This window comes from Lethenteron reissneri, chromosome 24 (assembly GCF_015708825.2).
Source record: "Lethenteron reissneri isolate LAM-NWPU_2019-01 chromosome 24, ASM1570882v1, whole genome shotgun sequence".
Lineage (NCBI taxonomy): Eukaryota > Metazoa > Chordata > Hyperoartia > Petromyzontiformes > Petromyzontidae > Lethenteron > Lethenteron reissneri.
Window position 1 is genome coordinate 309313 of NC_083802.1, and position 70288 is coordinate 379600.

Genomic DNA, 70288 nt, shown 5'->3' on the forward strand with positions numbered 1-70288 from the left:
TCCACACACACACACGCACACAGAATCCACACACACACGCACACAGAATCCACACACACACACAGAATCCACACACACACAGAATCCACACACACGCACAGAATCCACACACACACAGAATCCACACACACACACAGAATCCACACACACACATAATCCACACACACACATGGGTCTCTGTGCGAGTCTTTGGGTCTCTGTGTGAGTCTTTGGGTCTCTGTGCGAGTCTTTGGGTCTCTGTGTGAGTCTTTGGGTCTCTGTGCGAGTCTATGGGTCTCTGTGTGAGTCTATGGGTCTCTGTGCGAGTCTATGGGTCTCTGTGCGAGTCTATGGGTATCTGTGTGAGTATGGTCTCTGTGTGAGTCTATGGGTCTCTGTGTGAGTCTATGGGTCTCTGTGCGAGTCTATGGGTCTCTGTGCGAGTCTATGGGTCTCTGTGCGAGTCTATGGGTCTCCGTGTGAGTCTATGGATCTCTGTGTGAATCTATGGGTCTCTGCATGAATCTATGGGTCTCTGTGTGAGTCTGTGGGTCTCTATGCGAGTCTATGGGTCTCTGTGCGAGTCTATGGGTCTCTGTGTGAGTATATGGGTCTCTGTGTGAGTCTATGGGTCTCTGTGTGAGTCTATGGGTCTCTGTGTGTCTACGGGTCTCTGTGTGAGTCTATGTGTCTCTGTGTGAGTCTATGGGTCTCTGTGTGAGTCTATGGGTCTCCGTGTGAGTCTATGGATCTCTGTGTGAATCTATGGGTCTCTGGGTGAATCTATGGGTCTCTGTGTGAGTCTGTGGGTCTCTATGCGAGTCTATGGGTCTCTGTGCGAGTCTATGGGTCTCTGTGTGAGTCTATGGGTCTCTGTGTGAGTCTATGGATCTATGTGTGAGTCTATGGGTCTCTGTGTGAGTCTATGGATCTCTGTTTGAGTCTATGGGTCTCTGTGTGAGTCTATGGGTCTCTGTGTGTCTACGGGTCTCTGTGTGAGTCTATGGGTCTCTGTGTGAGTCTATGGGTCTCTGTGTGAGTCTATGGGTCTCTGTGCGAGTCTATGGGTCTCTGTGTATGTCTGGATGTTGAACTTTTTTCGCACCGTACGTAGCCAACCGTGCTAATCAGAGGTGCGGCGGGGGGGGGACAATAAACCTGTGTAACGATGAGTCGACCTGGACACAGAAGCGTCACCTTGCATCATCAATACCAACACACTCGACATTCGCTACCAAGTGCCGGTGAGGTCACCACGGCGCCTGTGCCAGGCCAGGTGCACTTTGAGGCCATCACGTGAAGTGTCAAAGGCTCGCCGCTGACAGGTCTCGGGACAGACTCGGCAGGTGCCATGGGTTGGCTGACTGAGATGACCGGTAGATGCACCACCAGCTGTACCCTCCTACTGTGCCAGGCTAGGTGCAGGAGGTCACGGGACAGACCCTGCAGGTGCCATGGGTTGGCTGACTGAGATGACCAGTAGATGCACCACCAGCTGTACCCTCCTACTGTGCCAGGCTAGGTGCAGGTCACAGGACAGACCCGGCAGGTGCCATGGGTTGGCTGACTGAGATAACCGGTAGATGCACCACCAGCTGTACCCTCCTACTGTGCCAGGCTAGGTGCAGGTCACAGGACGGACCCGGCAGGTGCCATGGGTTGGCTGACTGAGATGACCGGTAGATGCACCACCAGCTGTACCCTCCTACTTTGCCAGGCTAGGTGCAGGAGGTCACGGGACAGACCCTGCAGGTGCCATGGATTGGCTGACTGAGATGACCGGTAGATGCACCACCAGCTGTACCCTACTGTGCCAGGCTAGGTGCAGGAGGTCACGGGACAGACCCGCCAGGTGCCATGGGTTGGCTGACCGAGATGACCGGTAGATGAACCACCAGCTGTACCCTCCTACTGTGCCAGGCTAGGTGCAGGAGGTCACAGGACAGACCCGGCAGGTGCCATGGGTTGGCTGACCGAGATGACCGGTAGATGCACCACCAGCTGTACCCTCCTACTGTGCCAGGCTAGGTGTAGGAGGTCACGGGACAGACCCGGCAGGTGCCATGGGTTGGCTGACTGAGATGACCGGTAGATGCACCACCAGCTGTACCCCCTTGCACACACACAATCACATTCATGTGTTTTGCTCTGTCTTCCACGTTCAACGAAAAAAATATTCCCTGCGCGCCAAGTCAATTCTCACATTCACCGCCTACCCAGCCCCTCTTAAGGGGGGAGCGCCGTGGTGGCTAGGAGATGTTAACTACCTCGCCTGGCATGCAGGAGGTCGAGAGTTCGATCGCGGACGGATGGGGTGGTCGGTGGGTGGTCGGTGGGTGGGCGGATGGCACAGCATTCAGCACTACGAACCCGGCGTAGACCAGAGTTCGAATCCCGCTCACGGCCAAAACCGGTGGCGATAATCCGAACAGGTCTTGGGCCTCCTGCCCTAGGTCAACTCGGCCTCAAATGAGTACCTGGTGCGGTGCGTAGTAAACATCACCACTGGGGAGACAAAGGTGGCCGGGCGTGCGTGGTGCTGGCCACCCACCCCCCATGTGCCCTGCCGGCCTTCATAGGCGCTGCTACTCGCTAACAGCACTTGCCCCAACAGTCTGTTAGAGGCTACACGGGGGAACTTTGTCTCCTTCATAGTTGCTGCTGCTACTCGCTAACAGCACTTGCCCCAACAGTCTGTTAGAGGCTACACGGGGGACCTTTGTCTGTCTCCTTCATAGGCGCTGCTGCTGCTACTCGCTAACAGCACTTGCCCCGACAGTCTGTTAGAGGCTACACGGGGGACCTTTGTCTTTGTCTCCTTCATAGGCGCTGCTGCTGCTACTCGCTAACAGCACTTGCCCCGACAGTCGGTTAGAGGCTACACGGGGGATCTTTGTCTCCTTCATAGGCGCTGCTGCTGCTACTCGCTAACAGCACTTGCCCCAACAGTCTGTTAGAGGCTACACGGGGGATCTTTGTCTCCTTCATAGGCGCTGCTGCTGCTACTCGCTAACAGCACTTGCCCCGACAGTCTGTTAGAGGCTACACGGGGGATCTTTGTCTCCTTCATAGGTGCTGCTACTCGCTAACAGCACTTGCCCCGACAGTCTGTTAGAGGCTACACGGGGGATCTTTGTCTCCTTCATAGGTGCTGCTACTCGCTAACAGCACTTGCCCCGACAGTCTGTTAGAGGCTACACGGGGGATCTTTGTCTCCTTCATAGGCGCTGCTGCTGCTACTCGCTAACAGCACTTGCCCCGACAGTCTGTTAGAGGCTACACGGGGGATCTTTGTCTCCTTCATAGGCGCTGCTGCTGCTACTTGCCCCGACAGTCCGGGACCTACCAGACACCTGTGAACAAGAGTTTCATAGGTCATCAAATTCTCCACCCTCCGCCCCCCCCAACCCCACAACTCCTCAAGTCCAAACAAAGAATAAGCCACCAACATGCAGGGCCCAGATAACACTGCAAAATAAACGAAAGTCAAAACAAACAAAATCGAAAAAAAAAATGTAAGCAACAAAAAAATATTTGAGATGGTTTTTTTTTTTATTTCTTTACACGCGATTTCTTTTTTTTTTTTCAAGTTTTATTTTAAACACGGGGAGGAAATGCGATTATAATTTATACGTTCACTTTCTCTCTGTGCCGAATCGAGCTTCCGATCGCGTTCCGCGAACGGACGGGCTCCCTTCCTGAGCCTCGCGCACGAGCACAACCTACCCACGACGGAGGGGGGGGGGACAAAAAATAACGCGAAACACATTTGAAGCCGCAAGACGTTCCTGGAGACCAACACGAACGAGAGAGAACGGCACCCACGACGTCACGCGGCCTCGCCGGTGGTGCCGCTCCGTGCGACGATCGCACTGCACGCAACCACCACCACCACCACCCCGGGGTTCACGCAGCCCGCACACAAAGACAAAAGTTCCCCCCCACCCCCGTAGAGGCTTTAACAGACTGTCGGGGCAAGTGCTGCAGTACCTACTGAAGGCCGTCGGCACGGAAGGGGGTGGGTGGCCAGCAACCACGCACCACGCCCGACCGCCTTTGTCTCCCCAGTGGCGATGTTTTTTACACACCGCACCCAGGTACTCATTCGAGGGCTGAGTCGACCTAGGGGAGGCCCAGGACCGGTTCGGATAATCGTCACCGTTGTTGGTGGGTGGCCGTGAGCGGGAATCGAGAAATCGGGTCGACGCCGGGTTCGTAGAGCAGCGCGCTAACCGCTGCACCACCGCTCCCCACACATGCACCATCCCCCTCCACGCGCCACCCACAAACCAAGCGACCACCAGGTCTGCCTGTGCTCACGCGCACACCCACTTACACGCACGGCACGGCCTGCCAAACACATGTGCAACTTCGCTCTGGAATTGTCCCCGCAGAAGAAAGTGTAAACCTTAGCGGGGGGCGGGCAGCCGGGCGGGCACGTGCACGCACACGCACGCACGCGCACACACGCACGCGCACACACACGCACACACGCACGCTCGCTCTCGATGTGCGGCGACAACGTCAAAGAGAAATATTAAAAAACGACCTGGAAAAAAAACGCAGGTTCTGGGAAGTCATTCCACTGGGACTGGGCCACGTTTTTTTTTGTTTTTTCGCCGTCGACCGAAGGGGGTTAATCGGCCGGCATCGGCCCCTTCTCTTGGAGGCCACCGCCATCATCATCACCGCCACCGACGCCGCCATCACCGTCACACGTTCCGTCACGGTGGGATTTGCGAGCGGACGCGACGGCAAGAGCGTGGCTGCGGGGAAAAAAACTAAACGACGCGTCTCTGAGCCGGTCATTTGTCACGTCGCGCGAAAAGGCTGAGCTGCTGCTGCTGCCGCTGCTGCCGTATCCCCGTGGTGGTGGTGGTCGTGGTGGTGGTGGTGGTCGTGATGGTGGTGGTGGTGGTATCGGAGCCACGGTAGGAACCCCAATGGCCAGTCAGAGGTAGCGGGTCCACGCGCGCGCAGACTGTAGTAACATCTCCTGGTTTTTGCGATCTGCTAGGAGGACTGGCATATTTTTTGCCTTGTTATTTATTCATGTTGTTATGTCGTTTAATTACCACGGAAAGCCTCACTGTGAGATTCAAGACAGTGTTGTTGTTGTTGTTGTTTTTATTATCATTACTTACACAGGGGAGGGCTCTGGCCTACATCGGGACGTCTTGGCCAATTCCTCGAGTCGACACGAGAGATTTTTGTTGTCGCCGTTGTAAATCCGCGCGAGACCAAAACAAACCAGGACTATGAACACGCACCACACATACCGGGAGGGGGGGGCGAGGCGGGGGGGGGAGATGGGACAACAACAACAACAACACTCGAAACTCCACACGGGTGGATCCGACGATCCGATAACAATCCGTTGCACGAAAATGGCAGCTTCAGCGTGCGCGCGGATGACGGAGGTCGGGCGCTGGAATCTTTCCCCGAAAACTTTGCCGACCCCGGTTGACCTCCACCCCCCCTCCTCCTCCCACGCCAACCCCCCACCGTCCATTGGTCAAAGAGCGTCCGGCGCGCCAGCCGTCACACGGAGCTGTCTTGCAGCAGCGGCTCCTCGCCCTCCGTCGCGAGGGGGGAGTGCGTGTCCTCCTCCGAGTGGCCCAGCGCCATCTCCCCCACGTGCTGGTGGTGCTGCTGCTGCTGGTGCTGATGCTGCTGCTGCTGCTGGTGCTGCTGCTGGTGGTGGTGGAGGAGCCCGTGGTGTTGTTGGTGGTGGTGGTGGTGGCGCCGGTGGTGGCCGACGGCGCCTCCGGCCTGCGCCCCGGATCCCGCCGGCCTCTCCGGGATGAAGAGCGCCACCAGCAGCGCCAGCAGCACGGAGCAGGCGCCGAACAGGAACGGGGGGCCTGGGATGATGGTCTGGGGGGGCGAGCGGGCGAGGGGGATGTGAGCTCGCGACGATCCGATCGCAAGCCGCTCGCTCGCCTCTCCGCTGAGCCGCCCGAAGGGAACGCAACGAAGCAGGCAATGACGGTGACACTGACAACACTGCACACAGCGTCGTCATCGTCGTCGCCACCAACCGCCGCGACCGTCACCACCACCACAATCACCATCACCACCACCGTCACCACCACCAACCACCGTCACCGTCACCAACCACCAGTGCCATCAACACCACCACCATCACCGTCACCACCACCACCACCAACCACCGTCACCACTACCAACCACCACCCTCACCACCACCAACCACCATCACCCACCACCACCAACACCAACCACCATCACCACCACCACCACCGTCACCATCACCAACCACCATCACCGTCACCACCACCACCAACCACCGTCACCAACCATCATCATCACCATCATCATCAACCACCACCCTCACCACCCCCAACACCACCAACCACCCTCACCACCACCCATCACCACCACCCACCCACCCACCTTGTCGCTGGCGGCGGGCACGTCCGCCCTGCTGGGGTCGGCGCTGTCCCCGGCCGGCACCTCGTCGAGCTCCACGTGGAAGAGGTAGAAGATGAAGCCGTAGAGGGCTGGGCCCAGCCCGTTGCACAGCCCCCGAATCCCCGTCACCATGCCCTGCACCACGCCTGTGGCAACGCGGCGGGAGAAGGGCGGGGGGCAGTTGTTATATTCTTAGGTTTTTTTTTTTCTAGAATGAAAGGGGCAGTTGTTGTTTAACCACCACCTGGTAAGGCCCTTACCGAGCTGCTGTGTTAGCTGTTTTGTCAGAATCAAGTGGTTCTAGATTTGAAGCTTTCGTGACTGCAAGGATTCATACTCTTAGTTATTTCGGTAAAGTCACCACGTAGGTAAAAAATGAAATTAAAATTAATAAAAAATAAAACAATAAAATCACGACGTTTCGGAGGCAACACAAGTCTCCGTCATCAGGTGGGACCGTCACAGCCACATTTGCTGCATCAAGTGATGCAGCAAATGTGGCTGTGAAGTGATGCAGCAAATCTGGCTGTGACGGTCCCACCTGATGACGAAGACTTGTGTTGCCTCCGAAACGTCGTGATTTTATTATTTTATTTTTTATGAATTTTAATTTCATTTTTTACCTACGTGACTTTACCGAAAGAACTAAGAGTAAGAATCAAGTGGCTTGTCATCATCATCACCGCGTGGGAAATTCATAGCTGCAGCCGAATACGTGCAACGTCGATTCTAAATGTGGAGGGAGAAAAACCGGAGGACCCCGGAGAAAAATCCACGTAACCACGGGGAGACAGCGAGAGAAACACGCAGACTCCAGCAGGTATTGTCAGGGTCGGGATGGAACCCACGACCTCCTGTATACCAGGCGAGGTAGTCAACATCTCGCCACATGCGGCTCTCTAAGGGACTGCTTTGCGACGTTGTTTATTGAGGACCCATCACCATCTCCTACTCACGTTGCATTGTGCACCTCTTGATATACTGAGGTTTGTTTTTTTTACAGAATTCGAAACAAATTAAATCGCTCTTCTTGTTATTTTGGTTTTTTTTTCCCGATGCCTGCTCTAAGAATTTGTTAGGTTCTGCTACTCGCTAACGGCACTTGCCCCAACAGTCTGTTAGAGGCTACACGGGGGATCTTTGTCTGTCTCCTTCACAGGCGCTGCTGCTACTCGCTAACAGCACTTGCCCCAACAGTCTGTTAGAGGCTACACGGGGGATCTTTGTCTGTCTCCTTCACAGGCGCTGCTGCTACACGCTAACAGCACTTGCCCCAACAGTCTGTTAGAGGCTACACGGGGGATCTTTGTCTGTCTCCTTCACAGGCGCTGCTGCTACACGCTAACAGCACTTGCCCCAACAGTCTGCTAGAGGCTACACGGGGGATCTTTGTCCGTCTCCTTCACAGGCGCTGCTGCTACACGCTAACAGCACTTGCCCCAACAGTCTGTTAGAGGCTACACGGGGGATCTTTGTCTGTCTCCTTCACAGGCGCTGCTGCTACACGCTAACAGCACTTGCCCCAACAGTCTGCTAGAGGCTACACGGGGGATCTTTGTCCGTCTCCTTCACAGGCGCTGCTGCTACACGCTAACAGCACTTGCCCCAACAGTCTGTTAGAGGCTACACGGGGGATCTTTGTCTGTCTCCTTCACAGGCGCTGCTGCTACACGCTAACAGCACTTGCCCCAACAGTCTGTTAGAGGCTACACGGGGGATCTTTGTCCGTCTCCTGCACAGGTGCTGCTGCTACACGCTAACAGCACTTGCCCCAACAGTCTGTTAGAGGCTACACGGGGGATCTTTGTCTGTCTCCTTCACAGGCGCTGCTGCTACACGCTAACAGCACTTGCCCCAACAGTCTGCTAGAGGCTACATGGGGGATTTTTGTCCGTCTCCTTCACAGGTGCTGCTACTCGCTAACAGCACTTTCCCCAAGAGGCTATTAAGGCTTTACGGTGGGGGGGGGGGATCGATAATGGAGGTTTTTGTTGGGTTAGATCGCGTCAATATAAATGTGTGTCGGGGAACCCGGCACCAACACCCGACAACAGCCAATCAAGTAAGGTGGGGTGTATCACGTGGCCAATTCGTTACTAGTTCAGCTCCCACCGGTTGTGTGCTGGAGAGTAAACCCACCACGACATTTACAACTCGAGGGCCGTGACGTTTCGCCGGCGATGACATTTACACGCTCCAACCCGTAAAAAAAACTTGACTCTGGATATTATCGGTCGCAAAAGCCGCCTGCTACGTGTTCATCTATACGGGGGATCTTTGTCCCGTGCGCTTTGTGGCACAGACCTCCTGCACCTAGCCTGGCACAGCGGGGAGCGCAGCTGGCGCATCCGCCGGTCATCTCAGTCGGTCAACCCCACAAGGCATTTGCTGGCTCTCTCCCGTGACCTGCACCTAGCCTGGCACAGCGGGGAGCACAGCTGGTGCATCCGCCGGTCATCTCAGTCGGTCAACCCCACAAGGCATTTGCTGGTTCTCTCCCATGACCTCCTGCACCTAGCCTGGCACAGCGGGAAGCACAGCTGGTGAATCAACCGGTCATCTCAGTCGGTCAACCCCACAAGGCATTTGCTGGTTCTCTCCCGTGACCTGCACCTAGCCTGGCACAGCGGGAAGCACAGCTGGTGCAACCGCCGGTCATCTCAGTCGGTCAACCCCACAAGGCATTTGCTGGTTCTCTCCCGAGGCCTCCTGCCAGCCAGCAAGCGAGAGCCTTCGACGCTTCACAGAAACGCCATCGAAGTGCGCCTGGGCCTGGCACAGGTGCTGTGGTCGTGACGTCGGTGGCGAACCGCTGTTGTTGTCGTTATGCTTGCATACGTGCGTGAGTGCGTACGTGAGTGCGTACGTGAGTGCGTACGTGAGTGCGTACGTGAGTGCGTACGTGAGTGCGTGCGTGAGTGCGTGCGTGAGTGAATGGGTGAGTGTACATGTGCGAGTGAGTGCGTGCGAGTGCATGAGCGAGTGAGTGCTTGCGTGAGCGCGTGCATGAGCGAGTGAGCGAGTGCGTGCATGTGTGTGCGTGAGTGCGCGTGCGTGAGTGCGCGCGTGCGTGCGTTCCTCACCTTGTTGGTCGGCGTCGGCGTTTCGCGACACCAGCGCCGACACGGCCGGGAAGGTGATGCTGGACATGGCGGCCACAGCGCCGGACGCCCACATCATCCTGGCAACACAAAGACAAAGGGGCACCCACGCCCCAGTGTAGCCTTTAACAGACCGTTTAGTGGTGTTAAAACTCAACGAGGCGGCCTGGCTACAAATGATAGCTCAACAAAGGCCTTCAAGAGTGTCCTCCCGCAGAGGCCTTCTCCACACAAACACGCAAAACAAAGACAAAGGTCCCCCCGTGTGGCCTCAACAGACTGACAGGGGCAAGTGCTGTTAGCGAGTAGCAGTGCCTACGAAGGCCGGCACGGCGGCACGCGAGGGGGCTGGGTGACCAGCACCGCGCCTGGCCGGCTTTGTCTCCCCCAGGTGGCGATATTTACGCATCGCACCAGGTACTCATTTGAGGCCAAGTTGACCTAGGAGATGACCCTGGACCGCTTCAGACAATCGGCGCCGGTGTTGGCCCGTTGAGCGTGAATCGAACGTGGGTCACCGGGTTTGTAGTGCAACGCGTACCGCTCCCAAAACGCACACCAAGAGCCGCCATTCGCCACGAAGTCACAGGGACATCAACACGGCACCTGTGCCAGGCCAGGTGCACTTTGAGGCCATGTGAAGTGTCAAAGGCTCGCTGCTGGCAGGAGGTCACGGGACAGATCCAGCAGGTACCATGGGGGTGGCTGACTGTGATGACTGGTAGACGCACCGCTAGCTGTACCCCCTACTGTGCCAACTTGCTGCATTTTATCCGCCCGGCGCTCTCCGCACGTTGTTGTGAGCAACGTCGCTCCTCTGCCCTCCCGTTGTTGTTGTAAAAAGTGACCGTCTCCAACTGCCCAGTCGTGGCATCCTTTACGAGCCTCCTCCGCACACACACACGCACGCACGCACGCACACACACACACACACGCACGCACGCACACACGCACGCACGCACGCACGCACACACACACACACACGCACGCATGCACACACACACACACGCACGCACGCATGCACACACACACACACGCACGCACGCATGCACACACACACACACGCACGCACGCATGCACACACACACGCACGCACACACACGCACGCACACACGCACGCACACACGCACGCACACACACACACACGCACACACACACACACGCACCAGGGCTGGGAGCCGAAGCCGTAGCACGTGAGTTGCACCATCTGGAAGACCAGGCCAAGCAGAATGGTGTTCTTGTTCCCGATGGAGCGCATGAGGGCGCTGAGCACCAGCGTCTAGACGCGCAGGGATGCACGGGGGGACACGCGGAGACACGCGCGGGAAAACGGGGGTATCGGCAATCAGCACAGAGGCACGGGGAACACGCGGCGAACACGCGGGGGACACAAAGGGAAACCGGGAGACACGGGAGAATACAGGGAGACGTGCGGAGACACAGGGAGATCAGCACAGACGCACGGGGACACACGGGGACACACGGGGACACACGGGGACACACGGGGACACACGGGGACACACGGGGACACAAACAGAGATGCAGGCGGGACGCACGGGAACACACGGGGTCACACGGGGACACACGGGGACACACGGGGTCACACGGGGAGACACGGGGAGACACGGGGACACACGGGGTCACACGGGGAGACACGGGGAGACACGGGGACACACGGGGTCACACGGGGAGACACGGGGAGACACGGGGACACAAACAGAGATGCAGGCGGGACGCACGGGAACACACGGGGTCACACGGGGACACACGGGGACACACGGGGTCACACGGGGAGACACGGGGAGACACGGGGACAAAAAGGGGGCACACGGGGAGACACGGGGAGACACGGGGACACACGGGGTCACACGGGGAGACACGGGGAGACACGGGGACACAAACAGAGATGCAGGCGGGACGCACGGGAACTCGTAGAGGGCACACGGGTACACGGGGACACACTGCGACAGTGGGACACGGAGACACACGGAGACACACGGGGGACGCGCAGGCTTCTGTCCCACCTGAGCGATGATGGACAGGATGCCCAGCACGGCAATGAACGCGGCGACGCTTTCGGAGGAGAACTTCATCACCTGCACACGCACACACGTACACACACACACACGTATACACGTGTATACACACACGTACACACACACACAAACGTGTCATGGAACCCACCACCACCACCCGACACAGCCAACCGGTAAGGGGGTTTGTCACGTAAACAATATCGTGCCAGGTCGTTCCAAGTTCAGCACTAACCGGTTGTGCGTTGGGAGAGTAAAACCCACCACAACATTTGCAATTGGACCACAAGCACTGCTCTCTCCCATAACGCGGCGGAAGTAGTTGCGTCGCTGAAGAACGCCGCGGCGTCATGGACAAATCGCGTTGTAATAATTGGTCTATAACGTAGGGGGGTAAAGTGCGGTACGCGATAATGCGTGAAGTGCGCAACGCAGGGGACGAACAGAGACCGAGGCGCGCGTGCGGTAGCGTCTAGAAGGACCATCCCGATGCCATGCAGACAACGGCCGTCACGGACCCATAATTCCTAACTCGCACGACGCAGTGCTTCCGTTCGCTCGATCGCGGTTACTATATCCAATTCGCATCCGCGTTTTTTCAACAAACGCGTCATTAAAACCGCACGCGGCGTCACAGGAGAACAGAACGCACGACGTTCGCCCGGCGATATGCCGGAGTTGTGAGCGCACACACCCCGAGCGAGCGAGTGAGCGTGCGCGCCTCACCTGGCGCAGGTAGAGGAAGAAGCTGGAGTACTGGCCGGCCTCGGGCAGGTAGGAGAGCAGCACCGTGATGCAGATGAGCAGCACCGTCGAGTCCTGGCCGACCTTGCGCAGGGACTAGAGACGGCACGCGGGCACACACACACACACAGAGGTCGCTCGCTCACTCACCCAGCATCTCGCTTACTCACCGAACAGCTCGCCAAGCAGCTCGCTCACTCACTCACCGAACAGCTCGCTCACTCATCGAACAGCTCACTCGCTCGCTCACTCACCCGCTCATTCACATGCCCCCCCCCACCACCCCCCTCACCACCACCACCCCCCCCACCACGCCCACCTCCCCCCCACCACCTCCAAACCACCATCCTTCCCAACCGTGACCCAACGCGCCGGAGCACTGTTATTTCGCTAGTGGAGCTCGCTCGCGTAACAACAATAAGTAAAAAATCGCGTTGCGAGAAAACGGACGTTTAAACAAAAAACAAATGGGACGTTAATAACTTTTTCACGGCCTTGGAAGGGCCGCGGTGGCCTGGGCCCACTCGTGCCGGGCCCAGCTGGAGCCCGGGGGGGGGGGGGGGGCCTCACCGCGAAGGGGTCGGCCTGCTCCCACGAGATGGGGGCCCCCCACGAGGCGGGCCGCATCTTCTCGGGCAGCGACTCTGGCACGGCGGCGAGCACGAAGGCGATGTCCAGCAGCGCCACGGCGGTGGCCAGCGCCACCACCAGCCCGTCGCCGTACGCCTCGCTCAGGTACGCGCCGATCGCCGGGCTCGTCACCAGGCTCGCCGCAAACGTCGCCGACACCTGGGTTTGGGGGTGTGTGGATGTGGGTTTGGGTGGATTTGGGTGGGTGGGTGTGGGTGGGTGTGTAGGTTTGGGTGGGTGTGTAGGTTTGGGTGGGTGTGGGTGGGTGTGTAGGTTTGGGTGGGTGTGGGTGGGTGGGTTTGGGTGGTTGTGGGCGAGTAGGTGGGTTTGGGTGGGTGTGTAGGTTTGGGTGGGTGGTGTGGGTGGGTTTGGGTGGGTGTGGGTGGGTGTGGGTGGGTTTGGGTGGGTTTGGGTGGATTTGGGTGGGTGGGTGTGTAGGTTTGGGTGGGTGTGTAGGTTTGGGTGGGTGTGGGTGGGTTTGGGTGGATTTGGGTGGGTGTGTAGGTTTGGGTGTGTAGGTTTGGGTGGGTGGTGTGGGTGGGTGTGTAGGTTTGAGTGGTATGGGTGGGTGTGGGTAGGTTTGGGTGGGTGGGGATGGGTGGGTTTATGTGGATGTGCGAGAGTAGGTGGGTTTGGGTGGTTTTCAATGCGTAGGTGGGTGGGTCAGTGGGTGGTTGGGTGAGTGAGTGGGGGGTGGGGGTAGAGGGGTGGGTGGGTTTGAGTCGGAAGGTGGATTTGGTTGGGTTTGGGTGAGTGGGTGGTTGGGTCAGTGGTGGTTGGGTCAGTGGGTGGGGAGGTGGGTGGAGATGTGGGTGGAGGGATGGGTGGGGAGGGGGTGTACGTTAGCGTGTGCACATCACAGCTGTCCATCTTAATACATGTGTGTGCGCGTGTGTCTGTCCCGTGACCTCCTGCCAGCAGCGAGCCTCCGATACTTCACGTGACAGCCTCAAAGTGCACCTGGCCTGGCACAGTGGTGATGTCCCTGTCACTTCGTGGCGAATGGCGGCTCTTGGTATTGGTGTGCGTGTTGGGAGCGGTAGTGTCGCGCGGTTTAGGGAACTGCGCTACGAACCCGGCGACCAGAGTTCAATTCCCACTCACGGCCCACAGTGACGATTATCTGACCCGGTCCTGGGCCTCCCCTAGGTCGACTCAACCTCAAATGAGTACCCCGGTGCCTCGCGTAAGAACATCGCCACTCGGGGCGTGGTGCTGGCCACCCACCCCCCTCATGTTGCCGTTCCGGCCTTCGTAGGTGCTGCTCGCTCACCGAACTTGCCCCAGCAGCCTGCTAGGGCTACACGGGGGACCTCCGTCTGCGTAACGCGGGCAGGCGAGCGGGCGCGTCTCACCAGGCCGTACGCCGTGCTGCTCGCCCACAGAACTTGCCCCAGCAGCCTGCTAGGGCTACACGGGGGATCTGTGTCTGCGTAACGCGGGCAGGCGAGCAAGCGAGCGAGCGGGCGGGCGAGCGTGCGGGCGGGCGAGCGGGCGGGCGAGCGGGCGGGCAAGCGTGCGCGAGTCTCACCAGGCCGTACGCCGTGCTGCGCTCGTGCTCGGCCGTGACGTCCGCCACGTAGGCGAACACCACGGAGAAGGTGACCGAGAAGATCCCGGAGATGGAGATCACGGCAAAGTACCACCTGTGCAACCGGGCACCACGGGCACCGCCGCACACACACGTGTCTCTCTATGCCGTGCGTATAGAGTGTGTGTGTGCTGTGTGTATAGTGTGTGTATGCTGTGCGTATAGTGTGTGTATGCCGTGTGTATAGTGTGTGTGCTGTGTGTATAGTGTGTGTGTGCTGTGTGTATAGTGTGTGTGTGTGCTGTGCGTATAGTGTGTGTATGCCGTGTGTATAGTGTGTGTGCTGTGTGTATAGTGTGTGTGTGCCGTGTGTATAGTGTGTGTGTGCTGTGTGTATAGTGTGTGTGTATGCCATGTGTATAGTGTGTGTGTATGCCGTGTGTATAGAGTGTGTGTGTGCCGTGTGTATAGTGTGTGTGTGTGCTGTGTGTATAGTGTGTGTGCTGTGTGTATAGTGTGTGTATGCTGTGTGTATAGTGTGTGTGTGCTGTGTGTATAGTGTGTGTATGCTGTGTATATAGTGTGTGTGTGTGCCGTGTGTATAGTGTGTGTGTGTGCTGTGCGTATAGTGTGTGTATGCTGTGCGTATAGTGTGTGTGTGTGCTGTGTGTATAGTGTGTGTATGCCGTGTGTATAGTGTGTGTGTATGCTGTGCGTATAGTGTGTGTATGCCGTGTGTATAGTGTGTGTGCTGTGCGTATAGTGTGTGTATGCTGTGTGTATAGTGTGTGTGTGTGCTGTGTGTATAGTGTGTGTATGCCGTGTGTATAGTGTGTGTGTATGCCGTGTGTATAGTGTGTGTGTGTGCTGTGCGTATAGTGTGTGTATGCTGTGCGTATAGTGTGTGTGTGTGCTGTGCGTATAGTGTGTGTATGCTGTGTGCATAGTGTGTGTGTGTGTGTGCTGTGTGTATAGTGTGTGTATGCCGTGTGTATAGAGTGTGTGTATGCTGTGCGTATAGAGTGTGTGTATGCTGTGCGTATAGTGTGTGTATGCTGTGTGTATAGTGTGTGTGTGTGCTGTGTGTATAGTGTGTGTATGCCGTGTGTATAGTGTGTGTGTATGCCGTGTGTATAGTGTGTGTGTGCCGTGCGTATAGAGTGTGTGTGTGCTGTGTGTATAGTGTGTGTGTGTGCCGTGTGTATAGTGTGTGTGTGCTGTGCGTATAGAGTGTGTGTGTGCTCTGCGTATAGTGTGTGTGTGCTGTGTGTGTGCTGTGCGTATAGAGTGTGTGTGTGCCGTGTGTATAGTGTGTGTGTGTGCCGTGTGTATAGAGTGTGTGTGTGCTGTGCGTATAGAGTGTGTGTGTGCTGTGCGTATAGTGTGTGTGTGTGCTGTGCATATAGAGTGTGTATGCCGTGCGTATAGAGTGTGTGTGTGCCGTGCGTATAGTGTGTGTGTATGCTGTGCGTATAGAGTGTGTGTGTGCCGTGTGTATAGTGTGTGTGTATGCCGTGCGTATAGAGTGTGTGTGTGCCGTGCGTATAGAGTGTGTGTGTGCCGTGCGTATAGTGTGTGTGTGCTGTGCGTATAGTGTGTGTGTGCCGTGCGTATAGAGTGTGTGTGTGCCGTGTGTATAGTGTGTGTGTATGCCGTGCGTATAGAGTGTGTGTATGCTGTGTGTATAGTGTCTGTGTGCCGTGCGTATAGTGTGTGTGTGCTGTGCGTATAGTGTGTGTGTGTGCTGTGTGTATAGAGTGTGTATGCCATGCGTATAGAGTGTGTATGCCGTGTGTATAGTGTGTGTGTACTGTGCATATGCTGTGCGTATAGAGTCTGTATGCTGTGCGTATAGTGTGTGTGTGTATACTGTGCATATGATGGGGGTATGCCGTGCGTATGCCGTGCGTATGCCGTGCGTAAGCTGTGTGTATGCCGTGTGTAAGCTGTGTGTATAGGGTGTGTGTGTGTATAGGGTGCATGTATGCCATGTGTATAGAGTGTGTGTGTATATAGGGTGTGCGCGTGTGTGTATAGGGTGTGCGTGTGTGTATAGGGTGCATGTATGCCATGTGTATAGAGTGTGTGTGTGTATAGGGTTTGTGTGTGTATAGGGTGTGCGCGTGTGTGTGTATAGGGTCCATGTATGCCATGTGTATAGAGTGTGTGTATAGGGTGTGTGTGTGTATAGGGTGTGTGTGTGTATAGGGTGCATGTATGCCATGTGTATAGAGTGTGTGTATAGGGGGGTGTGTGTATAGGGTGTGTGTGTGTATAGGGTGCATGTATGCCATGTGTATAGAGTGTGTGTGTATATAGGGTGTGCGCGTGTGCGTATAGGGTGTGCGTGTGTGTATAGGGTGCATGTATGCCATGTGTATAGAGTGTGTGTGTGTATAGGGTTTGTGTGTGTATAGGGTGTGCGCGTGTGTGTGTATAGGGTCCATGTATGCCATGTGTATAGAGTGTGTGTATAGGGGGGTGTGTGTATAGGGTGTGTGTGTGTATAGGGTGCATGTATGCCATGTGTATAGAGTGTGTGTGTATATAGGGTGTGCGCGTGTGCGTATAGGGTGTGCGTGTGTGTATAGGGTGCATGTATGCCATGTGTATAGAGTGTGTGTGTGTATAGGGTTTGTGTGTGTATAGGGTGTGCGCGTGTGTGTGTATAGGGTCCATGTATGCCATGTGTATAGAGTGTGTGTATAGGGGGGTGTGTGTATAGGGTGTGTGTGTGTATACGGTGTGTGTATGCCATGTGTATAGAGTGTGTGTGTATATAGGGTGTGCGCGTGTGTTTATAGGGTGTGCGTGTGTGTATAGGGTGCATGTATGCCATGTGTATAGAGTGTGTGTGTGTATAGGGTTTGTGTGTGTATAGGGTGTGCGCGTGTGTGTGTATAGGGTCCATGTATGCCATGTGTATAGAGTGTGTGTATAGGGTGTGTGTGTGTATAGGGTGTGTGTGTGTATAGGGTGCATGTATGCCATGTGTATAGAGTGTGTGTGTGTATAGGGTGTGCGCGTGTGTGTATAGGGTGTGCGTGTGTGTATAGGGTGCATGTATGCCATGTGTATAGAGTGTGTGTGTGTGTATAGGGTGTGCGCGTGTGTGTGTGTATAGGGTGTGTGTGTGTATAGGGTGTGTGTGTATAGGGTGTGTGTGTGTGTATAGGGTGTGCGCGTGTTTGTGTATAGGGTGTGTGTGTATAGGGTGTGCGCGCGTGTGTGTATAGGGTGCGTGTATGCCGTGCGTAATGCCGTACGTATAGGGCGTGCGTGCGCGTGCGTGCGCGTGCGTGTGTGCGTGCGTGCGTGCGTGCGTGTGCGTGCGTGTGCGTGCACCGTACCAGGGGCTAATCTTCATGAGCGGGATCGGGGCGCAGGTGAAGAAGACGGTGAGCAGCAGGAAGGACTTGCGGCCCCACACGTCCGACAGGGCCCCGATCAGCGGGGCGCTCAGGAACGACAGCAGCCCCTACCGTGGGTGGGGGGGGGGGGGGGTCATGAGGGGAGGGAGAGGTGAGGGGAGGCACGCGGGAGGGAGAGGGGGGGGGGCCATGGGGGAGGGAGAGGGGGGGGGGTTATGGGAGAGGGAGAGAGGTGAGGGGAGGCACGCGGGAGGGAGAGAGGGGGGGGAGTCATGGTGGAGGGAGAGAGGGGAGGGGGGGCCATGGGGGAGGGAGAGAGGGGAGGGGGGGCCATGGGGGAGGGAGAGGGGGGGGTCATGGGAGAGGGAGAGAGGGGAGGGGAGGCACGCGGGAGGGAGATAGGGGGGGGTCACGGGAGAGAGAGAGGGGAGGGGGGGCCATGGGGGAGAGAGAGTTGAGGGGAGGCACGCGGGAGGGAGAGGTGAGGGGGGGTCACGGGGGAGAGGAGGGAGGGGGGGTCACGGTGGAGGGAGAGAGGGGAGGGGAGGCACGTGGGAGGGAGAGAGGGGGGGGGGTCACGGTGATGCACACGGAGTTGCAGGGACGTGTCTTGTCCAGATAAAATAAAGTAAAACGACAAGGATATACGAGTCAAGTGGGCAATGTTAGTCTATGGGCAATGTTAGTCTATGGGTAATGTTAGTCTATGGGCAATGTTAGTCTATGAGCAATGTTAGTCTATGGGCAATGTTACTCTATGGCCAGGCAATGTAAGTCTAGATGCCACTGGTTCTTCACGTTCTGCAGATGTAGATGCCACTGGTTCTTCACGTTCTGCAGATGTAGATGCCACTGGTTCTTCACGTTCTGTAGATGGAGATGCCACTGGTTCTTCACGTTCTGCAGATGTAGATGCCACTGGTTCTTCACGTTCTGTAGATGTAGATGCCACTGGTTCTTCACGTTCTGCAGATGTAGATGCCACTGGTTCTTCACGTTCTGCAGATGTAGATGCCACTGGTGCTTCACGTTCTGTAGATGTAGATGCCACTGGTTCTTCACGTTCTGCAGATGTAGATGCCACTGGTTCTTCACGTTCTGTAGATGGAGATGCCACTGGTTCTTCACGTTCTGCAGATGTAGATGCCACTGGTTCTTCACGTTCTGCAGATGTAGATGCCACTGGTTCTTCACGTTCTGCAGATGTAGATGCCACTGGTGCTTCACGTTCTGTAGATGTAGATGCCACTGGTTCTTCACGTTCTGTAGATGGAGATGCCACTGGTTCTTCACATTGTGCAGATGTAGATGCCACTGGTTCTTCACGTTCTGCAGATGTAGATGCCACTGGTTCTTCACGTTCTGCAGATGTAGATGCCACCACCGCCGTCTATTGCCCGACGGTTGAACTTACGACTCTCGGTTCGGCGACTGGACATTACGGACCAGATTTGTTCGTATCTCTGAAAGTTCGTAAGTCGAATGTTCGCGAGTAGCAGAGTCCCTGTACTATGTAAACAGACGAGGATATATACGATGTCGAACGCAAGTGCAAAGTAACGTTCTTATGAATCGCTACGATTACGTTTTTGTTTGTTTAAATCCGCAGAGGCGGAATGCTCTACGGGTTTTTTGTTTCTCCTCCCCCTCAATGGGAAATGAACCTCGCGATTTGCAAAAGGATCAAAAGCTCGAGGTCACACGGGAGGCTAACCGACGCTCGTGCCACGCATGGTCAGCTGCCATCGGTGGCGGGGGAGGTGGGGGGGGGCGGGCGGTGGGGATCGCCCTAGGCCTAAACAATAACACAAACCACAACCGGCCATTGGGACGGTTGAGATGAAGTGAGGTGAGACGTGGTGCAAAGTGCGCTGTGGTGACGAGCCCGGGGACGCTGAAGCAACGCCACCGCCCCCTCCCGCCCGCCCCGTAAGCGCGCAAAATCCTTTGTAACCTCGCGTCAACAGCCGTGGCACGCACACACGCACTCACGAGCGGTCAGGTGTGCGTTTTCAGGCTGGCGTGTTCATGCATGCGTGTTCAAGCGTGCGTGTTTGTGCATGTTCAAACGTGCATGCGTGTTCGTGCATGTTCAAACGTGCGTGCGTGTTCAAGCGTGAGTGTTCGTGTATGTTCAAACGTGCGTGCGTGTTCATGCGTGCCTGTTTCTAATTTTCTTTGCATGTTCAAGCGTGCGCGTTCAAGCCTTCTTGCGTGTTCAAGCATGACCGCCTGTTCAAGCGTGCCTGTTCAAGCATGTGTGTTCAAGCATGCCTGCCTGTTCATACATGCCTGCCTGTTCAAGCATGCCTGCCTGTTCAAGCGTACGTGTTCCATCGTGAGTGTTCAAGCGTTCATGCACATTCACGCATGCCTGCCTGTTCAAGCGTGCCTGTTCAAGCATGTGTGTTCAAGCGTGCGTGCGTGTTCAAGCGTGCGTGTTCCATCGTGCATGTTCAAGCGTGCGTGTTCAAGCGTGCGCGTTCAAGCGTGCGCGTGCGTACCTTCACGCCCTGTATGAGCCCGTTCATGAGGAATGTGTGCTGCGGGAATGTCTCGTGAAGAACCTTTAGAAAGACACACGACCCAACAAGGCGGCCCAAGCCACGACCAAACTGCGGTGAGGAATGGGTTTCGACGATTTGACAACCGCGCTGTGGAATCCCACTTATGCGACAGTGACAGAGGCGGTGGTGGCTGCGACAGCGTTGTTGATTATACGGATGGTGGTGGTAGTTAGGGTGGTGGCGTTGATGTCGGTGGTCGTGACGGTGGCAGTGTCGGCGATGAATGCGGATGGCGGCCGGGGTATTTGACGTTAGCGAGTGATGGTATTCTATGGCGGTGGTGACGGTGGAGGTTTTACAGCGGTAGCGGTGATCTCAGCCATGCCGCGGACGATGGAATATACCGTGGTGCTGATGTCGCCGATGGTGATAACATTGCTGATATGATTTGAGCGTGACAGCGTTCAGTACTGGGGATATTACTGATGTTATTAATTCATTATGCCATTTTATTATGGCGGCAGTGGTGCAGTAACAGCGCTAACCGTGGTTGAAGTGGCGGTGGTGATGTCTGCAGTGGTACCGATGTTGGTAGTGACAGTGATGACGATGATGATGGCGACAATGATGGCGTTAAGACGAGCGTGACGATGGCAGTAGTGATCGAACAGATGGTGCTGCTGCTGATGGCGGTTGCAGCGAGACTGCTGATGATGATGGTGGCAAAGATGTCGATTGCAGCAGCGACAGTGACGCTGCTGTTACCGACAGCAGCGATGATGGCGGCAGTGAAGTTCAGTTGATGACAGTGCCAATGGTGATGGTAGTGATAGTGATGGTGCGGATGACGATGGCAATGATGCCAATAACAACAGACGACAATAACGGTGCTGTCAGTGATGGCAACGATGACGGCGGTAGTAGCCCGACTGCAGGTACTGGTAAGCATAACAGCGATGGCAGTGACAACCATTATGGTGGTGATGACGATGACGACATCGACGACGACAACGACGATGACGACATCGATGACGACATCGATGACGACGACGACAACGATGACGACATCGATGACGACATCAATGACGATGACGACATCGATGACGATGACGATATCGATGACGATGACGACATCGATGACGATGATGACATCTATGACGACATCGATGACGACGACGACGACATCGACGACGATGACGACATCGATGACGACATCGATGACGATGACGACAACAACACGTTAGAGGAGGGGCGGGCCGTCTCACCGTGAGCGTGGGGGCCGTGAGGAGGCCCCATGCGAAGAACTCGAGGAAGATGACGATGACAGCGTGGTACACACTCGGCTGTCCAAACCCCTGGGGCTGAATGCACACACACGCACGCAACGCACACACACGCACGCAACGCACACACACACACGCACAAAAGACAACGATCCCCCGTGTAATCTTAACAGACTGTTGGGGTGCTGTTAGCGAGTAGCACCTATGAAGGCCGGCACGGCACACGAGGGGGTGGGTGGCCAGCACAACGCCCGACGGCCTTTGTCTCCCCAGTGGCGATGTTTTTACACACCGAACCAGTTGACTCATTTGAGGCTGAGAGGACCTAGGGGAGGCCCAGGACCGGTTCAGACAATCGTCACTGATGTTGGCCGTGAGCGTTAACCGCTACCACTACCGCTCCCCACGCACACATACACAGCCCGTCACGCGATAAATACGACTTCCATATGGCAGAAGCGCTTCTGAAAGCCCGTGATGCAGTGTGCGAGTCCAAGGGTCTCTGTGTGATGAGTGTATGGGTTAGTATAGGTCTGTGTGATCAGTCCATGGGTTTCTATGGGTCTCTGTGTGATGAGTCTATGGGTTTCTATGGGTCTCTGTGTGATGAGTCTATGGGTTTCTATGGGTCTCTGTGTGATGAGTCTATGGGTTTCTATGGGTTTCTATGGGTTTCTATGGGTCTCTGTGTGATGAGTCCATGTGTTTCTATGGGTCTCTGTGTGATGAGTCCATGGGTTTCTATGGGTCTGTGTGATGAGTCCATGGGTTTGTATCGGTCTGTGTGATAAGTCTATGGGTTTCTATGGGTCTCTGTGTGATGAGTCTATGGATTTCTATGGGTATCTGTGTGATGAGTCCATGGGTTTATATGGGTCTCTGTGTGATGAGTCTATGGGTTTCTATGGGTCTCTGTGATGAGTCTATGGGTTTTTATGGGTCTCTGTGTGATGAGTATATGGGTTTCTATGGGTCTCTGTGTGATGAGTCTATGGGTTTCTATGGGTCTCTGTGTGATGAGTCTATGGGTTTCTATGGGTCTCTGTGTGATGAGTCCATGGGTTTCTATGGGTCTGTGTGATGAATTTATGGGTTTCTATGGGTCTCTGTGTGATGAGTCTATGGGTTTCTATGGGTTTATATGGGTCTCTGTGTGATGAGTCTATGGGTTGCTATGGGTTTATATGGGTCTCTGTGTGATGAGTCTATGGGTTGCTATGGGTTTATATGGGTCTCTGTGTGATGAGTCTATGGGTTGCTATGGGTTTATATGGGTCTCTGTGTGATGAGTCTATGGGTTGCTATGGGTTTATATGGGTCTCTGTGTGATGAGTCTATGGGTTGCTATGGGTTTCTATGGGTCTCTGTGTGCGGGTCCATGTGATGATAAGCCACGTCGTTGTGCTATCATTTGTGGTTCTTGTTGCTTCTGAATAGGAGCTCAGTAAATCAAAAATAGCAAAGTCTTAGTTTAGTTTTAATTCTATTTATTTCATCAAATCACATAGGATTATTGCATTTATCTTGTAACGAATGTTCAAACTGACCTCTATTGACATGAATTAATTTAGGAAAATGTTTCGCGTAAGATTACAGGTGTGCTCTTTTGAACATTCATCGAGCTTCAAATTAGCACCTCGGCCTTAAAATGGTGTTGTGTTCATTTGAAGCTTTCCTGACTGCAGGAATCCATCCTCTTTTCGACGTTTCGGGCGCAACACAAGCGTCCATCATCAGGTGGGAAAGCTGTGACCTGCTGCTGATGATGCAGACGGTTTTAAAAAGGTTTAAAACAGTCTGCATCAGCAGCAGACCGTGATCTCTCTCTCTCTCTCTCCGTGGTGGTCACCTGGATTTTTCTCCGGGTCGTCCGGTTTTTCCCTCCACATTTAGAATCAACGTCACGAGTTTTAGAGGATTTGGCCGCAATACATTTCCACGTGAGATTATGATAAGGCACTCTCGTTAAGCTGTCATTTGTGATGGCCAGGTCACTGCATAAAAACAGTTATACAGCTCAGTGGGCCTTACCTGGTAAAATAAAAGAGATTAATAGATTAGTTTACAATAAATCATATTCAAAAGTGCTATTCCTCCTATGTTGAAAAAGTTCAGACTACATGGGTTCCGAAATGGGTCCATAGTTTGGGTTGCATGGCCAAAGCCGCAATACTGTGGCTTGTCTTTAATGTACCTCTATGTATCTCTGTGTGTCTCGTTGGCTCTCTATGGGCCTCTGTATCTCCGTAAGTCTCTATGGGTTTACTGTACGGTCAATAGTTTGGAGTTGCATGGCCACAACCGCATTACTGTGGCTTGTGTCTATAATTTTCCATCCATTAAGGAGATGTGCACATTGGACCGTTGCTGATGTTCTGATGCAGTTGATGGCTGCACCAGTGGTGAGTCGGTGGGTGACTGGGTGAGTGAGGGAGTTGACGGTTACATCAGTGGTCAGTGGGTGGGTGGGTGACTGGGTGAGTGAGTGAGGGAGTTGATGGTTACATCAGTGGTGAGTGGGTGACTGGGATAGTGAGTCAGTGAGCTGATGGTTATACGAGTAGTGTCTACGAAGGTGTGCGATTGTCAATTTGCACTTATTGACTGAACCCATTTCAGGAATAGTGTCAGCAATTAAATGCAATCGTTTAACAACAATAATCACGGGTATGACGATGTTTTGCGAAACGGACGATAAGACACACGGGATCGTAGGAGTGTCGCTGTATCGCCACAAACATAACGTCACAGATAGCCGGTCGAAACGTTCCAACGTCCTAATAAATAAGCCGGTAAAATGGCATTTCTGCGTCTGTCTGCCGTCCTCATTGGGCAATTCTCTCGCGTGATTCTTTGCTCAAAATGGACATTGCCACAGTGCTCATGTGGCAATGCGGGAGGTGAGTCTATTCATGGGGCAGACATTGCAGACTTCCACCGCAAAGTGGTGCCGTACTCATTTTAAACGACCCTGGGAGGGGAATGATGGAGCAGCAAGTCAACCTCCCTCCGTCCCTCCCTCCCTCACCAGGATTTGAACTCGCAACCTTCCGTTTGCGAGCCACCTGGCCGGTTTATTGAAGCCGAGCCAATATTTACCGAGCTTCCACTGTCACAGAAACTATCGTAAAATTACCGCGATAAGTGGGCCCTCCCCCGGCAAAAGTGCACGAGGAAAAATTTCCACCACAGGTCAGAGGTCGCAAACGGGTACCATATCGTGTAGGGTACGGGTACCCGATTGTGACCTCTGGGATGAAGCCATGTTGCAGGCGTGGGTAGGTTGATTCTAGGAACTTGAATTGTTAGAAGAGACAAGACGTTGGGAAATGAGTGAGAAACGGTGACTCGCCAGTGACTCACAGCCTATCAGTACCCGTACCCGGCCGCACCAGGGTCGCAAATGGGTACCCGTACCTGTACCCGGCCGGGTACGGGTAGCCGGGTATCGGGTAGGGTACGGGTATCGGGTACCCGGTTGCGACCTCTGCCACAGGTCGGGCATATGAAGTGCCACACGGACACAATATTTTTGACACCACGGGAAATTCGTTCGTTCCCTTTCTCAGTCCGCTTGCCCTGGGCGAGAGTCGCGGTGGCAGCAGCATGTTGAGTAGTGGCGGTCCTGACCTCCCTTTCCCTGGCGACAGGCTAGCACTAACTACACTATACACTACGATACATTACTACACTGTACGATACTGGAATGAATATACACTACTACACTACGAGGCAATGCTGCCCGGTAAAGTTGAAGGGGGAACCACCTCCACTAATTTCCACAGGAAATGTTTTTCTCATTTATACACTAAAAACTAAACGATTTTTTTCTTATTTAACCAGGTGAAGGGCCCAACGAGCTTCATAGCTTTTTTTCAGCAGCGACCTGGCTATCACAAATGATAGCTCAACGAAGTGGGATCATCATCATCATCATGTGGGAATTTATAGCGGCAGCAAAATACTCTTGAACGCGTGACGTTCAATGTAAATGCGGAGGGGAAAAAAACGGAGGACCTCGGAGTAAAATCCACGCAACCACGTGGAGAGAAACACGCAAACTCCAAATATACAGCAGGCTGTAATGCCGCAGTATGGACCTGAAAACTCAATTTCCCTGGACAAGTATACGGAGTAAACCGTACGCGTTGACACGGCGTGTCGTTAACCCATGCATCCGAGCACCCTCAGCGTTCTGCTTCACGAATGTTGACACTCGCTGTGGCCTCGTGTACAATTGTGGCCACTGACCAAGAGAGAAACAAACGACCGCCAACACGCACGTACAACAATTTAACAAAATAGTGTGCGGAGCGGATGGTAATCTCACTGCTCTGAACAACAGCTGTCAAACAACAACGTCCGTTTGTTGTTGTCTACGGAGACATTTCACTTTTCTTTTTGAAAAATGCGGAAGCCGACCGGGCTGGCTAAGCGGTGGTGGCAATTCCACATTCCCAGGGCGGGGGACGAGTCTCTTCGTACGAGCAACCACCGTCGACTACCCTGCGAAGTGGTACCTCATTTACCGACCCCCGGAGGGATGGATGATTGGCTACACTGCTTGCAGGTCAACTCGGCTGAAAAATGTCAAATCCAGTGGGCAGCAACTCCTCTCGGGTGCCCTCGCTCGGTGAAGGCCTCCTCTAGGTCTACTCAGCCTGAAATAAGCATCTGGTTAATAACTTCCCCTGCCCCCCCCCCCCCTCATCTGTACTTCCTTGAGGTCGATTAAGACTTGAAATAAGACCTCGTTACCCCATATCGTGTCAACCCACACGGTTTACTCCGTGTTCTTCTTGTACAAGGAAATTGAGTTTTCAGGTCCACACGGCGGCGTGACAGACGTTTCAATACGGGCAAGACGAAATGTTTCGTGTCTATTTGTTCGTGTTTCTCTCCTTGTGATGGGGACTTTGTAGGATGAACGTTGAGATGTATAAGGACACACGTGGTGACCAATAAGATCTGTAGTAAGGTAGGGCACTGATAAGGGGTTGACAGGTATGTAGTAGTGTACAGTAGTGTAGTGTGTATAGTGTAGTGTATAGTAGTGTAGTGTGTAGTGTACAGTAGTGTAGTGTGTATAGTGGAGTGTATAGTAGTGTAGTGTGTAGTGTATAGTAGTGTAGTGTATAGTAGTGTAGTGTATAGTGTAATGTATAGTAGTGTAGTGTATAGTAGTGTAGTGTATAGTAGTGGAGTGTATAGTAGTGTAGTGTATAGCAGTGTAGTGTATAGTAGTGTAGTGTATATGATGAACGTTGAGATGTAGCCAACAACGCTATGAATTGGGTTGACAGGTACGTAGTAGTGTATAGTAGTGTAATGTATAGTAGTGTATAGTGTAGTGTAAAAGGGGGTTGACAGGGACGTAGTAGTGTATAGTGTAGTGTATAGTAGTGTAGTGTACAAGGGGGTTGACAGGTACGTAGTAGTGTATAGTAGTGTAGTGTATAGTAGTGTAGTGTATAGTGTAGTGTATAGTAGCGGTGTATAGTAGTGTAGTGTATAATAGAGTGTACAAGGGGGTTGACAGGTACGTAGTAGTGTATAGTAGTGTAGTGTATAGTAGTGTAGTGTATAGTAGTGTAGTGTACAAGGGGGTTGACAGGTACGTAGTAGTGTATAGTAGTGTATAGTGTAGTGTATAGTAGTGTATAGTATAGTGTATAGTGTAGTGTACAAGGGGGTTGACAGGGACGTAGTGTACCTCCTCAGAATTCGTCCTCGTATCGAATCACTCTCAGTGCCTCGTGTAGGTCGCCTCGGACTGAACAGAGAGACTCACTCCTGCCCCCCTCTCGCCTAAAATAAAAGTTGCTCCCCAGTTGTGGTGGGAGGAGGCAATTTAGCAGAAATACCCGTCTCTCTTTCCCTCTGAGGCAAACCATAACCAATTGTTGTTGTCGTTGTTATAATCACAACGTTCAAATGTATTTACGGCGTCTTGCAAACACCTCCACGAACGATTTCCCGACGAGTTACACGGCGTAGGCCTCCGACTGGGGACCCCCCCCCTCTCTCCTCGTTGGCCGCGGCTCGCCGCGCACCTCGACCCGGCCGAGCCGCGCTAGGCAAGACCGAGGCCGCATCCACGGAGGCCCAAGAAGTCGGACTCGACGACGGCGGCGGCGGCCAACCAACGAACGAACGGGGAAAGGCACCGGGGGGCAGCAACAACAACAGCAACAACAACAACAGCAGCAACAACAACAACCGCCCCGATCTTTATATATTTTTAAACAAAATAATAAAAACGTCTTTAGTGCCTCACCGTGCCGCCGTCCTTGATGATGAGCTTCTTGGCGAGCATCACGCTGCGGTTGAGTCGCTGCTTCTTCTTCTTGTTCGACTGCAACATCCTCGCCCCGTCACTTATTTACCTCAACATCGTTGTGGCGAGCGCTGATGGCGCGTTCAGAGGATGAGGGGTGGGGGTCGGGGGGGTGGGGGGGCGGGGGGGGGCGGGGGGGGGCGGGGGGTGGGGGGAAAGGGGAACCTGAGAAACGCGCGGTCGGAACGCGGGAACGTCATCGCACGTTGGCCTAGACGCGTTGACGTCATCGCGCGCTGGCGGGACGCGTTGACGTCCTCGCGCGTTGGCGGGACGCGTTGACGTCATCGCGCGCTGGCGGGACGCGTTGACGTCATCGCGCGCGGTCGAAGACGCGGTGACTGAGATGACTGGGCCGATGCAGCTCTATAACACCAACGACGATTTAATTGACACGCGTATTTAAGACGTGGATTACAGACTCAACCGTTCAATGCTTTTCAAGGCACAGGCAAAACAAATAACATGTAAAAAAAAACTAATTAAAATATAATATAAAAAATACTAATGCCCCGTGTGAGGATCGAACTCACGACCTTCAGATTATGAGACTGACGCGCTACCTACTGCGCTAACGAGGCATCTGAACCACACCCGCCTCGTCAACACTTATCTATCCAACGCGGAACATGTGTATCGTTAAATTATATATTAAGTTTTAACGTAACATCTAAAAAAATTATCCGTTCAACGGTATATATAAAAGAAAATCTTCCCACGTTACTTTCATGAAGGCAGTGTGTTAAGAGACCACAACGTTTATATGCAAACGAAATTATTCATAACAACGATTGTAAACGCAACACGCAATTGTGCGGTAACTGTAGTGTACACGAATCTATTATTCCGTAATGTTACTTATTAGGCAATCACCATACCGGTGTCTGAGTTATAAATAGATTTTATAGAATGCCTCGATCTTGTACAGCGATGGTGGTATAGTGGTGAGCATAGCTGCCTTCCAAGCAGTTGACCCGGGTTCGATTCCCGGCCATCGCAACGCAAATATTTTTTTTTTACATTTATATTTTTTTCATGAATTCTTCCTTGCAATGTTTACGACACGAGGCGTTGGCGAAAGCGGGGTGGTGGGTAAGACTTTTACCAACACACCGAGAATGCAACCAATTGATTGTGCGCCCCGAGTGGCAACGCAATTGCCTCGTTGTGCCGCCGTCTGCCGTCCAATGGGTGTAATTGCACCTCCAAGTGCGGCGACACAAAATGTCATAAAGCCGATGAGCTGTAAAGCTCTTTGTTTTTCGACAGACATCCTGCGTGTGATTCAAGTGTCAGCCCCCCCTCGCCCCCCCCCCCCCCCCGATTGAGGTCACGGTAGAAACCATCATCACTTGCCGACGTGGGTATTTTTTAAATCCTTTATATTAAGTTCGCTTGCTTGCTTGCGCGCTTACGACCGTGCAAATCTTTCGGTCGTTTTTTAACCCACTTCCCGTGATCCAATCGAGCTGACATTTTGCACACAGACTCGTTGTGCGAGACAATTAATGTTCGTGACAATTTTTTTTCCAAAATTTTACACTGTTTAGGGAAAACAAATTAAATATTTAATTACCAATTGCTTAATACTGGCAGACAATCATCTGACCCATAGGTAGCAGCCATCTCAAGCCAGAGGACGAGAGGACTCTAGCCGCCACGCATATAAAGGATTTATAGTGAAAAACTTTGTTTTTACGGGTTAATTTTTATTTCCTCCCTCCCCCACCCACTTTTTATTATTACAACCGCGTTAAACAGGGCTTCGTAAAAGCGTAAAACAAACGAAACGCACAAAACAAGAGAAACAAACCCAGTGCGACTAAAGCGCCACTCGGAAAGCCGCACGGACGTGTCGGTGGGTGTGTCGTAAAAACCAAACGCCTGCGTCGGAAATCGACCCGCGGCGGCGACGTCGTGTAAACGTCGTGAACGTGGGTCGTCGTAAATCGGAAACCGGGCGCATGGCAAACGGAAGTGTCACGTGGACAGGATTCCCCCACAACCACCACCACCACCTGCCCACGTGCCGCCTCCACGGGGTGCTGAGACAATAAAGAGACTTTTTTCTTCTTGGTTCTTTCGGTAAAGTCATCACGTAGAAGGGAAGTAATAAAATAATAAAAATAAAACAAATAATTCTCACGACGTTTCGGCCACAACGCAAGCAACCGTCCTCAGGTGAAACCAGGATCTCTAGACAATAGACCGACTGACCAGACTCAACCTTCGCAATAATAATTTGAATAACAACAAAGTAATCAGGAACACAGTTCAGCATCTGCAGAATACACCGAATGCATTTTATTTGCATATTAATTTTGAACAGGTTCATCATACATTCAAGGGTGATTGGCACTTCGCCGAATCGACCGTGCATCAGAAATCTGGTGGGCAAGCGACAGCGAGGCGCGGAATTCCGTAACTCCGGATGGACCGTGGCCGACGGCGACGCCGACGATGACGCCGACGGTGACGCCGACGCCAACGGCGACGCCAACAATGACGCCGACGGTGACGCCGACGGTGACGCCGACGGTGACGCCGACGGTGACGCCGACGCCAACGGCGATGCCGACGATGACACCGACGGTGACGCCGACGGCGACGCCGACGGTGACGCCGACGGCGATGCCGACGATGACACCGACGGTGACGCCGACGGTGATGCCGACGGTGACGCCGACAATGACGCCGACGGCAACGCCAACGGTGACTTCGATGCCGACGGTGATGGCGGCGCTAGCATCGTCGCTTCGGCACGCGCGGCAACTGTTTTCTTTTTACACGCAAATAAATCTTTAGCGTCTCCCGCTTTGGTCATTAGACGCACGCACGCACCATCCTCGCTCTCTCTCTCTCGCTGTGTTCACGGGCCGGGGGGGGGGGGGAAGCTGTAAGTGATGGCGGCGGAGGCGACGACGATATTTGCGGCCGAGATTTATAGACGGAGCGCTGCAAAAAATTCACCGGACAGATCGCGCCCGCCGCCCGACCCCGGGTTGGGGACAGGAATGGTCTCGCGTACCCGAGACCACCTCCCTGGAAGCCGCGCGTGGGGCCACGCTGGAATATTGGCGGGCGAGGGAAGAGGGGATTGATTGCTCGCTGCACGAGTCACAGAGACAAAGATCCCCCCCCCGTGTCGCCTTGGACAGGCTTTTGAAGGCCACACGGGGAGGAAAGTGCTGTTCGTCGCCGGTAGCGTAACGGTGGCGAGCGTTGTCATGTTGGGATGAGGTCGGGGTGCGTTTCTAAGCGTGCCGTCTGCTGCGTAGCGGTAGCGAGGGGTGCCTTGTAGCGGGTGGCACATCACGTGGTGTACAGGAGGTCGTGGGTTCGATCCTGATCCTGACGCCTGCTGCTGTATATTTGGAGTCTGCGTGTCTTTCTCCGTGGTGAGATGTTAACTACCTCGCCTGGTATACAGGAGGTCGTGGGTTCGATCCTGACCCTGACACCTGCTGCTGTATATTTGGAGTCTGCGTGTCTCTCTCTCTCATCATCATCATCACGGTGGCTAGGAGATGTTAACTACCTCGCCTGGTGTACAAGAGGTCGTGGGTTCGATCTTGACCCCGACGCCTGCTGCTGTATATTTGGAGTCTGCGTGTCTCTCTCTGCCCGTGATGGTCGCGTGGAATTTTCTCCGGGGTCCTCGGGTTTTTCCTCTCTCCACGTTCACAAGCGACGTCGCCACGCGTTTAGGAGTATTTGGCTGCTGTAAATTTCCACGCGACGACGACGACGATGATGATGATGCCCCACTTGGTTGAGCTATCGTTTGTGATGGCCGGGTCGTGTCTGAAAAAAAGAGCTGCATCGCTCAGCGGGGCCTTGCCTGGTAAAATAAAAAAAACTTCACGGCTTATAGTTGACATCGGGGTGTAACGATACGTGGCGTGTCGGAGTGTCGGAGTGTTCTCTGTCACTCCTGAGCCGGGGCCAGCCTCTTGATGAGAGGGTTGTCGTAAATCCAGCACTCTCCATCCTCGTGGAATAACTACACAGAGACAAATATCCCCCGTGTAGCCTCAACAGACTGTTCGAGCAAGTGCTGTTAGCGAGTAGCAGCAGCGCCTATGAAGGAGACAAAGACAAAGATCCCCCGTGTAGCCTCTAACAGACTGTTGGGGCAAGTGCTGTTAGCGAGTAGCAGCAGCACCTATGAAGGAGACAAAGACAAAGTTCCCCCGTGTAGCCTCTAACAGACTGTCAGGGCAAGTGCTGTTAACGAGTAGCAGCAGCGCCTATGAAAGGCAGCACGGCACGTGAGAGGGGGGTGGGTGGACAACGCCACCCCCGGCCGCGTTTGTCTCCCCAGTGGCGATGTTTACACGCAGCACCAGCTGCTCATTTTCGAAGCCGAATCCACCGATGGGAGACCAAGTCACCAATTCAGGTAATCGTCACCGATGTCGGCAGCGAGCAGGAATCAAAACTTGGGGGGCCACGTTTGTAGCACGGTGCACGAAGCACTGCAATGCTGCTCTCCATAATTACCAGCACCTTCACCAGCAGCTTCACCACCAGCTTCACCACCACCATCACGACCACAATCATTGCCACTATCACCACCGTCACCACCACCACCATCGTCACCACCATAACCGTCGTCACCGTCACCACCACCACCATCGTCACCACCACCACGCCACCATCACCGCCGCCACCACCGTCATCGCCACCACCACCACCGCCGCCACCACCACCACCACCGCCGCCACCACCACCACCGCGGGCGCGAGTACCTTGGTGCGCCAGGCGTCCCCGCTCTCCTTGCGCCCGCGCGCCTCGGCCCGCTGCTGCTCCTCCAGGTAGTGCTTGGCGTCGGTGGCGCGGTCGATGTCCCCCGCCTTGAGGCTGCTCGTCACGTCACGCCACAGCCTACGGCAACACCACGGCAGCCGCCGTTGGCCAGGAGATGTTAACCACCTCGCCTGGTGTGCAGGAGGTCGTGGGTTCGATCCCGACCCTGACGACGCCTGCTGCTGCTGCTGTATATTTGGATTCTGCGTGTCTCTCTCTCTCTCTCATTATCATCACGGTGGCTAGATGTTAACTACCTCGCCTGGTGTGCAGGAGGTCGTGGGTTCGATCCCGACCCTGACGACGCCTGCTGCTGTATATTTGGAGTCTGCGTCTCTCTCTCATCATCATCACGGTGGCTAGGAGATGTTGACTACTTCGCCTGGTATGCAGGAGGTCGTGGGTTCGATCCCGACCCTGACGATGCCTGCTGCTGCTGCTGCTGTATATTTGGAGTCTGCGTGTCTCTCTCTCTCTCTCATCATCATCACGGTGGCTAGGAGATGTTAACTACCTCGCCTGGTGTGCAGGAGGTGGTGGGTTCGATCCCGACCCTGACGAAGCCTGCTGCTGTATATTTGGAGTCTGCGTCTCTCTCTCATCATCATCACGGTGGCCAGGAGATGTTGACTACTTTGCCTGGTATGCAGGAGGTCGTGGGTTCGATCCCGACCCTGACGATGCCTGCTGCTGTATATTTGGAGTCTGCGTGTCTCTCTCTCTCTCTCATCATCATCACGGTGGCTAGATGTTAACTACCTCGCCTGGTGTGCAGGAGGTCGTGGGTTTGATCCCAACCCTGACAATGTCTGCTGCAGTATATTTGGAGTCTGTGTGTCTCTCTCTCTCTCATCATCATCACAGTGGCTCGGAGATGTTAACCACCTCACCTGGTATACTCATTTATGGCCGAGGTGACTTAGGAGAGACCAAAACCAGAAGTACATTTTAGGCCAAGCGGGGCTGAAGGTGGACGGTCCGGTCAACCTCGATGCGTCCACCACTCGGAGCTCGGTTGAAGCCGACAATCGGTACACCGATGTCTGTGGCCATGAGCGGGAATCGAACTAGGGTCGCCGGGTTCGTAGCGCAGCGTCAGAACCGCTCCCCACACCTTCACGACTGACATCGCCACCACCACCACCACACCGCAACCACCATCACCACGACCGCCACCACCGTCACCATCACTCGCATCACCGCCACCACCATCACTATTACTATCATCACCACCACGACCACCACCACCACCACACAACCACCACCACCACCACACAACCACCACCAGCACCACCATGACCGCCACCACTGTCATCATCACTATCATCACCGCCACCACCGTCACTATCACTATCATCATCATCACCACCACCACGACGAACACCACTATCACTATCACCACCACCACGACCACCACCATGACCACTATCACCACCACCGCCGCCACTACCACGGCCACCGCCATCGCGAGCACCTCGGCACAACCGTTGCGTGCCCCCCGCTCTCCCCACGGCGAGGCTCCACCGGACACTCATTGCGGCCGAGTCGACCGAGCGAGCGGGCAGCAGGAGGAGGAGGCTCCGGCTTACCGCCGTGACTCGAACTCTCCCTGGTCCTCGATCCTGCGCACCTTCTTCTTGGTGATGGGAATGGACTTGGTGTCCACAAAGACGCTGCTCTCCTGTCACGCAAAGGCAAAGTTCCCCACCAACCCCGGTTAGGCGCGCAGGCCGCTGGGGCAAGTGCTGCTAGCCAGCAGCGAGCACCGACCAAGGCCGGCACCGTAACACGACGTGGGTGGGTGGCCAGCACCACGCCCGCCCGGCCGTCTTTGTCTCTCCCTAAGTGACGATGCTTGCTACACACACACCGCAGAAGGTACAGAGTCTACGACCTCGGGGAGACCCAGGACCAGTTCAGATAATCGTTGCCGGTGTTCGCCGTGAGCGGAGTATCGAACTCGGGTAGCCGTGCTTCGTAGCACAGCGTAGCGCTAACCGCTGCACCACCGCTCCCCCCACAGTACCTCGCCCAGACAAAGACGAGAAAAAGACAAAGACCCCCCGTAAAGTCTTAACAGACTGTTGGGCCAAGTGCCGTGAGCAAGTAGCACCTATGAAGGCCGGCACGGCACACGACGGGGTGGGTGGCCAGCACCAGGCTCGGCCACCTGTCTCCCCAGTGCCGATGTGTGCATCGCTGTGTGCATCGCTGTGTGCATCGCTGTCTGTCTCTGTCCCCGTGTGTCCCGCGTGCATCCCCGCGTTTGCCTGCGTGTGTCCCTGTGCGTGTCCCCACGTGTCCTCCCCATCCCCGTGTGTGTCCCCGACCCCGTGTGTGTCCCCGTGTGTGTCCCCGTGTGTGTCCCCGTGTGTGTCCCCGTGTGTGTCCCCGCGTGTGTCCCCGCGTGTGTCCCCGTGTGTGTCCCTGTGCGTGTCCCCACGTGTCCTCCCCATCCCCGTGTGTGTCCCCGACCCCGTGTGTGTCCCCGTGTGTGTCCCCGTGTGTGTCCCCGACCCCGTGTGTGTCCCCGCGTGTGTCCCCGCGTGTGTCCCCGTGTGTGTCCCCGCGTGTGTCCCCGTGTGTGTCCCCGACCCCGTGTGTGTCCCCGTGTGTGTCCCCAGCGTGTGTCCCCGACCCCGTGTGTGTCCCCGACCCCGTGTGTGTCCCCGTGTATGTCCCCGTGTGTGTCCCCGCGTCTGTCCCCAGCGTGTGTCCCCGACCCCGTGTGTGACCCCGCGTGTATCCCCGCGTGTCCCCGCGCACTGACCCCCGTGCTCCACTTGGCGTGCATCGTGCCGTTCCACTCGCCCTCGATCAACACAAAGGGCTTCTTCTCGTTCGGGGAGCTGTGGCGGTGTCACAGCAACAACAACAACAAACAACAACAACAAACAACAACAAAACTGTCTCTCTCTCTCTCGCACGGCTTGTGAAGAGCAACTGGCCCAAGCATAGTAAGCGAGTGTGGAGCCTGGTAATCCATCCCACGGCGTGTCAACACGACGCGCCAACGCCCATCCCTGGCGTCGTTTCTCCGCGGAACGCGTTGAGGCGATAAGCACCACGTGCCGATAGCCGTTCGCCGAGTTGCGGGTGTCAAGTGCCGAGTGCCGAGTGGCGAGTGCCGAGGGCCGATAGATGTTTGCCGAGTTGCGGGTGTCGAGTGTCGAGTGCCGTGTGATGTGTGCCGAGTGATGAGCGATGTATGCCGAGTGCCGCGTGTTGCCGTACAGGATTTCGGCGCTGATGCGGTGCTTGGAGCCGCCATAGAAGGGCTTGGTGTGGAAGTTGACGGTGGCCGTGAAGCCCGACTTGGCGCAGCTGATTGTGCACTCCCCTCCCAGCTCCACCCACGGCACCGTCAGGATAGACCTGGGAAAAAGACAAAGACAAAGATCCCCCCCCCCCCGTATAGCCTTAATGGGCTGTTGGGGCAAGTGCTGTTACCGAGCGCCTACGAAGGCCGACACGACGCAGCGAGGCGGGTGGGCGGTCAACGCCACGCCCGCCTTTGTTTCCCTCGACGCGAGTTTCACTGCGCACCGCACCAGGCTCTCATTTGAGGCCGCGTCGACCTGGACGGAGGCCCGGGGCCGGTTCGGGGGGGGGGGGCGGCAGCGGCGTGCTCCAGACAGCTGCAGAGAGCCACAGCTGGAAGCATTGGCCACGGCGAGGCCGCAAGATTGATGGGGCGGCAGGGGAGGCAGAGCTGCACCCCGTGGTAGGGTAGCTGCTGTGTCCGTAGCTGCACCATGGTGTAGTGTAGTGTGTAGTGTAATGTAGTGTAGTATGTAGTGTAGTGTGTAGCATAGTGTTGTGTGTAGAGTGTAGTGTAGTGTGTAGCGTAGTGTAGTGTGTAGTGTAGTGTGGTGTGTAGCGTAGTGTAGTGTGTAGCATAGTGTTGTGTGTAGCGTAGTGTAGTGTGAAGCATAGTGTAGTGTGTAGCGTAGTGTAGTGTAGTGTGTAGCGTAGTGTAGTGTGGTGTTTAGTGTGGTGTAGTGTAATGTGTAGTGTCATGTATAGTGTAGTGTAATGTGTTGTGTAATGCGTAGTGATTAGTGTAGCGTGTCGTATATAGTACACTGTATAGTGTAGTGTATAGTGCAGTGTATAGTGTCGTGTATAGTGTAGAGTAGTGTGTAGTGCGTGCGTGAGTGCGTGAGTACGTGAGTACGTGAGTGCGTGAGTGCGTGAGTGAGTGAGTGCGTGCGTGCGCGCAACTCCGTACCGTCCGTATCCGTTGGGGAAGGTGATGATGTAATCCTCGTCGTGATCCAGCAGAGAGACGCAGCCTGCCGGCGCACACACCCGGAGCGAGCGCGGTGAGTGCGGTGAGTGCGGTGAGTGCGGTGGTGAGTGCGGTGGTGAGTGCGGTGGTGAGTGCGGCGGTGAGTGCGGCGGTGAGTGCGGTCATGGTGAGTGGGAGTGTGGTTGTCAGTGTGAGTGTGGCGGTGAGTGTGGCGGTGAGTGTGGCGGTGAGTGTGGCGGTGAGTGTGGTGGTGGTGAGTGGGAGTGTGGTTGTCAGTGTGAGTGTGGCGGTGAGTGTGGCGGTGAGTGTGGCGGTGAGTGTGGCGGTGAGTGTGGCGGTGAGTGTGGCGGTGAGTGTGGTGGTGAGTGTGGCGGTGAGTGTGGTGGTGAGTGTGGCGGTGAGTGTGGTGGTGGTGAGTGGGAGTGTGGTTGTCAGTGTGAGTGTGGCGGTGAGTGTGGCGGTGAGTGTGGCGGTGAGTGTGGCGGTGAGTGTGGCGGTGAGTGTGGCGGTGAGTGTGGTGGTGGTGAGTGGGAGTGTGGTTGTCAGTGTGAGTGTGGCGGTGAGTGTGGCGGTGAGTGTGGCGGTGAGTGTGGTGGTGAGTGTGGCGGTGAGTGTGGTGGTGAGTGTGGCGGTGATTGTGGTGGTGGTGAGTGGGAGTGTGGTTGTCAGTGTGAGTGTGGCGGTGAGTGTGGCGGTGAGTGTGGCGGTGAGTGTGGCAGTGAGTGTGGCGGTGGTGAGTGGGAGTGTGGTTGTCAGTGCGAGTGTGGCGGTGAGTGTGAGTGTGGTTGTCAGTGCGAGTGTGGCGGTGAGTGCAGCGGTGAGTGTGGCGGTGAGTGGGAGTGTGGTTGTCAGTGTGAGTGCGGTGGTGAGTATGAGTGTGGTGGTGAGTGCGGCGGTGAGTGAGGCGGTGAGTGAGGCGGTGAGTGTGGCGGTGAGTGTGGCGGTGAGTGGCGGGAGGGATGGGGGTGGGGAGGGGTGGGGGGGGTGGGGGGGGTACCTTGCCCGATGTTGTGCACGCCGATGGACATGCCCAGGAACTTGGACTTGGTCCAGATATGAGCGTTGAACTGGATCCTCCTGGAGTGGCACTCGGCGTAGAAGGCCGAGACTGCCATGGCGAGGATTCGGGAAGGGAGGGAGGGGGGAGGGTCACATGGCGGTGTGACAGAGGAGTGTCACAGGGGAGGGTCACATGGCGGTATGACACACCGACTTCGGCACGTGTCGTGGCGACGGGTACTGCAAGGTCGCAGAACCCGTCACCACGGCAAGTCCGTCTGGTCCGCCAAAGAGCGTCAACTCCGGTCATCATGCTTGCAGCAGCAGCAGTAGCAGCAGCAGCAGTAGCAGCAGCAGCAGCAACAGCAGCAACAGCAGCAACAGCAGCAGTAGCAGCAGCAACAGCAGCAGCAACAGCAGCAGCAAAAGCAGTAACAGCAGCAACAGCAGCAGCAACAGCAGCAGTAGCAGCAACAGCAGCAGCAACAACAGCAGCAGCAACAGCAGCAACAACAGCAGCAGCAACAGCAGCACCAGCAACAGCAGCAACAGCAGCAGCAACAGCAACAGCAGCAGCAACAGCAGCAGCAACAACAGCAGCAGCAACAGCAGCAGCAACAGCAACCGCAGCAGCAACAGCAGCAGCAGCAGCAGCAGCGGGCTGGACAGTCCAACCAGGACGGTGGTGGTCACCGCATCATTATCACCACAAAGGTGGTCGGGCGTGGTGCTGGCCACCCACCTCCCCCCTCCTCGTGTTCCAAAGTGCCGGCCTACATAGGTGCTGCTGCTACTCGCTAACAGCACTTGTCCCGACAGCCTGTTGAGGTACACGGGGGATCTTTGTCTTTGTCTCCTTCATAGGCGCTGCTGCTACTCGCTAACAGCACTTGCCCCTGACAGTCTGTTGAGGCTACACGGGGGACCTTTGTCTTTGTCTCCTTCATAGGAGCTGCTGGTACTCGCTAACAGCACTTGCCCCTACAGCCTGTTGAGGCTACACGGGGGATCTTTGTCTTTGTCTCCTTCATAGGCGCTGCTGCTACTTGCTAACAGCACTTGCCCCTACAGCCTGTTAGAGGCTACACGAGGGATCTTTGTCTTTGTCTCCTTCATAGGCGCTGCTGCTACTCGCTAACAGCACTTGCCCCTACAGCCTGTTAGAGGCTACACGGGGGATCTTTGTATTTGTCTCTCTCATAGGCGCTGCTGCTACTCGCTAACAGCACTTGCCCCGACAGTCTGCCAAGGCTACACAGGGGATCTTTGTCTTCCTATTTTTTTATTTCACCAGGCAAGGCCCACTGAACTAAATGGCTATTTCAAAGCAACCAGGCCACAAAGGTGAGCTCAACAAAGTGGCTAATCACGTGGACATTTATAGCAGCCAAATGCTCTGAACGCACCTCGATTCTAAATGTGGAGGGGAAAACCGGGAGGACCCCAAGAAAAATCCACCCGACCACGGGGAGAGTGAGAGAGACGCAAACTCCAAACATACGTGAAGGTCGGAATCGCAACCCCACGACCTCCTGTACACCAGGCGAGGTAGTTAACATCTCCTAGCCTCCGTGATGATGATGATGAGAGAGACACGCAAACTTCAACTATATCGTCAGGGTCGGGATCGAACCCACGCCCTCCTGTACACCAGGCGAGGTAGTCAACATCTCCTAGCCAGCGTGGGCGCCCCTTGTGTGAACAGCGCGCGACTCACTGGGCGGGTGGTGAGACACCTGCTCGGCAATGAACGTCACGCTGCCCTTGGTCGCCCACGGGACCGGCCCGTCCGCCGCCAGCTCCTGCTGGAGGGAGGGGACATCACGCGCAGTGACGTCGGCAGGCGCCGTCATCGCCAGCGTCACCAGAACCATCAATGTCGTCGTCAGCATCGTCGTCATTGCCAGCGCTATCAACATCAGCACCACCATCAACACGAGGACCATCATCACCAGCGGCAAAACCATCACCATCATCATCAGCACCATCACCATCATAACCAGAACCATCAATGTCATCGTCAGCATCATCGTCATCGCCGGCGCCATCAACACCAGCGCCACCATCAACACGAGCACCATCATCATCGTCAACACAATCGTCATCATCAGCACCATCGTCATCATCAGCACCATCGTCATCATCAGCACCATCGTCATCATCAGCACCATCATCACCAGCATCAGAACCATCATCATCATCGTCAACACGATCGTCATCATCAGCACCATCATCACAAGCGCCACAATCAACACGAGCACCATCATCATCAGCGCCAAAACCATCACCATCATTGTCAGCACCTTCATCATCACCAGCACCATCTCCAGCACTATCATCATCACCATCAGCACCAACGTCACCATCATCACCATTACCATCATTAACACCAGCACCATCATCATCATCATCACTACCACCATCATCATCAGCACCATGGTTGGGCGGGGGGGGAGAGATGGGGTAGGGGGGGAGTGGTGGTGGTGGGGAGGGGGGGCTAGTGATGTGGGAGCTAGTGGGGGGTAGTGGTGGGAGGGGGGAGTGGTGGGGGGAGAGTAGTGGTGGTGGGGGTAGTGGTGGTGGGGGTAGTGGTGGGGGGAGGGTAGTGGTGGGGGGGGGGTGATGAAGGTAGTGGTAGGGGGGGGTAGTGGTGGGGGAGTAGTGGTGGGGGGGGAGTAGTGGAGGAGTGGTGGCGGGTGTGGTGGGGGCACTGACGCTGGTCTCTTCCGCTGGGGCTGCCGGCACGGCCGCCACGACCTCTCCCTGCTGCTGCTGCTGCTGGTGCTGCTGCTGCTGGTGGTGGTGGTCGGGCACGGTCCAGTGGCAGTGAAACGTCTCGCCCAGGATGGGGTTGTACGGCTTCTTGGCGACGGACCCCTTGCGCCCGGCGTGGAACGAGGAGAGGTACCAGCGCACGACGCCCACCATGCGCTCGCGCGCGTCCACGCCGCCCGCCACGCTGGGAGACGCGGGGAGGGGGGGACACACGTAGGGTGACATTAGGAGACGTGGGGAGACGCAGGGCGAGTGTGGTGGTGGGTGTGGCGGTGAGTGTGGTGGTGGGCATGGTGGTGAGTGTGGTGGTGAGTGTGGTGGTGGGTGTGGCGGTGAGTGTGGTGGTGGGCATGGTGGTGAGTGTGGTGGTGAGTGTGGTGAGCGTGGTGGTGAGTGTAGTGGTGAGTGTGGTGGTGAGTGTGGTGGTGAGTGTGGTGGTGAGCGTGGTGGTGAGCGTGGCGGTGAGTGTAGTGGTGAGTGTAGTGGTGGGCATGGTGGTGAGTGTGGTGGTGAGCGTAGTGGTGAGTGTGGTGGTGAGTGTGGTGGTGAGTGTGGTGGTGAGCGTGGTGGTGAGCGTGGCGGTGAGTGTAGTGGTGAGTGTAGTGGTGGGCATGGTGGTGAGTGTGGTGGTGAGCGTGGTGGTGGGAGTGGTGGTGAGCGTGGTGGTGGGAGTGGTGGTGAGCGTGGCGGTGAGTGTGGCGGTGAGTGTGGCGAGTGTGGCGATGAGTGTGGAGGTGAGTGTGGCGGTGAGTGTGGTGGTATCACGGTGAGTGTGGTGGTGAGCGTGGCGGTGAGTGTGGGAGCTGCTCACCTGACAAAGAGGTCGGGGTGAGCGAAGAAGTCGGCGTACATCTCCAGCAGCGAGCGCCGCTCCAGGATGAAGGTGGGTAGCACGACCTGCTCGCAGAACGGGCCTCTGTGAGTCTCAACGAGTCACTGTGAGTCTCTGTGCAACTCTGTGTATCTCTACAGGGCTCTGTGAGCCTCTGTGAGTCTCTGTGCAACTCTGTGTATCTCTACAGGGCTCTGTGAGCCTCTGAGTCTCAACGAGTCTCTGTGAGTCTCTGTGTACCTCTACAGGGCTCTCTGAGTCTCTGTGAGTCTCTGTTAGTCTCTGTTAGTCTGTGCAACTCTGTGTATCTCTACAGGCCTCTGTGAGTCTCAACGAGTCTCTGTGCAACTCTGTGCAACTCTGTGTATCTCTACAGGGCTCTGTGAGCCTCTGTTAGTCTCTGTGTAACTCTGTGTATCTCTACACGGCTCTGTGAGTCTCTGTGTAACTCCACAGGGCTCCATGAGTTTCTGTGAGTCTCTGTGCAACTCTGTGTATCTCTACACGGCTCTGTGAGTCTCTGTGTAACTCCACAGGGCTCCATGAGTCTTTCTGAGTCTCTGTGTAACTCCATAGGGCTTTCTGAGTCTCTATGAGTCTCTGTGAGTCTCTGTGCAACTCTGTGTATCTCTGCAGGGTTCTGTGAGTCTCTGTGAGTCTCTGTGCAACTCTGTGTATCTCTACAGAGCTCTGTGAGCCTCTGTGAGTCTATAATTCCACAGGGCTCTATGAGTCTCTATGAGTCTCTGTGTAACTCCACAGGTCTCCCTGAGTCTCTTCTTTGGTGGAAATACGAGTCCCCTCTGGAGGGAGGGAGAGGGTGGGAGGGAAGGGGCAGAGGGAGTGGAGGGGGGGGGGAGCGGGGGGGGAGGGAGGGAGGGGGGAAGGGAGGGCAGGGAGCGGTGGGGGCGGTGGGGGCGGTGGGGGTAGTGATGGGGGTGGTGGTGGGGGTGGTGGTGATGGGGGTGGTGGGGGTGGTGGGAGCGGTGGGGGTGATGGGGGTGGTGGTGATGGGGGTGGTGGGGGTGGTGGGAGCGGTGAGGGCAGTGGGGGCGGTGGGGATGGTGGTGGTGGGGGTGGTGGGAGCGGTGGGGGTGGTGGTGGGGGTGGTGATGGGGGCGGTGATGGTGGTGGTGGGAGCGGTGGGGGTGGTGGTGGGGGTGGGGGCCTCACCTTGGTGAGGTCCATGCCCAGCTTGACCTGGGACAGCAGGTGCATGATGACGCTCTTGTGGTCCTCCACCGACTCCCCCTCCTCCGAGTCGTTTTCGTCCTGCGCGTCGTAGCGCTCTGCCCCACGCACGACACGCACGACACGCACGTGTACGTACACACGTGCACGTCGCACGTACACGCGTCGCACGTTGCGTATACGTACACACTTACACGAGTGTACGTAGACACATACACGAGTGTACGTACACACGTACACACGTCGTCACGTCGCGTGTACGTACACACGTCTTCACGTCGCGTGTACGTACACACGTGCATGTCGCACTACACTCGTCGTCACGTCGCGTGTACACGTGTCGCCACGTACACACGTCGTCACTTTGCGTGTACACACGTCGCACGTACACACGTTGCCACGTCGCGTGTACACGTGTCGCCACGTACACGAGTCGTCACGTCGCACGTACACACGTCGCCACGTACACGCGACGCACGTGTACACGAGTCGTCACTTCACGTGTACATGCGTTGCCACGAACACGCGTCGCCACGCGCGCCGCGTGACCGATAATCGCCGCGCGACCGACTGCGGTAACAACGTGTCTCGTTGACAACCCTTTGTCGCTCCACTATCGGATGACGGGCGTCCGTGCCAGGAGGCCGGGGACGCAGGAGCGTCTGGCAATGCTGCAGAAATACCGCACCCTCGCCGAGCCATGCCGGAACACATCGGTTCCACTCCTCACGAAAGCGACGACCAGGATGCGCCGCCGTGGATTTATTGAACCGCCAACAATCGACTGCCAAAGCCCCGCGTCAAACGAGGATTCGTTTCGAGCGCAGGCAGGTAGATGGCAACGGAGGTGAGGAGGAAGCGGAGACCGACAGGGGACAGAACGGCATTGTGGTACGACCCATTCTCACCCCCCCCACCCCCCCCCACGGTACACACCGTCGTTGATGCAGCCCGAGGCGATGGAGACCAGCGGAGTCCGACAGGGGACAGACCGGCATTGTGGTACGACCCATTCTCACCGCCCACTGTGTCCAAGCCCCCCCCGCCCCCCCGGTACACACCGTCGTTGGTGCAGCCCGAGGCGATGGAGACCAGCGACTCGGTGGTGGCGGGGTGCTTGAGGCCCGAGGCTCCCAATGACCTGAGTTCCACCCCGGGGACCGGACAGCAGCAGCAGTGGAGACGTCATCATCGTCGTCATCGTCGTCGTTGTCATCGTCGTCGTCATTTTCCGTGAGCGAGCGTATCAGCGTGAGTGAGCGAGCGAGCGAGCGTGTCTGCATGAGTGACAGAGCGAGTGAGTGAGTGAGCGAACGACTGAGTGAGTGAGTGAGCGAGCAAACGTAACACAGCGAGTGAGTGAGTGAGCGAGTTAGCGAGTGAATGACTGAGCGAGCGAGCGAGTGAGTGAATTAGCGAGCGAGTGAATGACTGAGCGAGTGAGCGAGCGAGTGAGCGAGCGAGTGAGTTAGCGAGCGAGTGAATGACTGAGCGAGTGAGTGAGCGAGTGATTGAGTTAGCGAGCGAGTGAATGACTGAGCGAGTAAGCGAGCGACTGACTGAGCAAGTTAGCGAGCGAATGACTGAGCGAGTGAGCGAGCGACTAAGCGAGTGAGCGAGCGACTCACGTGCGCGGGGGCTTGGGCGACGTGCTGTCGTTGGCGTCGCTGTCGTTGGCGTCGTAGAACTCGTCCTCGCTGCTCGAGTAGGAGATGTGTGGGACTCCGGCGGCGTCGCGTGGCGACGTCAACACAACCGCCGCCTCCTCCTCGAAGTCGTCGTCGTCGTCGTCGTCACCGCCGCCGCCGCTGCTGCCTGCCATGGGGTGACGACGGTGACTCGGTAATGACTCGGTAAACCGTGGTGAGGAGGTGGTGAGGTCGCGGTGAGGACGCGCTGAGGTCGCGGTGAGGACGCGGTGAGGTGGTGGTGAGGAGGTGGTGAGGTGGTGGTGAGGTGGTGGTGAGCGCTTGAAAGGAGGCAATCGAAATCGAGTAGCCGGGGGCTGGGAGCACTGCAGAGTAGCGCTAACCACTGCACCACCGCTCCGCACAGCACAAAAACACAAAGATCCCCCGTGTAGCCTCTAACAGACTGTTGGGGCAAGTGCTGTTAGCGAGCACCTATGAAAGTCGGCGCTGTGGCACACGAGGGGGTGCTTGGGCCAGCACCACGCCCGGCCGCCTTTGTCTCCCCAGTGGCGATGTTTACCACGCACCGCACCAGCTACTCATTTGATGCCGAGTCCACCTAGGGGAGGAGGCCCAGGACCGGTTCGGGAATAATCGCCACCGGCGTTGGCCGACGAGCGGGAGTCGAACTCGCAGCGCTAACCGCTGCGCCGCCGCTCCCCGCCACCCGCCACCCGCGCCGCCCGCCCGCCGTGGCCGTACCGGAGCCGTCCTCCCCGTTGCCGGCGCCGGCGTGCGGCGGCGCCGGCGGCGACTTGGCGATGCCGAGCGACGGTGCCGCGGGGGAGGACACGTCGAGGGTGGTGGGGCGCGACTCCGCCGACCCTCCGCCCGCCTGCCGCTCCCCGGCGGTGCCGTGGGAACCTGCGGCACACGGCGGTGGGGGGCGGTGGGGGGGCGGTGGGGGGCAGTGGGGGGGCGGTGCAGGAGACTCCGTCACCGAGCGGCTGCGCTGACCGCGACACCGCCATCGCTCGTTCGCCGCGGAAGGGTTCGGGCCGAGACTCGCGGCTCATGTCTCAACGCCGTCAATTACCACCGCCGCCTCGTTAACACCATCGCCTCGTTAACACCATCGCCACCACCACTCAATCAGCACCACCATCACCATCTCACCACCACCACCATCGACTGTTTAACACCATCACCACCACTCAATCAGCATCACCACCATCTCACCACCATCTCACCACCACCGCCTCGTTAACACAATCGCCACCACTAAATCAGCAACACAACCATCTCACCACCACCACCATCGCCTGTTTAACACCATCGCCACCACTCAAACAGCAACACAACCATCGCACCACCATCGCCTGTTTAACTCCATCACCACCACTCCAATTATCCCCGCTCCCCCGATCTACATACAATTTCAAACGCACGTACATACACACTACAACCATCTCAACAACACCACCACCACAACCACCGTCTCCCCGCTCACCGTACCGGCGCGCGTGAGCTCCGGGCGGCCGCTTGCCGTACCGGCGAGCACCACCGCCGCTTCCTCTCCGTCGCCGCTCCTCACCGCCTCCACCGGGTTCAGCGAGCTCTGCGTTGCCACGCAACCACATGGGTCTATGTGTGTGTGTGTGTCTCTGTGTGTGTGAGTCTATGGGTCTACGGGTCTCTGTGTGTGAGTCTATGGGTCTCTGTGTCTCTGTGTGTGTGTGTGTCTCTGTGTGTGAGTCTACGGGTCTCTGTGTGTGTGTGTCTGTGGGTCTATGTGTGTGTGTGTGTCTCTGTGTGTGTGAGTCTATGGGTCTACGGGTCTCTGTGTGTGAGTCTATGGGTCTCTGTGTCTCTGTGTGTGTGTGTCTCTGTGTGTGAGTCTACGGGTCTCTGTGTGTGTGTGTCTGTGGGTCTATGTGTGTGTGTGTGTCTCTGTGTGTGTGAGTCTATGGGTCTACGGGTCTCTGTGTGTGTGAGTCTACGGGTCTCTGTGTGAGTCTACGGGTCTCTGTGTGTGAGTCTACGGGTCTCTGTGTGTGAGTCTACGGGTCTCTGTGTGAGTCTATGGGTCTCTGTGTGAGTCTATGGGTCTCTGTGTGAGTCTATGGGTCTGTGTGTGTGAGTCTATGGGTCTCTGTGTGTGAGTCTATGGGTCTCTGTGTGAGTCTATGGGTCTCTGTGTGTGAGTCTATGGGTCTCTGTGTGAGTCTATGGGTCTCTGTGTGTGAGTCTGTGGGTCTCTGTGCGAGTCTGTGGGTCTCTGTGTGTGAGTCTACGGGTCTCTGTGTGAGTCTACAGGTCTCTGTATGTGAGTCTATGGGTCTCTGTGTGAGTCTACGGGTCTCTGTGTGTGAGTCTATGGGTCTGTGTGTGTGAGTCTATGGGTCTCTGTGTGTGAGTCTATGGGTCTGTGTGTGAGTCTATGGGTCTGTGTGTGAGTCTACGGGTCTCTGTGTGAGTCTGTGAGTCTCTGTGTGTGAGTCTATGGGTCTCTGTGCGAGTTTATGGGTCTCTGTGTGAGTCTATGGGTCTGTGTGTGAGTCTGTGGGTCTCTGTGTGAGTCTGTGGGTCTCTATGTGAGTCTGTGGGTCTCTGTGTGAGATGAGATGAAATAACAATTCTTATTATTGTTAAATTATCCTGGCGGCTGGATCTCACCTTGGCGATCTGCAGCAAGACGATGCAGTGCTTTATGGACTCCACCATGTTCTGTGGGAACAGCATGACCATCGTCATCATCGTCATCGTCGTCAACGTCGTCTTCATCATCATCATTATCGTCATCATTGTCGTCGTCATCGTCACCATTATCATCGTCATCACCATCATCGTGGTCACCATCTTCATCATCACCATTATCATCATCACCACCGTCATCATCATCACCACCATCATCGTCGTCATCACCACCATCATCTTCGTCATCACCATCATCATCGTCATCATCACCATTATCATCATCACCATTATCATCCTCATCACCATCGTCATCCCCAATCGTCATCATCATCGTCACCATCATCACCGTCACCATCATCATCACCATCATCATCGTCGTCATCACCATCATCGTCATCACCATTAGTTGCGTTCCAATTGCACGTTTCAATCGTGAACGTGACGCACTTTCACGCGGACGGAGACACACGCCCAACCAACCAACGCACGCCTGCCCCACGGGTAGCTGTCGTTGACAATGATGGATTAAATCGGGTTAACTTAATGAAGAGATTCTATTGGTGTGCGTGCATGTGTTAGTGTGGTGTGGGGAACGGTAGTGGCAGCGGTGAGTGCAACGCCGCACTACGAACGCTCGATTCCCGCTCACCGCCTCCAACACCGGCGACGATTATTCAAATCGGTCCTGGGCCTCCTCCCCTAGGTCGACTCAGCCTCGAATGAGTACCTGGTGCGGTGTGTAAACATCGCCACTGGGGAGACAAAGGCGGCCGGGCGTGGTGCTTGCCACCCACCCCCTCGTGTGCCGTGCCGGCCTTCATAGGTGCTCGCTAATAGCCACTTGCCCCAACAGTCTGTTAGAGGCTACACGGGGGGTCTTTGTCTTTGTGTAGGTGCTGCGCCTCGCAAACAGCACTTGCCCCAACAGTCTGTTGGAGGCTAAATGGGGGGTCTTTGTCTTTGTGTAGGTGCTGCTACTCGCAAACAGCACTTGCCCCGACAGTCTGTTGGAGGCTAAACGGGGGGTCTTTGTCTTTGTGTAGATGCTGCTACTCGCAAACAGCACTTGCCCCGACAGTCTGTTGAAGGCTACACAGGGGATCTTTGTGTGTTTGTAGGAAGGGGTGGAGACTTACCATGGAGATCCCTTTGAGTTCTCCCACCTTCTGCAAAGGACAAACACAACGCAAACACACCACCGCTTACAACACCGCAAAGACACTGCTAACACACACCGCGAACAAACGACCGCTTACAACACCACAAACACACACTGCTAACACGCAACCGCTAACACACAACCGCTAACACACTGGCCTAGTAGGCCTCGGCAAGGCAAGGTAATTTACCCTTTTTTAGCGGGTAAACGGCTAAAAGGTAAGGGTAAAGGTGTCGACATGCCAAGGGGTGAAGTAAAGGGTAGGGTAAAGGTAGCTCGGAAGAATTACCCGGTAGGGTAAAAGTAGCGCTCTACCTAGCATTTACCTGTTATGAACCTTGTTCATGTGTAGTAGTACCCCAGTAATTACCCTGTAATCGGGTCATTTGTATGGGTAAGTGTAGGGTAAAGGTAGGCTCGTTGTTTTTTACCTTTTACCTGACCTTGCCGAGGCCTACCACCGAGACAAACACGCTCCGATACCACGGTGAAGCCGTGTGGAAACTCCCGCCATGGGGAGTTCACTCACCCTCCTTTGCTCTTCGTCCTTGCACAGCTTGAGCTTCTCATCGAAGCACTGCGGGGACACGGAGGGACGGCGGCACAAACAGCGGCGGCAGCGTGAGCGAGACGATGTCCCATTGCTTGTCTGCCTTCCCCTATGTCTCACAATCTCCTGGTGTCTGTCTAGGTGCCGCGGTGGATAGATGTTAACCACCTCGCCTGGTATACAGGAGGTCATGGATTTGAGCCTGAATCCTGACGATGCCTGCTGCTGTATATTTGGAGTTTGCGTGTCTCTCTCTCTCTCATCATCATCACGGTGGCTAGGAGATGTTAACTACCTCGCCTGGTATACAGGAGGTCGTGGGTTCGGTCCCGACCCTGACGATGCCTGCTGCTGTATATTTGGAGTTTGCGTGTCTCTTATGATCATCATCACGCTGGCTAGGAGATGTTAACTACCTCACGTGTCTACCCCCGTGTCTCTCCCCGTGTCTCCCCCCGTGTCTCCCCCCCCCGTGTCTCTCCCCGTGTCTCCCCCCGTGTCTCTCCCCGTGTCTCCCCCCCCATCTCCCCCATGTCTCCCCCACCCATCTCCCCCCGTGTCTCCCCCCGTGTCTCCCCCCGTGTCTCCCCCCGTGTCTCCCCCCACCCATCTCCCCCCGTGTCTCTGCCCGTGTCTCCCCCGTGTCTCCCCCGTGTCTCCCCCCGTGCGTCTCTGGCACCTGCTGCTGCTCAATGAGGATCTGCAGGTAGGCGTCAGCTTCCGCCAGTTTCCGCTCAAAGTCCCCGCCGCCTGGCGTCAAGTTCAGCTCGGGGTCCTGGGGGGCACGGCAGAGGAGGGGGGTGGGGGGAGCAGGGAGGGGGGGGCAGGTTCACAAATGAACCCACAATGCTTTGCTGACCTCGTCAAGGAACATCAACCATCACGAAAACTTCGGTCATCCTCGCAGCAGCGGCTTTCGCCTGGCCATTCCCTAGGTCGACTCAGCCTCAAATGAGCACCTGGTGCGGTGTGTAGTAAACATCGCCACTGGGGAGGCAAAAGCGGTTGGGCGTGGTGCTGGCCACCCACCCCCTCGTGCGCCACAGTGCCGGCCTTCATAGGTGCTGCTCGCTAACAGCACTTGCCCCAATAGTCTAATCAGGTGACAGGGGGGATTTTGTTTTTGTATGTGTGTAAGGCAGTGTGTGTGTAAGGCAGCGTGTGTGTAAGGTAGCGTGTGTAAGGCAGTGTGTGTGTGTGTAAGGCAGCATGTGTGTGTATGTGTGTAAGGCAGCGTGTGTGTGTGTGCAAGGCAGCGTGTGTGTGTGTGTAAGGCAGCGTGTGTGTGTAAGGCAGCGTGTGTGTGTGTGTAAGGCAGCGTGTGTGTGTAAGGCAGCGTGTGTGTGTGTAAGGCAGCGTGTATGTGTGTGTGTAAGGCAGCGCGTGTGTATGTGTGTGTAAGGGAGCGTGTGTGTGTGTGTGTAAGGCAGCGTGTGTGTAAGGCAGCGCGTGTGTATGTGTGTGTAAGGGAGCGTGTGTGTGTGTGTGTAAGGCAGCGTGTGTGTAAGGCAGCGCGTGTGTGTGTGTGTAAGGCAGTGTGTATGTGTGTGTAAGACAGCGTGTATGTGTGTGTGTATGTAAGGCAGCGTGTGTGTGTGTGTGTAAGGCAGCGTGTGTGTGTGTAAAGCAGCGTGTGTGTGTGTAAGGCAGCGTGTGTGTGTGTGTGTGTAAGGCAGCGTGTGTGTGTGTAAGGCAGTGTGTGTGTGTGTAAGGCAGCGTGTGTGTGTGTGTGTAAGGCAGCGTTATGTGTGTGTAAGGCAGCATGTGTGTGTGTGTGTAAGGCAGCGTGTGTGTGTGTGTGTAAGGCAACGTGTGTGTGTGTGTGTGTAAGGCAGCGTGTGTGTGTGTGTGTGTAAGGCAGCGTGTGTGAGTGTAAGGCAGTGTGTGTGTGTGTGTAAGGCAGCGTGTGTGTGTGTGCGTCCGGTACCCTCAGCTGCAGCGAGTGCCTCTGGATCGTGTCTTCGAGCGCTCCGATCCACTTCTCCCGCTCGTCTGCGTCGCGCGCTGACGGAGAACGTTCGCAAACACTGAATCACTTTCACCACCGACAGTCAAGTCGACAATTCGAGTTCGACCCCCGATGAAGCTTGGAGAGCCGAATCGAGTTCAAAAGAACTCACAAACGCCTGGTGAAAGACCCAACGCAGAAGATCCCTGGGTTTGATCTTCCACGGAAGCTGATGGTCCACCCAAAACCACATCCACTGCACAAACCATTGCAGCAGATGTGGATACCTAATGCACCAATGGAAATTTTTAAACTCTCCAGTGTATATACAGCTCTTTTTTCAGAAGCGACCTAGCCATGAATGGTATTGTATGAATGTTGAACTTCTTTTGCACCGTACGAAGCCAACCGTGCTAATCCGAGGGAGCTCAATTAAGTGGCTTATCACGTGGTCAACAGCTAAGGCCCACTGAGCTTTACAGCTCTTTCTTTTGAGAAGCTACCCGGCCATCACCAATGATAGCTCAACGAAGTGGACTTATCATCACGTGGAAATGTACAGCGGTCAAATACTCTGAACGCGCGTTTGATCCTAAACGTGGCGGGAAAAACCGGAGGACCCGGAGAAAAATCCACGTGAACACCGGGAGAGAGACACGCAAACTCCAAACATACAGCAGGCGTCAGGGTCGGGATCGAACCGACGACCTCCTGTACACCAGGCGAGGTAGTCAACATCTCCTAGCCACCGTGATGATGATGAGAGAGACACGTAAACTCTAAATATACAGTAGCAGGCATCGTCAGGGTCGGGATCGAAACCACAACCTCCTTCATACCAGCTGTTGTCGGCTGTGTTGTCGGCTGTGTTGTCGGCTGTGTTGTAGGCTGTGTTGTAGGCTGTGCTGTAGGCTGTGTTGTCACAGCCTACAACACCTGTTATGAATAACGTTTACCCATCCAATCACTTTGCCAAGCTCAACCCCGCTTTAGCTTCCGAGCTGTGACGATACCGAGTGCATCCGTGGGCGACTTAGTCCCTGTGGTCTAATCAGCCTGAATAGAAGAATTTTTTCAGTGTCCAGCAGACTCTCGCTTATTCGCCGTGCGCGATTTTTGTCCAATGTGCGGACTAACCGCGCAACCTGAGATGTTGACGTACGTGAACAACTCATGCCCAAATTAATCATCTAAAGTCCAATTTTTGATTTAAAGCTTTCGTGACTGCAGGGATCCATCTTCTTGGTTGTTTCGGTAAAGTCACGTAGAATGGAAATAATAAAATAAAATACAACATAATAAAATCATTCTCACGACGTTTCGGCCACAACGCAAGCAGCCATCCTCAGGTGGAGAACAGGTCTGTCGAGAAGACTCTGTCTGACTGTCTTCTCGACAGACCTGTTCTCCACCTGAGGACGGCTGCTTGCGATGTGGCCGAAACGTCGTGAGAATTTCCATTCTACGTGACTTTACCGAAAGAACCAAGACGACATCTAAAGTCTGTTGCACGACATTGTTATTCTCGCCAATGCTTATTGCAAGTCACACGGCGCCTAAACCGCGCAAACAATCTGTTGCTCTCCTGTTCCTTCGAGACGCACGCGATCGCCCTCTGCAGTACAGTAGTTGCAATGTCTTGGAAAACAGTGGGGCGGAGTTTGGTTGATGTCGATGGGCTGTGGCTCTGCTGCTATCCACCCAGTGGGCAGGGAGCCTTCGGCGCGGGAGCAGCAAAGTGTTACGACCGAGCATGCGCGCGCATCGTCGATCGGTCGAACGTCAGTATTTAATTCTAGATTTGAAGCTTTCGTGACTGCAAGGATTCATATTCTTAGGTTTTTTCGGTAAAGTCACGTAGGTAAAACATTAAAATTAATAAAAGTAAAATATAATCAAAATCACGACGTTTCGGAGGCAACACAAGCTTCCGTCTTCAGGTGGAACCGTCACATCCACGACAGCTTGTGTTGCCTCCGAAACGTCGTGATTTTTATTTTATTTTACTCTTATTAATTTTAATGTTTTACCTACGTGACTTTACCGAAAAAACCTAAGAATATGTCAGTATTTGTTGACGGGCAAACTCAATCTTCCACGGGAAGATGGTTAGAGTTCGTGGATCATCCGCGATTCCGAATAATCAGCGGCCGTCCTCCCCATCATTGGCGCAGATAACCGAGCGTCTGCAGCATGTGTTGAGTTTTTTTTATTTGGTTTGTTCATGCAAGTAGGGAGTTACCCTGGAAGTGGAAAGTTTTCTGATCCACGGTGATGGTGAAAGTGCTGTCATCTTCATCGTCGATGCCAATCACCGCTCCCTACACACAGAGAGGAGAGAGAAGAACATCACAATCAACGCCAATAAAATCATTACCGTCATCGTCATCAGCGCCATCTCCATAGTCATAAAACAATACCAGAATGACCACCGATGCCTCCACCATTAAACCCTCACATTCACTATCATCGCAAAAACAACCCTTCCCAAATAAAACTATTCGAAAAAATATTTTTACTTTACCAGGTAACAGCTATGGAAGCTCTTTTTCAGAAGCGACCTGGACATCGCAAACCAAAGTTTAACGAAGTGGGCTTATTATCGCGTGGAAATTTATAGCAGCCAAATACTGTAAACGCGTGACGTCGATTCTAAATGTGGAGGGAAAAACCGGAGAGACCCGGAGAAAAATCCACGCGGCCACAGGGAGAGAGAAACGCAAAACTCCAAATATACAGCAGGTGTCAGGGTCGGGATTGAACCCACGACCTCCTGCATACCAGGCGAGGTAGTTAACATCTTTCCACCATGGCGCCCCAACACCAAAAACATCATAACAAATCGACACCAATAATACCATCGCTACCAAACACCACCGGTATCAACATCACCCAACATCACCCAACATCACCCAACATCACCCCGCACCACCAATTGCCTCTCCTTCCTCTGTTCGTAAGGAACGAGCAGCATTTATAATGGTAGATTGATCAAGCTTAGTCGGCCTCTCATGAACAACCGATTGTATCACCGGTGCCATCACGAGCGGCTGTAACATCACCAAAACCACCTCCACTTGTGACGATCTTCAACAACAACCGCCTTTCACCGCTAAGTCAAAATCTGAATATTTATTCATACTGGAGAAATCCGATGAGCTATGAAGCTCCCATTCACAGATGTTCAGGAGCGACAGTAACTGGCGGTGACGTCACCGCGGCGCTCGTGCCATGCTAGGTGCACCCTGAGGCGACGTGAAGTGTCGAAGGCGCGCCAGCAAGACGTCATGGGACAGACCCAGCAGATGCCACGTGTTTGACTGGCTGAGATGTTTCGCAGATGCACCACCAGCTGTGCTACCCACTGCGCCCAACTTTCTGTGTTTTTATTCCCCCCGGCACTCCGCTCGTCGTTGTTATGAGCGTCGCTCTCCCCGCCCTCCGTTGTTGCTGGAGGGCGACTGCCTCCAACTGCCCATTAGCAGCGTCCTTCACGACCACCACCACCGCCACCGCCGCCACCGCCGCCGCCACCAATACCACCACCGCCACCACCGCCACCGCCGCCACCACCGCCACCACCACCGCCACCACAATCAGCGCGCACGCTGCCACTCACCCGGAGTCGAACACAGCCCCGTCGGGACCCTCTCATCATCTTGTCTTTGGACTGAAATGAAAACAATAATGATATAATAATAAAGCACATTTCTCAAGTGGCACATTGCGTCCGTAGATCTCAATGCGCCCTGTAACGAAGACCTGAGCCAGTAGATTGATACCTGGGTGAGCTTTACTGGGTAAGATTAACAAAAAATGTTATATTTGTACATTTTTCAGTGACCTGTATACTTCCCCAACATTGTGCCACTCTAGAGCATCTAAGTTGCAAAACGAAGGGACAGGGAGGATGCTGACCACCAAATGTGCAACGCCCTTCACTACCTCTCCTCCAGTGGGTATGAGAGCTTCGGAAGACACCAGGGTTTGTAGAGTTAGTTTATTGAACCACGCGGTTAAGATGGGTTTTCCACTGCACCGTCATCCGTACTGTGTGTGTTGTGTGCCTGATGTCAACCACCCCTCGTCGTATCCTCCCCGTGTTGTGTACGGGAATCATCTTGTTAAAATATACAGCAGGCGTCAGGGTTCAGGATCGAACCCACGACCTCCTGCATACCAGGCGAGGTGGTCAACATCTCCTAGCCACCGTGGCGCCCAATCAACTGCTGGATGAGGGCCTCCCCACTCCGTGCGGGTAACACTGGTCAACGCACTTTTTCTGGCATAAGGTATTCCAATGGTTTTAAGGTAATTTTGGGGTGCTGATTCCAAATCTGGCAACAGTTTTTGTCTATCACATCAGGTTTTTGAAATATCAAATATTTAATTTTCAATAAAAACTGCGAAAGAAAAATATTAAATAAATGTGGATATCTACATAAAATGATATTATGAACACACTATCCTAAAAATACAGCACCATATTTTAACACTAAGCAGTCACTGACTCGCAACAACTTGCAATCATAAGTGACAGAGTTAATTTCTGGTAAAATCAATGAAAATGGGTGTGCCGATAGCATCACATCTCAAAAATGAGATGTGATAGAGCAAATCTGAAATCAGATTTGGAATCAGCACCCTGCAAAAGTCCAGGCCAGAAAAACATGTTAATTTTTTGTTGACCAGTGTAAAATCGGAGGTGACTGCACCACACCTCACCATGCTGGCCTGTGTGGGAATGAATGAAGGCGGTGTGTAGTACATGCAATGCGTTGTGCTGCAATGCCCTCTGCTGTTCACAAGGCAGCATAGCCACCCGCCCATACCCCCGAAGCGGCCTTTAACTTTGCAGGCGTTGTCATCATAGATCGAAGCGTCATGTTATAACGCTAGAGTTTGGGGGTTGGGTTAAGTGACCACACATACGTAGGGATCGGGGGTATCAATTCTAGATTTGAAGCTTTCGTGACTGCAAGGATTCATACTCAGTTCTTTCGGTAAAGTCACGTAGGTAAATAAATGAAATTATAAAAATAATAAAAAATAAAGCAATAAAAATCACGACGTTTCGGAGGCAACACAAGTCTCCGTCATCAGGTGGGACCGTCACAGCCAGATTTGCTGCATCACTTCACAGCCAGATTTGCTGCATCACTTGATGCAGCAAATCTTGATGCAGCAAATCTGGCTGATGACGGAGACTTGTGTTGCCTCTGAAACGTCGTGATTTTTATTGTTTAATTTTTATTAATTTTTATTTAATTTTTTACCTACGTGACTTTACCGAAAGAACTAAGAGTATGAATCGGGGGTATCGTCATGCAGCGTATCCCTTACCCCACCCCTACGTCTTAACCCCTCATCCTAACCCTACGCACACCTACAACAACAACTCCCTCAACCCCAAACTGTTTCCTTTACTTGGCAGCCCTTTGATTGGTGGGAAAACCCACCACCGTCGCTGCCCACCGCTCACATTAACATTGGCTGCTGGCATTTGAGCTACGCCCACTTCAAACCTTTCTAAACAGTTTTTACCTTGAGAAGCTAACCCCCTCTTCCTGATGATGAACGCTTGTGCTGCGATCGAAAAGTCGTAGTTTGTTGTTATTTTTTTTAAACCTACTATCGACGTGACTTTACCGAAAGACCCAAAGAATGTTTCTTTAAAAGTAAACCTTTAACCCCCATTGTCTCTATCGCTAACCCACTTAACCGAACCCACGACCCAAGGCGTATCCCTGTACCTTTAACTTTAGATTTGCATGCTACTCAACCCTAATCCGACAGCTCTATCTTGACCCCTAGCCCATCACCGCACCCCTGTGCCCGTCATCCTTAACCGCGACTGACCAAACAGGTCACGCGTAGAAGTGACGTCCCTATTTACTGCTTACTCTGGTGTCCTTCCAACGCAACTACGGTTGGCACGGTTGGCTTATGCACGGTGCGAAAGAAGTTCAACGTACACACTCACCACAGAGACCCAGACTCGTACAGAGACCCATGGACTCACACAGAGATCCATAGACTCGCACAGAGACGCACAGACTCGCACAGAGACCCACCAGAGACTCACACAGAGACCCACAGACTCGCACAGAGACCCACAGACTCGCACAGAGACGCACAGACTCGCACAGAGACCCACCAGAGACTCACACAGAGACCCACAGACTCGCACAGAGACCCATAGACTCACACAGAGACCCACAGACTCGCACAGAGACCCACAGACTCGCACAGAGACCCACAAACTCGCACAGAGACCCACAGACTCACACAGAGACCCATAGACTCACACAGAGACCCATAGACTCACACAGAGACCCATAGACTCACACAGAGACCCATAGACTCACACAGAGACCCATAGACTCGCACAGAGACCCATAGACTCGCACAGAGACCCATAGACTCACACAGAGACCCATAGACTCACACAGAGACCCATAGACTCGCACAGAGACCCATAGACTCGCACAGAGACCCATAGACTCACACAGAGACCCATAGACTCACACAGAGACCCATAGACTCACACAGAGACCCATAGACTCGCACAGAGACCCATAGACTCACACAGAGACCCATAGACTCACACAGAGACCCATAGACTCGCACAGAGACCCATAGACTCGCACAGAGACCCATAGACTCACACAGAGACCCACAGACTCACACAGAGACCCATAGACTCACACAGAGACCCATAGACTCACACAGAGACCCATAGACTCCCAAACTCTGCATCGAGCACTTTCAGAAGCTGCTGCTTCTGCGACCGTCTGGAACGCTCTCTTCCTTTCGATGTTAGGAAGTCACTGGTGAGCTGTAATGCACTTTTAAATCATCTATATTGACAAACGCATTCCTTTAGAACTGCTTCTTGTTGCTGTTTAATTTGTTATTTTTCACCCCGCACCTCCGATTAGTACGGTTGGCTACGTACGGTGCGAAAGAAGTTCCACCGTACAGACATTAGGAAGTCACTGTGCACTTTTTAAATCATCTTGATGGGCAAACTCATTCCATTAGAGCTGATTATTGTTGTTGTGTTTAGTTTGTTGTCTTTCACCCCGGCACCTCCGATTAGTACGGTTGGCTACGTACGGTGCGAAAGAAGTTCCACCGTACAGACATTAGGAAGTCACTGTGCACTTTTTAAATCATCTTGATGGGCAAACTCATTCCATTAGAGCTGATTATTGTTGTTGTGTTTAGTTTGTTGTCTTTCACCCCGACACCTCCGATTAGCGCGGTTGGCTACGTACGGTGCGAAAGAAGTTCCACCGTACAGACATTAGGAAGTCACTGTGCACTTTTTAAATCATCTTGATGGGCAAACTCATTCCATTAGAGCTGATTATTGTTGTTGTGTTTAGTTTGTTGTCTTTCACCCCGGCACCTCCGATTAGCGCGGTTGCCTACGTACGGTGCGAAAGAAGTTCCACCGTACAGACATTAGGAAGTCACTGTGCACTTTTTAAATCATCTTGATGGACAATCTCATTCCATTAGAGCTGCTTGTTGTTGTTGTTGTGTTTAGTTTGTTGTCTTTCACCCCGGCACCTCCGATTAGCGCGGTTGGCTACGTACGGTGCGAAAGAAGTTCCACCGTACAGTCGCACACACACACACACCCCGAGACCCAACCGCCTCTTCCCCCTCGCTCCGCTCCGCCGCGGCGGGGTCCTGTCGCCTCTCCCCGGGCAGGGTTCGCTAGGAAAGTCGGGGGGGTAGGTAGGTTGGACTAGGCCTCGGCAAGCTTGGACCGCCTCTCGCGCGCTTGGGCCCGAGGAGCGGTCGCCGGGCCCCTGTACCGTGTAGTAGGAGAGGAGGCCCGCGCTGTAGTCCAACACGAACCAGCGGTACTGCCATCCCTGCATCACGTTAGTCCACTTGCTCAGCGGGCCCTCCATCACGAACGCCATCGCAACCCCCCCCCCACCCCCCTTTTTTTACAACCCCCACCCCTACGGGGTGGGCGGGTGGGTGGGGCGTGGTGACGTCACTCAACAACACAGGCGCGGGGGGGGGGAGTCACACGCGCCGTGCGTGATGACGTCACGCAACAACGCGGGAGTCGCACGCGGCGGGCGTGATGACGTCGGTTGACAACGCGGGAGACGCACGCGCCGGGCGTGATGACGTCGGTCAACAACGCGGGAGTCGCACGCGCCGTGCGTGATGACGTCGGTCGACAACGCGGGAGACGCACGCGCCGGGCGTGATGACGTCGGTCAACCACGCGGGAGTCGCACGCGCCGTGCGTGATGACGTCGCTCAACAACGCGGGAGTCGCACGCGCCGTGCGTGATGACGTCACACCACAATACCCGAGCGGGGGGGGGGGGTCGGACGCGCCGTGCGTGGGCACGTCACTCAACAACACGGGCGGGGTGGGGCGGGGGTAGTGGCACGCGCCGTGCGTGATGATGTCACGCAACAACACTGGAGTCGCACGCGCCGCACGTAATGATGTCACTTCACAACAACGGAGCGTGGGGGGGGGGACACCGCGCCGTGCGTGATGACGTCACACCACAAAACCCGGAGGGGGGAGTCCCACGCACCGTGCGTGATTACGTCACTTGCTTGTGACGTCGTCGCGTAACCGTCGTTATGTTTTGGGCGACGTCACCGCCGCACGACCCCAACCCCTGACGATGACTGCTGTATATTTGGAGTTTGCGTGTCTCTCGAGATCGAACCCACGACCTCCTGTAGACCAGGCGAGGTAGTCAACATCTCCTAGCCACCGTGATGATGATGATGAGAGAGAGACACGCAAACTCCAAATATACAGCAGCAGCCATTGTCAGGGTCGGGATCGAACCCACGACCTCCTGTAGACCAGGCGAGGTAGTCAACATCTAGCCACCGTGATGATGATGAGAGAGAGAGAGAGACGCAGACTGCAAATATACAGCAGGCATTGTCAGAGTTGGGATCGAACCCACGACCTCCTCTTCATCTTCTTGGTTCTTTCGGTAAAGTCACGTAGAATGGAAATAATAAAATAATAAAAATAAAACAATAAAATTATTCTCACGACGTTTCGGCCACAACGCAAGCAGCCGTCCTCAGGTGAAGACCAGGTCTGTCGGGGAGACAGCGTCTGAATGAAACACCACGCTTGGAGCGTCTATTTAAGCTGGGTTGGAAGGGGGGGAAGAGCGCCTTGACAAAAGAATTTGCATATCAAGAGGAATTTAGCATATTTATGGTAAATGCAGGTATGTGATTAGTACTACTTGTGAAATGCGTAGGAGGTGGGCGGGGGGGTTTCAAAGTCATATTATGCCCGTACATTATGCAGGATTAGCAGCATCAAAGGGAGGGGATGTACACCAGGCGAGGTAGTCAAGATCTCCTAGACCCCATGGGCGCCCCAAGAACTCAAGAGGGCGCCAGTTTCACGGCCGCATCTTTAGAGGTGGGGTGTGGGATTTTTGTACCTCCTGTTTAAGATCAATTCTCATCATAAAGGAACAGGCGAAAACAAGAATCAGGATTCTTATTCATATCCCGACCCTGACGGTGCCTGCTGCTGCTGTATATTTGGAGTTTGCGTGTCTCTCTCATCATCATCACGGTGGCTAGGAGATGTTGACTACCTCGCCTGGTGTACAGGAGGTCGTGGGTTCGATCCCGACCCTGACGCCTGCTGCTGTTGTATATTTGGATTGTGCGTGTCTCTCATCATTACAGTAATTTTAGTAAAATTAAAATTTTAGTAAAAAAAAAAATGACAATTTTATTAAAATTATTTTTTTTGTAAAATTATAATTTTAGTAAAAAAATTATTTTAGTAAATTTACTGTAATTTTACTGGAGCAGTTACACCTGATGACGGAGGCTTGTGTTGCTTCCGAAACGTCGTGATTTAATTTAGTTATTTTCATTTATTATTATTTTATTATTTTTACCTACGTCACTTTACCGAAAGAACTTAAGAGTATGAATCCTTGCAGTCACGAAAGCTTCAAATCTAGCATGTGTGTTATTTCTTTATTTCGCGTGAATATTTTGGTGGGGGGTAGGTGGTGGGGTAGTTGCAGGTGTGTAAGGGGCCGTCCATAAATGACGTCACGCACCGAAGGGGGGGGGGGGGTCAGACATTTGTGACGACGTATGACGAGGGGGGGGGGGGGTTGAGAAATGTAACGTCACATCAAAATGTGCAACTTTAAATAAATATAGACAACACGTTCTACTTAATTAAATATAATTTTTAATAAATGTTTTCTCCTACAACATCAAAGTGCAGCGCCACATTAAATACGCACTACAATGACAATAGTTCAAAGCGATTTGAAGCATCTTTTTTGGGGGGGGGAGGGGGGCAGAGATTTGTGACGTCATATTTAAGGGGGGGTCTGACTTTGTGACATCGTGTGACGAGGGGGGGGGGTCAAAAATCGTCAAAAATTACGTCATTTATGGCCGCGTGACGTCATTTATGGTCGGCCTCTAAGTGTGTATGTGGGGAGCGGTAGTGTAGTGGTCAGCGCGCCACGCTACGAACCTGGCGACACGGGTTCGATTCTCGCTCACGGCCAACACCCGGTGACGAATATCTGAGCCGGTCCTGGGCCTCCCCTAGGTCGATTAAGCCTCAAATGAGTACCTGGTGCGGTGTGTAGTAAACATCGCCACTGGGGAGACAAAGGCGGCCGGGCGTGGTGTTGGCCACCCACCCCCTCGTGTGCCGTGCTGGACATCATAGGTGCTCGCGAACAGCACTTGCCCCATCAGTCTGTCAGAGGCTACACGGGGGATCTTTGTCTTTGTCTTGTTGTATGCCCCACGTCAACACACACCACTGTGTGTGTGTTGACTCTCGTTGGCCGGGGGGGATTTCCCACTCCTCGCCTCCACCACCCAATACCAACACACCCGCCATTCGCCACGAAGTGACGGTCACGCCACCACGGCGCCTGTGCCAGGCCAGGTGCACTTTGAGGCCATCGCGTGAAGTGTCGAAGGCTCGCTCGCTGACAGGAGGTCACGGGACAGACCCGATAGGTGCCATGGGTTGACTGCTGCTGTGCCAGGCTAGGTGCACGAGGAGGTCACGGGACAGACCCTGCAGGTGTCATGGGTTGACTGCTGCTGTGCCAGGCTAGGTGCACGAGGAGGTCACGGGACAGACCCTGCAGGTGCCATGGGTTGACTGCTGCTGTGCCAGGCTAGGTGCAGGAGGAGGTCACGGGACAGACCCTGCAGGTGCCATGGGTTGACTGCTGCTGTGCCAGGCTAGGTGCAGGAGGAGGTCACGGGACAGACCCGGCAGGTGCCGTGGGCTGGCTGACCGAGATGACCGGTAGATGCACCAACGAGCTGTTTCCCCCCCCACCCCTTACCGTGCCAACTCGCTGTATTTTATCCACCCCAGCGCTCCGCTCGTTGTTGTGAGCTCGCGCCGCTCCCTCTGCCCCCTCCGTTGCTGGAGGGGGCGACCGCCTCCAACTGTAGCCCAGTAGCGGCGTCCTTCACGAGCCACCATCACCACCATCACGTGGGTGTTGGACAAGGCTCGCGAAGGACGCTGCTACTGGGCAGTTGGAGGCAGTTGCACGACCGCCTTTGTCTCCCTAGTGGCGATGTTTACTACACACCGCACCAGGTCACTTATTCGAGGCCGAGTCGACCTAGGGGGGGGGCCCAGGACCCGGTTCAGAATAATCGCCACTGGGTGTTGGTGGCCGTGAGCGGGAATCGAACCCTATACGGGAGTGGTGATAGTGGTGGAATCTTCGTATTTGTCTCTCTGTGGAGGTCACCGCGGGTCACGCGGAGTGGCTGGGCGAGTGGGCACGTGCTCGGTCGGGTTTAAATGCCTCTCCCCCCCTCCCCCCCTCAACACGTGAGTGGGCACGCCATCTCGAGCGGAACTCGAAGGTCCGCTCTGCGCTCTGCACCGCCACCGCCGGTTCGTGCCGGACGCGGCTTGGGAGCCGAGACGGATTCCGAGGCGTGGGGGCGTGGGGGGAGACGTTGAGGAGGAAACTTCTCTCGCCCATTCGGCCCCACGCCACTCCCGCTCGCTCGCTCGGCCACTAAAACCCAACTCGCTCGCTCGCTCTCTCTAAGCCGTCCGGGGACACCCAAGTTAGAATCCCCTTCCACGGCTAACAAACTACACAAAATATCTGCTTCTTTTTCGATTTAAAGCTTTCGTGACTGCAGGGATTCATCTTCTTGGTTCTTTCGGCAAAGTCATCACGTAGAAACGTCGTGAGAATTATTTTATTATGTTTTATTTTTTATTATTTTATTACTTCCCCTTCTACGTGACTTTACCGAAAGAACCAAGAAGATGTCTGCTTCTTCTTCCAATCTTTTTGCCGGTATCAAAATAATGGGGGGGGGGGGGGAATAGGCTTTACCTAAACTATAAACATTTTTTTTTTACCAAGTAAATGGCTCTTATTGCTACTAAAAATAGCTCTTCCTGTTACTGCTTTTATTTTACCAGGCCCCACTGATCTACGTAGCTATTTTACAGCAGCAACGTGGTTATCACAAATGCTTGCTTCAACGAAGTGGGATTATCATCTTCATCATCATGATCGTGTGGACATTTATAGAAGCAGCCAAACACTCTGAACGCGTATCGTTGATTCTCAATGTGGAGGGGAAAACCGGAGGACCCGGAGAAAAATCCATGCGACCACGGGGAGAGAGAGAGAGACGCTAACTCCAAATATACAGCAGCAGACATCGTCAGGGTCGGGATCGAACCCACAACCTCCTGTACACCAGGCGAGGTAGTTAACATCTCCTAGCCACCGTGATGATGAGAGAGAGACACGCAAACTCCAAATATACAGCAGCAGGCGTCAGGGTCGGGATCGAACCCACGACCTTCTGTATACCAGGCGAGGTAGTCAACATCCCCTAGCCACCGTGATGATGATAGAGAGGGAGACGCAAAATCCAAATATACAGCAGGCATCGCCAGGGTCGGGATCGAATCCACGACCTCCTGTACACCAGGCGAGGTAGTTAACATCCCCTAGCCACCGTGACGTGCCTATGTATGTTGAACTTCTTTTGCACCGTACGTAGTCAACCGTGCTAATCGGAGGTGCGCGCGGGGTGGTTTGGGTGGGTTATGGGGAAGGACAACAACCTAAACCCACCACAACAATAACAACAAGCGGTGCTAAAGAAATTAGTTTTTACTGGTAGGAACCTCCTGGTTACACCAGCCCACAAGGGATTATTGTGTCCGTCCGTCGTGCAGGGAGGGGCTGGGTGGGGAGGGGAGGGTGGGTGGGGATGGGAGGGTGGGGAGGGCTACGTGGGGAGGGTGGGGAGGGGCTGAGTGGGGAGGGTGGGGCTGGGTGGGGGGTGGGAGGGTGGGGCTGGGTGGGGGGTGGGAGGGGTGGGGCTGGGTGGGGAGGGGCAGGTCACCCCGTGGTGCCCTTATAAAACTCAACGTTTAACCTACTCACGCCGGCTTGTGCCCGCCCTCACAGTCGGGCATATTTGCGGAATACACCACGCCGCCGTTGACCCTGGCCATTGACCGAGCAACCCAACGTTCCTACCAGCTCCCTCCGCAGCAGGAATGTGTTCAATCAACCTGTTTGGCGTTCGTCTGTCGCTCGCCACTGGCGAGAAGAGACCCATCAGCGTTACGCAACTGACGAAGAGATAACGCAGCCGGACTGACTCGGAGCGAGATCTCGGCTGCCAAACCGGAGCTGGTGAATAGCACACGTACACACACGTACACACACGCACGTACACACACACACGTACACACACGTACAAACACACGTACACACACACGCACACACACGTACACACACGTACAACAACAAAAACCGCCATTCGCCACTAAGTGGCGGTGACGTCACCACGACGCTTGTGCCAGGCCATGTGCACCTTGAGGCCACGTGAAGTGTCGAACGCCCGCTGGCAGGTCACGGGGCAGACCCAGGTGCCACGGGTAGACTGACTTAGATGAGTGGCTGATGCATCACCTGTGCCCCCTACTGTGCCAACTTGCTGTGCTTTAGCTACCCGGCGCTCCGCCCGTTGTTGTGAGCGTCGCGCCTCCGCCCTCCGTTGTTGTTGGAGGGCGACTGCCTCCAACTGCCCAGTAGCGTCCTTCACGAGCCTCCTCCACTGAGGCCGATCTTGACACCGCTGGTACCGGTCATCGGCAAATCCACTCAGTTCCACGTCCTCCTGTCCCACGTCACTCCATCTCTTCTCTAGCCCGTGCCGCGCCCGTTTAGCCCCCTCGATCCGGCCGAACAAAAGATGTTTAGGCATGCGGTGGCTGGGCATGCGGGCTACATGACCCAGCCAACGCAGCCTTGCCTCCCGGAGGAGCTCACCGATGGGACTTTGCCCAGATCTTTCAAGGACTTGCGAGCTCCTCACACAATCCAGCCTGGTTAAACCCAGGATGGATCTAGGCAGGCCAGCATAAATGTTTCCAGACACGTACACACACACGTACACACACGTACACACACACACGTACACACTCAAACGTACACACACGTGCACACACACGTACACACTCAAACGTACACACACACACACACGTACACACACGCGCTAAAGACAAAGATCCCTCCCGTATGGCGTCCAACAGATTTCTTTGAGACAAGTGCTGTTAGCGAGTAGCAGCAGCACCTATGAAGGAGACAAAGACAAAGATCCCCCGTGTAGCCTCTAACAGACTGTTGGGGCAAGTGCTGTTAGCGAGTAGCAGCAGCACCTATGAAGGAGACAAAGACAAAGATCCCCCGTGTAGCCTCTAACAGACTGTTGGGACAAGTGCTGTTAGCGAGTAGCAGTAGCAGCGCCTATGAAAGAGACAAAGACAAAGATCCCCCGTGTAGCCTCGAACATACTGTCGGGGCAAGTGTTGTTAGCGAGTAGCAGCAGCACCTAATGAAAGAGACAAAGACAAAGATCCCCCGTGTAGCCTCTAACATACTGTTGGGGCAAGTGCTGTTAGCGAGTAGCAGCAGCAACTATGAAGGAGACAAAGACAAAGATCCCCCGTGTAGCCTCTAACAGACTGTTGGGGCAAGTGCTGTTAGCGAGTAGCAGCAGCACTTATGAAAGAAACAAAGACAAAGCTCCCCCGTGTAGCCTCTAACAAGACTCTCGGGGCAAGTGCTGTTAGTAGCGAGTAGCAGCAGCGCCTATGAAGGAGACAAAGACAAAGATCCCCCGTGTAGCCTCTAACAGACTGTTGGGACAAGTGCTGTTAGCGAGTAGCAGTAGCAGCGCCTATGAAAGAGACAAAGACAAAGATCCCCCGTGTAGCCTCGAACATACTGTCGGGGCAAGTGCTGTTAGCGAGTAGCAGCAGCACCTATGAAGGAGACAAAGACAAAGGTCCCCCGTGTAGCCTCTAACAGACTGTCGGGGCAAGTGCTGTTAGCGAGTAGCAGCAGCACCTATGAAGGTGACAAAGACAAAGATCCCCCGTGTAGCCTCTAACAGACTTGGGGCAAGTGCTGTTAGCGAGTAGTAGCAGCAGCCCCTATGAAGGAGACAAAGACAAAGGTCCCCCGTGTAACCTTAACAGACTGTTGGGACAAACACTATTAGTAGCGAGTAGCAGCAGCAGCGCCTATGAACGGAATGGAACGCTCCCGTTGCAGCGCAGGATGCTCCCGTTGTAACGCGGTTTTCGAGCGGTCGACGGCGAACGACTTCCTGTTGATACTCCGACTGATGCTCCGCATGTTGTGGAGTGACTCATGCAGCCAGCTATGATAGTACATGTTGTTTACGTCGTTTATTGTGAAAATTCGGTCACATTTCCTATGATCACTGTTTCATTGCTTTTACGGCTTTATTTTGGTGATTTTAGAAAGTTTTTTCGGTTTGGCCATGTTTGTTTGTTGTAGTACAGAGTTAGCCTGATGGCCTTAATCTAAGTTGTCTTGTGGTTGTTGTTGTTGTTTGACTTGCATCGCACTGGGATTTTTGCACACAGCGGTGGTGTGCGGTGCCTTTTCTGCAATATTTTGCTGTTTTTTCTTGGATTTTCTGTTTGCACTTAGTCACTAAGAAATGTATTCTTGTTCATGTTTTTGTTTTTTGTTTGTTTCGGTTGCACCCGATTCAAGAGCCGAATGGCTCACAGGGCTTTACCTAATAATTGAAACTTGAACTTGAACTGCGCAGCTGAGCGTCTCACAGCGCGGTGCGCGTAGTGGCTGGTGGTAGTGCGTCGTGTTTCTCCACAAACCTCATCGCGGCAAACATTATTCGTGGGGAGAAATTTGTTCCGGCTTAATGCGGTAACCTTTCAGTTAACGCATCTTAACGACACGCCGACTACTACTGCTGCCACGGTACGGTCAGCGGCGTTAAACGAGGACTGACTGTGAATTTAAAAACCCATCACCTCCGCGTGTTCAATCATCAACCGAGCACGACGCTTCCACACAGAGAGAGAGAGCGAACGAGTAAGAGACGGAGAGAGACTTTTTTGACTTTTAAACAACTTTTATTTCCGCCAGCAGAGACACACACAGAGAGAATAATAGACACAGAGAGAGAGAGAAAGAGACACGGAATATGATAGAGACAGGGAGACGAGAGAAAGAGACAGAATAAGAGACAGAGACAATACGAGACAGAGAGAAAGAGAGAAAAAAAAAACCCACCCCAAACATTCAAGCAAACAAAATCACAATCACTATGAGTGGCAAAATATAGTAGTAGGTTTTTACCCTTTTAAACTGGTGTCAGTTTTGTACCAGTTTAAAAAGGTAAAAACCTACTACTAAAATCACAATCAGAATATTTATTTATACTGGAGGAATCCGATGAGCTATAAAGCTCTCCCCCCCTCCCCCACCTGCCACACAGACACACACGTCACATCGACGATAAATACACAGACGCGTTCATTTTTCTACACGCCATGAGCCAGCGGGCGAGTCATTTACTGGCACACTGGCACGCTGGCAGGCTGGCAGGCTGGCAGGCTGGCTGGCAGGATGGCTGGCTGGCAGGCTGGGACACTGGCACACTGGGACACTGGCAGGCTGGCAGACTGGCAGGCTGGCAGGCTGGTACACTGGGACACTGGCACACTGGGACACTGGGACACTGGCAGGCTGGCAGACTGGCAGGCTGGCAGGCTGGTACACTGGCACACTGGGACACTGGGATACTGGCAGGCTGACACACTGGCACACTGGGACACTGGGATACTGGCAGGCTGGCACACTGGCACACGGGCAGGCTGGCTGGCAGGCTGGCAGACTGGCACACTGGGATACTGGGACACTGGGACACTGGCAGGCTGGCTGGCAGGCTGGCACGCTGGCACACTGGGATACTGGCAGGCTGGCAGGCTGGTACACTGGCACACTGGAACACTGGCACACTGGGACACTGGGATACTGGCAAGCTGGCACACAACGCAAATTATTTGTCCTGTGCGGTTCACAGTAAAAACTCACTTCGAGATATCGAGTTCTACGGATCATGAGACACACTTCTCTGTCGGAGCGGTGGCGCCATCGATGAGTGCGCCGTGCGCCACGGAACCTGGTGATCCTCGGGTGTCGAACCGGTCCCTGTGCCTCATCCGCCCCTCTCCCTCCCTCCCCTAGGTCGACTCGGCCTTCAAACGAGTACTGTAACCGGCGCGACGCCATACCTGTCGACTCATACGGGTCACCCCGTATTCTCGTGCAGGGAAATCGGGTGTTCAGGTCCACGTGGCGGCGTTACAGCCGTTTCGATGCGGGCCACAAAAGAGATGTCTGTCTGTTTGTGTTTCTCTCCTTGCGATGGGACTGTGTAGGATGAACGTTGAGGTTTATAAGGGGCAAGGGGTGACCAAGAAGGTCTGATTTGGTCTGTGATAAGGTAGAGCACTAATAAGGGGTTGGCAGGTTTGTAGTAGTGCAGTGTATAGTGTAGTGTATAGTGTATAGTGTAGCGCACAGTGTAGTGTATAGTGTAGTCTATAGTAGTGTAGTGTATAGTGTAGTCTATAGTAGTGTAGTGTATAGTGTAGTATATAGTGTAGTGTATAGTGTAGCGCACACTGTAGTGTATAGTGTAGTGTATAGTGATGTAGTGTATAGTAGTGTAGTGTATGGTAATGTAGTGTATAGTGTAGTGTATAGTAGTGTAGTGTATAGTAGTGTAGTGTATAGTATGGTAGTGTAGTGTATGGTAGTGTAGTGTATGGTAGTGTAGTGTATAGTAGTGTAGTATATAGTGTAGTGTATGAGATGAACGTTGAGATGTATAAGGGGCACAGGGTGACCAACAAGGTCTGATTTGGTCTGTACTAGGGTAGGGCACTGATAAGGGGCAGGCAGGCATGCGCCGTAAAAACTTCCATCAGCCCCGGTGGGGGAGAGACAAAGGCGGCCGGGCGTGGTGTCCCGTGCCCGCCTTCGTAGGTGCTGCTTTGCTCACTGACGGCACTTGCCCCCAGCAGTCTGGTGAGGCTACACGGGGAGGGGGGCATCTTTGCCTTTGTTAGGAGATTTGTTTTACACTTTGCATGGACATGGGCCACGTGCGTCTTATTCATCCGTAGAATACAATCGTTCACAAACAATTAGAATTAAAAGCATCATAACCACCGTCATCATATATTTTATCGTCATCATCATCGATACATTTGTTTCCCCTTTTATTCGACAGTAAAATATTGGCTCTTCTAAGAAATAAAAAAAATAATACAACAATTGCATCTTAATCCATCAGCACCACCACCAATAAGTAAAAAAAAAATAAGTAAAACCGGCGAGTGCCCTTGGCAGACATGGACCCGGTCCTCCGACCATCGCCTCCAGTCTGTGACGACCAGTTAGTGCTGCTTGTTGCTGGCCGCTTCACGTTTGACTCGGCAGTCGTGGTTAGGCGAGTGTTTAGGGGCCATCACCAACACCCTTGACGATTATGCGGAACCGGTCCATGGGCCTCCTCTAGGTCAACTCAGCCTCAAATGAGTACCTGGTATAGCGGGGTGTGTAGTAAGCATCGCCACTAGGGAGACAAAGGCGGCCGGGCGTGGTTGCTGGCCACCCACTCCCTCGTGTGCCACAGTGCCGGCCTTCATAGGTGCTCACTAACAGCACTTGCCCCATCAGTCTGCTCGAGGCTACACGGGGGATCTTTGTCTCCTTCATAGGCGCTGCTGCTACTCTCTAACAGCACTTGCCCCATCAGTCTGCTAGAGGCTACACGGGGGATCTTTGTCTTTATCTCCTTCATAGGTGCTGCTGCTACTCTCTAACAGCACTTGCCCCATCAATCTGCTAGAGGCTACACGGGGGACCTTTATCTTTATCTCCTTCATAGGTGCTGCTGCTACTCGCTACAGCACTTGCCCCGACAGTCTGCTAGAGGCTACACGGTGGATCTTTGTCTTTGGATGAGACGGACGACCACGAAGGTCGGTGGAGCTCGTTGAGTGACCCCCCCCCCCCCCCCTTCTTTTAGAGGGGGGGGGGGGAGGAGGGG

The 70288-nt window shown here is 54.5% G+C and overlaps 2 protein-coding genes and 2 non-coding genes across 7 annotated transcripts; 1 reads left to right on the forward strand and 3 right to left on the reverse strand.

Moving 5' to 3' along the window:
• Positions 1 to 3529: 3529 nt before the first annotated feature.
• LOC133346366 (hippocampus abundant transcript 1 protein-like) lies at positions 3530 to 28052 on the reverse strand. The gene is made up of 12 exons (XM_061557865.1): positions 27889 to 28052; positions 21594 to 21689; positions 20326 to 20388; positions 17801 to 17928; positions 14451 to 14565; positions 12860 to 13078; positions 12272 to 12385; positions 11537 to 11608; positions 10679 to 10791; positions 9495 to 9592; positions 6394 to 6557; positions 3530 to 5856 (listed from the first exon to the last, which is right to left on the reverse strand). Exons 1-12 carry the CDS (start codon positions 27973 to 27975, stop codon positions 5521 to 5523), a joined length of 1605 nt encoding a protein of 534 aa, XP_061413849.1. The 5' UTR covers positions 27976 to 28052; the 3' UTR covers positions 3530 to 5520.
• A 404-nt stretch (positions 28053 to 28456) lies between these two features.
• Positions 28457 to 28529, reverse strand: TRNAM-CAU (transfer RNA methionine (anticodon CAU)). Its single transcript has one exon. It is a non-coding gene; the product is annotated as a tRNA-Met (tRNA).
• A 346-nt stretch (positions 28530 to 28875) lies between these two features.
• On the forward strand, positions 28876 to 28947 carry TRNAG-UCC (transfer RNA glycine (anticodon UCC)). The gene has a single exon. It is a non-coding gene; the product is annotated as a tRNA-Gly (tRNA).
• Positions 28948 to 30237: 1290 nt separating this feature from the next.
• On the reverse strand, positions 30238 to 58779 carry LOC133346362 (oxysterol-binding protein-related protein 9-like). 4 transcript variants are annotated; one of them, XR_009755551.1, is made up of 24 exons: positions 58621 to 58779; positions 54411 to 54461; positions 53034 to 53112; positions 50771 to 50847; positions 49523 to 49618; positions 48823 to 48870; positions 48271 to 48300; positions 47114 to 47164; positions 45953 to 46055; positions 45200 to 45361; positions 44435 to 44621; positions 43868 to 43947; positions 42789 to 42904; positions 41595 to 41680; positions 40724 to 40967; positions 39726 to 39813; positions 38007 to 38117; positions 36989 to 37052; positions 35992 to 36132; positions 35528 to 35606; positions 34347 to 34438; positions 32700 to 32835; positions 31410 to 31951; positions 30238 to 31306 (listed from the first exon to the last, which is right to left on the reverse strand). XR_009755551.1 is itself a non-coding variant. In XM_061557858.1 (23 exons), the coding sequence occupies exons 1-23, from the start codon at positions 58729 to 58731 to the stop codon at positions 31877 to 31879; spliced, it is 2304 nt and encodes a 767-aa protein (XP_061413842.1). In that variant the 5' UTR covers positions 58732 to 58779; the 3' UTR covers positions 30238 to 31876. The 4 variants fall into 4 exon arrangements, 3 of the variants coding, with proteins under 3 accessions (XP_061413842.1, XP_061413841.1, XP_061413843.1); XM_061557858.1 differs by having other exon boundaries at positions 30238 to 31951; positions 39726 to 39810; XM_061557857.1 differs by having other exon boundaries at positions 30238 to 31951.
• Between the last annotated feature and the right edge of the window lie 11509 nt (positions 58780 to 70288).

Bases quoted from the DNA above. Each gene is read 5' to 3' on its own strand.
- LOC133346362 (XM_061557857.1), bottom strand. From the start codon at position 58,731: ATGGCGTTCGTGATGGAGGGCCCGCTGAGCAAGTGGACTAACGTGATG. The intron at 50,848-53,033 runs GTAACTCCCTAC...GTTCTCCGTCAG, and splicing joins GAAAACTTTCCACTTCCAGG to CGCGCGACGCAGACGAGCGG. The intron at 48,871-49,522 runs GTGCCAGAGACG...GTGTCCCCGCAG, and splicing joins TCCTCATTGAGCAGCAGCAG to TGCTTCGATGAGAAGCTCAA.
- LOC133346366 (XM_061557865.1), bottom strand. From the start codon at position 27,975: ATGTTGCAGTCGAACAAGAAGAAGAAGCAGCGACTCAACCGCAGCGTG. The intron at 14,566-17,800 runs GTACGGTGCACG...CCGGTTGCACAG, and splicing joins CTCATGAAGATTAGCCCCTG to GTGGTACTTTGCCGTGATCT. The intron at 13,079-14,450 runs GTGAGACTCGCG...CCCCAAACCCAG, and splicing joins GCAGCACGGCGTACGGCCTG to GTGTCGGCGACGTTTGCGGC.